At 40.1% G+C, this 62,831-nt stretch overlaps 5 protein-coding genes across 11 annotated transcripts in view; 1 reads left to right on the top strand and 4 right to left on the bottom strand.

Annotated features, from left to right (window-relative positions):
- The window catches only part of uroc1 (urocanate hydratase 1), an 18,973-nt gene extending 18,923 nt beyond the window's left edge, over positions 1 to 50 (bottom strand). Inside the window, exon 1 of the mRNA XM_027143356.2 lies at positions 1 to 50. This exon is cut by the window's left edge and continues 152 nt beyond it. The gene's annotated coding sequence lies outside the window, so the exon portion shown is untranslated.
- Positions 51 to 2,565: 2,515 nt separating this feature from the next.
- On the bottom strand, positions 2,566 to 12,781 carry sec61a1 (SEC61 translocon subunit alpha 1). Its single transcript, XM_027143368.2, has 12 exons — positions 12,616 to 12,781; positions 11,271 to 11,338; positions 11,112 to 11,177; positions 10,617 to 10,695; positions 10,323 to 10,454; positions 9,580 to 9,689; positions 6,564 to 6,717; positions 5,852 to 6,012; positions 5,565 to 5,762; positions 4,022 to 4,213; positions 3,817 to 3,893; positions 2,566 to 3,509 (listed from the first exon to the last, which is right to left on the bottom strand). Exons 1-12 carry the CDS (start codon positions 12,620 to 12,622, stop codon positions 3,323 to 3,325), a joined length of 1,431 nt encoding a protein of 476 aa, XP_026999169.1. The 5' UTR covers positions 12,623 to 12,781; the 3' UTR covers positions 2,566 to 3,322.
- Positions 12,782 to 12,986: 205 nt separating this feature from the next.
- Positions 12,987 to 22,345, top strand: tatdn2 (TatD DNase domain containing 2). 7 transcript variants are annotated; one of them, XM_047813760.1, is made up of 8 exons: positions 13,127 to 13,476; positions 15,019 to 15,145; positions 15,873 to 16,208; positions 16,734 to 16,991; positions 17,143 to 18,021; positions 18,150 to 18,277; positions 18,357 to 18,540; positions 21,229 to 22,345. In XM_047813760.1, the coding sequence occupies exons 3-8, from the start codon at positions 15,882 to 15,884 to the stop codon at positions 21,367 to 21,369; spliced, it is 1,917 nt and encodes a 638-aa protein (XP_047669716.1). In that variant the 5' UTR covers positions 13,127 to 13,476; positions 15,019 to 15,145; positions 15,873 to 15,881; the 3' UTR covers positions 21,370 to 22,345. The 7 variants fall into 7 exon arrangements, with proteins under 7 accessions (XP_047669714.1, XP_047669716.1, XP_026999191.2 ...); XM_047813759.1 differs by lacking the exon at positions 13,127 to 13,476 and adding an exon at positions 14,002 to 14,019; XM_047813758.1 differs by lacking the exons at positions 13,127 to 13,476; positions 15,019 to 15,145 and adding an exon at positions 12,987 to 13,031.
- On the bottom strand, positions 21,763 to 23,735 carry LOC113640753 (ghrelin). Its single transcript, XM_027143388.2, has 4 exons — positions 23,532 to 23,735; positions 23,258 to 23,344; positions 22,034 to 22,148; positions 21,763 to 21,887 (listed from the first exon to the last, which is right to left on the bottom strand). The coding sequence occupies exons 1-4, from the start codon at positions 23,652 to 23,654 to the stop codon at positions 21,874 to 21,876; spliced, it is 339 nt and encodes a 112-aa protein (XP_026999189.2). The 5' UTR covers positions 23,655 to 23,735; the 3' UTR covers positions 21,763 to 21,873.
- Positions 23,736 to 41,130: 17,395 nt separating this feature from the next.
- On the bottom strand, positions 41,131 to 47,190 carry ip6k2b (inositol hexakisphosphate kinase 2b). Its single transcript, XM_027143372.2, has 5 exons — positions 46,638 to 47,190; positions 43,853 to 44,066; positions 43,614 to 43,762; positions 42,679 to 42,854; positions 41,131 to 42,564 (listed from the first exon to the last, which is right to left on the bottom strand). Exons 1-5 carry the CDS (start codon positions 46,858 to 46,860, stop codon positions 42,025 to 42,027), a joined length of 1,302 nt encoding a protein of 433 aa, XP_026999173.2. The 5' UTR covers positions 46,861 to 47,190; the 3' UTR covers positions 41,131 to 42,024.
- Between the last annotated feature and the right edge of the window lie 15,641 nt (positions 47,191 to 62,831).

The raw sequence follows: 62,831 nt of genomic DNA, 5'->3' as shown, positions 1-62,831 counted from the left end.
GAGCAAGTGAAGTTTGCAACTGTGGTCCAATATGTAAGAGGGAACAAACACTAAATCCAAATACTTTCCTCCTCCTCCTTCTGTTCCTCCTCCCCTTCATGTGATTGCCTCTTAGACGCTTTTACCTCTGATCTCATCCAATGAGAAACTGAGGTTCTGTTTAAGAGCTAATCATTGATTAAAGATAAATACATTGAGGCAAGCACCCGAAACCATGGACCCCTCATTCCAGGCTGTGTAACCTTGTTCAAGACTCAAGGACTTTATCAGCACATGCTGAAGGTCCTTGTACACAGACGTTATTTGTATATTTATTCCTTGTTCTTATAGATACTGCATTAGACTAAATAAATAAATAAATGTTGGTGGGGGGGGGGGGGGGGGAGTCATGGCCTAATGGTTAGAAAGTTTGACCTTTGGTTAGAATGGTTAGAAAGTTTTGTCCTAACCCTAAGGTTGTGGGTTCAAGTCTCGGGCCGGCAATACCACAACTTGAGCAAGGCACCGAACCCCCCCAACTGCTCCCTGGGCGCCGCAGCATAAATGGCTGCCCACTGCCCCGAATGTGTGTTCATGGTGTGTGTGTTCACTGCTGTGTGTGTGTGTGCACTTTGGATGGGTTAAATGCAGAGAACACATTCTGAGTATGGGTCACCGTACTTAGCCGTATGTCACGTCACTAAATGCCACCTGAGGCTATCCCAGGAGACACTGGACACAGATTAGAGGACACTGGATGGTGTAACACACAATACAATATATTATAGAATAGAATAACACACAATACAGATATTTAGAGATGCCAGTCAGTCTAAAGTACAAGTCTGTATCCAGTGACCCCAACTAGAATTGATCCCCAACCCCAGAGGTATGAAGCAAACATGCTAACCTCAACACCACCATTAGCTCACTAACCCCCCAAACCCACTAATCCTAAATAAATACCAGTGGTTATAAAATGTAAGCAAGAGTTTTGTGGCTTGTCCGCAAGGCCAAAAAAAGTCTATCATTTCAGACCTTGACTGTGACTTTGACCCTGTTTGGATTAATTCCAGTTGTTCTTGAGATGTTGCATTAACTAGAGTCTCTTCTAACTAGAGACACATGGACATCCTGCAGCCTTCTCATACCGAGCTGCGGTTGCATAAATAACACTGGTGGAATAATTAAAGAGATCGTTTACATTTAAGGTATTTGGTCATCAAGAGCAACTTACATTTATCTCATATAACTGAGCCAATGAAGATTAAGGGCCTTACTCAGGGGCCCAAGAGATGCAGCTTGGTGGTCCTGGGATCCAATTACATGAAATGAGGTATCATTCAAGCACCATTCTAGTCAGCTCTAAAAATATTGGCACCCCATGAAAAGAAAAAAAAAAAGAACAAATGAAACAGGTAAAATCTTTTTTAATCTTATTTGTGTCTAATTGACTCTATTTGTATATCACAGTCACAAAAAGCATTTCACTACACGTACTGTGTATGTAATGACATGGTTAAGGCTCTGGGTTGTTGATTGGAGGATCAGGGTTCAAGCCCCCAGCACTACCAAGCTGACTCTGGTGGGCCCTTGAGCAAGGCCCTTAACCCTCAATGCTCTGACCTCCAAAAGTTAGGACGTGTGAAGAGAAGAATTTCACTGTGCCGTAATGTGGACATGACAAAATAAAGGCTTTCTGTTTGTATGTTTTCGTGACTTATTTCCTGTTTAAATTGTCAGAGGTTCCTGGAGGAGTCACAGTACACTAAGTATTTAATGATATGGTATAAATGATTCCTTTACATCTGACAAACTCTTGAAGCTACAAAACTGGGAACCTTTACACATTATCCAGCATCTGGAAGAGTGAACACATTCTACGTTTAAAGTCTGAACGCTGAACCGTTTAAAGGTTCCGTTTAAATCCCTAGAACAGAGTTTTCCTATCGTCCTAGTAGAAGCCATAAAGAGCAAACATCCTGGCACGAGAGCAGCCAATGAGAGGTGAGTGTTCTCCAGGGTTATTTAACTAACATGCAATAAACCTTTTCATTAGAGCAGGCAATAATAATAATAATAATAATAATAATAATAGTGTGTGTGATTTGAGTTGGACAGAATCAGAACGGTGCACGGTGGCTTAGTGGTTAGCACATTTGCCTCACACCTCCAGGGTAGGGGGTTCGATTACCGCCTCCACCTTGTGTGTGTGTGTGGAGTTTGCATGTTCTCCCCGTGCCCCGGGGGTTTCCTCCGGGTACTCCGGTTTCCTCCCCCGGTCCAAAGACATGCATGGTAGATTGATTGGCATCTCTGGAAAATTGTCCGTAGTGTGTGAGTGTGTGAGTGAATGAGAGTGTGTGTATGTGCCCTGCGATGGGTTGGCACTCCATCCAGGGTGTATCCTGCCTCGATGCCCGATGACGCCTGAGATAGGCACAGGCTCCCCGTGACCCGAGAATTTCGGATAAGCGGTAGACAGTGAGTGAGTGAGAGAGTGAGTGCAGCTGTATCGTCTACCGGCAAACTGTACAATTCGACGCGGACTCGAAGGGTTCTCAGAAACACGAATACACAGACGGCTTTACACAAAAAGAGCTTTTACTGAGAATGAGCACTCTTTCCGAAAGACGGATGTTTTAGCATTTCTTTTTACATATTGGGAAAAGAAAAGAAAAAAATTTGTTACATGGTGGCACATTTCATCATATATACAGACAGAGAAATAACATAAAACAAAACCAAACGTTATTTGTCCGTGGATGAATTAACTATGTATGTATGTAGACAGCTTCCAGTTTGTAGAACACCACCTTAAAAAAAAGAAAGAAAAAAAGATCTGCGATACACGAAATGCATATGGTTGGATTTGCAGTCACAACCGGATGTCTAATAATCCTGCGAGTGTGAATATTCCCGTGGCGTCATACTGACAGCAGCCGTGAAGAATGAACGTGGCGTAAACACGCAACACTGCACCTTTAAATGAAAGAGTGGGCATGACAGAAGTGAGCAACCGCCATCGCTATACTGAACACAGTCGAGCAGCGAGCGGAAGGGGGGAAAAAAAAAGAGGGAAAAAAAAAGTGTGTAAAGTGAAACAATAACGGTTCACCCATCGACTTTCTTCAGAGCTCACAGAGTCTAGCTTTACTCATCACTAAACGCTCTCTCACCTTCCAGCAAACAGCATCTCAAAGCCAAACCTGGCTGTTCAGAATGGACCACTTCAACTCACTGTGCCGACAGATATATAAAATAATAGTAATAACACTCATAAAAATAATAAAAGTGTTTGATTAGGGTGTGTCTAAGCGTACGCGTGCGCCTGAGAGGTTTTTTAGAAGAGTAGCGCCCCCATGCTGCCGACTTCGCTCTGCTCCTTAACGAAAATCTCAAAATACTGGTAGATGATGGTGACAGCCAATAAGATCCCGGTTCCTGAGCCGATCGCTCCCAGAAAGTCAGCCATGACCGAGAGACCGCCGATGCACAGGCCACCGAATGCGGCGGCTGTGGGGATATACCTGAAAAGTGGAACAGATCCATTCTTAACTGAAGCAAGCAGGAAATAAAACTATTACTTTTTTATAGACATGTGATGATAGCAGTGGGGTCTGTTATAGGAAAACAACATCAGTGAGAACAGGAACTAAACGGTCACTGCCTCAGACACTTGTATCTTCTCTTGAAGCTAATAAAACATTGATATTTTTGGATTCTCTTCAGACTGAGAAGCTGAAAACGTCTCTGTCGCAGACATGGACCAATGGACACGATCCATAAAACGTTAAACGTCTTCCTGATTATATTTTTTGAACGATCGGAATTCACCTGTTGAGTTCGTGCACCATGGACGTCTCTCTGTGGCCCCTCATCACCATCTGCTGCTCCTTAAGCTGTTTAGCCACCTGAAACCCAAACGTGTTGTCGTCAAACACTTGGTCAAAACTGCACAGTGGTTCAGTATCGCTCCAAACAGTGGCAAGTAAGTAAGTAATAAACAAACAAACAAACAAACAAATAAAGTGAAGCCTACATCTTTGGCTGATGATCCTGACACTTCGATCCACGTCTTGGAGAAGAATGCACAGGAGCCCAGCATGAAGACGATGTAGATGACGGTGTGGACCGGATCGTCTAACACCGAACCGAATGACTCCGGAGGAGAGAGATAGTAACAGAGACCTCCTACAGGATAAGCCCGAGCCGGACCACCAGTCGAGGTGTCCTGTTAAAATAGAAAAGCATTTCGTTATCATGAAAGAGAAAAAAAAACAAAAAAAAAAAAACACCACCACAGTGATCCCAGTGTGTGGACTACAGATACACTATAGACATATTCAAATGTTGTTTTTATTTATTTAGCTGTACAAAACACACTAAATTAAAAGGTAGGGTCTCAGATTTTTGAGAAATGCTTCAGAAAACTGACTCGGGCCTAATAATAAACAAAAAACAAAAACGTGTAGCCGATGAGCAGAAAGGGGCGGGGCTTGTCAATCTGCGGTGGAGAGAGTTTTCAGTGCGCATGTGTGACATTAGCAGAAAGCGGTTTTAACATCGACATGGAGGATAAAAACAAAGAAAGAAAGAGAAGAAAGACTTACGATAAGGCAAGAAGTAGGACGTGTTAATATAGGATCAGCTTTCCAGCGCTGGAGAGAACTGAAGGAGCAGGAAGTTGGCCACATATTCACAGGTTGGAGTTTCCCGAGTCAATAACTCCTGAGCTAAACGCTGTTACTACACAAATAACACCTCTTTTCTATCGTAGTAATGTAGAGAGGCAGCTACAACCACGTTTTGTGTAGTAACAGCGTTTAGCTCAGGAGTTATTGACTCGGGAAATCCAACTTTACTTAAGACGCCAAGGCGCTTTTTTCCTTCTCGATAGGTGAGTAACGTTGGTTTTGCTTTGTTACACAGAACTAATATATGCCTTTGTCCTTTACATGATTATGCTTGTGTGGCATTTTTGCTTGTTTGTTTATCTGCAATCGTGTTGTTCTTCACTTCAGCTATGATAAAGACACATTTCTTTCCATTGGTTTCCTGGGTTACTTATGTATGTGTGGGCGGAGCAATCGATACAGGGGTGGGACCCATTTGGGTTAGGGGTGTGTTTGTTTTGATGATTTTATGTGTCAAACATCGGAGACCCTGCCTTTAAGGACCATTTTATTCTGTGTGCAACCCTGATGTTGGAAAAACGTAGCGTTCTTCCTTACAATTTACCGCCTCTTGATTTTAATGTAAATAGATTATATTTTTCCAAATAAATTCATTGTCATTAAGAACCAGAAATAAAAGGTTGAACATGGGCAGAGGAACAAAGGCCAACATCACCACTTTGGCCCAGATAACAGTGACACGCACCGTATATACAGGACGTCGCTAAGAACAGACGAAGCTTCTTAATCCCAAATTAAACTCAAAAGATTTCACTCGCTTTAGCCTGGGTTTTCATTTCATTCTGTTCACCATGGCTGGATTATGAGATCATAGCCACCAGACCATTAGGACAGAATCAGAGTTATGTTAAAGAACAAAACCAGTTTATTTCCCTGTATGTAACTTACAGACCAGGTGCCCAGGAGGTTAACCAGGAAGTTGCCACTAAATCGAGTGGAGAGCATCTGAGAGATGACGTAGAGGTTGGACACCAGTGCGGACTGCAGGATGATGGGGATATTGGAGGTGTAGAAAAGCTTGATGGGATACGTGTTGTACTGCCCACGGTAACGTGCAGACTTTATGGGCAGGTCCACCCTGAAGCCCTGGGTTTGAGGGGAAAAAAAAAAAAACAGTTAGTCTTTTCCATCTCCTGTTCAGTTCTTTCATACCTTCCTGTGCACGCATCGCTCACCTGGAAATATATGACCACGGCGAAGACGAAGACGGTAGAGATGAGGTTCATGAGGTTGGGCAGGTTCTGCCTGTAGAAGGCCTCTCTCAGCGCACGGACTTTATCGGTCCGAGTGGCCAACAAGTGAAACAGGGCTATGATGGCGCCCTCAAACTCGGTGCCTGTGAACACACGATCACCAACATGGATTAGATTACACAGGATCTCCTGATCTATACCTCAATTCTTGATTGGCTGCTGGGGACTGATGGTGTGCAGCTACAAATCACAGGTTTCTATTAATGCTCTCATTTTTACTGTAACACCAGTGACTTGTATGGCAGATGCTCCACAAACACATATTTACCATTTAAGGATGGAGTCTCCAGTTTCAGCCCCCCCCCCCCCCCCCAATGTCTATAATGATAAACTTTAATATTTCTATCCTTTGAAAACTTTTATAACTTCCTGTTGCTATGCAACATGAACATCGCATTCACCTTCCAATTAATCAGGATTAAAGAATGACTGTTTATGTTGGTAGCTACAATGCAAGTGCTGAGCAGACTGCTGAGGTACAAGAAGAATAAAGAACGTTCCGGCTGTGCTGGAACGCTGGTGTAATCACAGCTTAGGTGGGCAACAGTAACTTGGCATCTTCAGACCGCTGTGATTATCATCGTCATCAGTACACCGTTACCGTATGATCTGGACCTGGATCACGAGAGCCTACCTCTGCCTGTGTTCACCGTTGTCGGACTGAAGGCTTTCCACACGATGGTCTCACAGATGTTGGTGGCGATGAAGAGGGAGATGCCGGAGCCCAAACCATATCCTTTCTGAAGCAGCTCGTCCAGTAGGAGCACGATCAGTCCGGCCACAAACAGCTGCACAAACACACACAATCTCAAACATGCTTTCTATCCAGTCTTTATATCAGAGAATCTTTCACTTAAACAAGACAAGCGGCAATAGCGCCACGATCATGCTGAATGTTGCTCAGCTGGTACAGTAAAGAAACCCAAATAACTGCACAGCAACGTTAGACAATAAACCTGGTCCTTATAGCATTTTATAAGCTTTGAATACATCCCGTTTCTCAGTGAATACGTGTTCTTATCACACAATATTAGTATTCGTTTAAAAAGGTTTAAAGTCCATCCAGTAGGTGGCAGCGATGTATTAACGGTGCATTCAGGGGATATTACCATTGTGTCCCATGTAACCGTGGAGATTACGTTAACTTTTCATTTTTCATACAGTGGACACTTGGTGGACCTGGGGATTGAACTCACAACCTTCCGAACAGTAGTCTGACTCCCGTACATAGAAGAATGACTTTAATTTGAATATATAATGTTCCAGATCAGGATAAAGAACTCATTACTGCCCTTTATTGCCAGTGGGAGATAAAAATAAATAAATAAATAAAAGCTGGTCAGTACTTAACGGTGATGTATGGTGTATAATGTGTGTGTTTAATCCAGAGCACATGAGTGGAGGACATGAGTACGCAACATAATCGAGCTCGTGTATTACACGCACACACACACACGTAAAGCAGTGAACATGAGCGTGTGTGTGAGCACTTTTCATCTCGACTTTGTGGGCAAGAACGAGACGTTCACTTTCTCTGCCATGACCGGCATTAACCAGTCCGTGACAGAACTGAACTCTATTCTCCACTACTGAAAGCTTAATTATAATCCCATACTGGTTTTAAAGCGGCGTGGATTAACAAAGGTCACCGTTTTCTTCGAGCCAGCGTCAGAAGTGTGAGTGCCGAGAAGTTCTTTACATGGGCATTTACATTCCCCTGACGGACACAGTGACCTTACGTTTACAGCAGATTAATACAACGACTGCATTCTACACACGTGGTGGTTACAACTTGGTACAGCTGTAAAAAGAAATTAAACTTTGCGATGTCAATTGTAATCATAATGAGATTAAGCTTTAAAAAAATAAAAAAATAACCCTAGAGGGAAAAAAATTCATAGTATTCCTGCTCTCCAAAGCCGTATGTACGAGTTTGACCCACCAGGGACATGGAGATCTTAGTGAGCAAGAGAAAAGAAAGTGATTACGTAGAGGGGAAATCTGTGAATCATCCTTACGCTCACAAATCATGTCAATGTCAAGGTCAACTTTATTTGTATAGCACTATTCAAACACCACATGTTGACCAATGTGCTTTACAACATCTAAGTATAAATAAATAAATCAATTTTAATAATAGCAAAACACACATTAACAATAATAATAAAAAAATATTTCAACAAGAGAGATATGCCATGGAAAACAAGTATGTCTTAAGTTGTATTTTAAAACCATGTACTGAATCAGCATCCCTGACCTACATGGGTAAGCTATTCCAAAGTCTAGGTGCTACTGCCGCAAATGCACGGTCCCCTTCCCGGCTTAACTCGGCCCTTGGATATTTTTATTGAGTCGTTGATCTCAATGTTTTTCCCATTTGATGTTCAGTTAACAAATCTAATAAGTAAGATGGTGCAAGGCCATGCAGAGATTTATATACTAATAAAGTAACTTAAAATCAATCCTGTACTGTACAGGAAGCCAATGCAGTGAGACCAGGGCCGAAGTGATGTGTTCATGTTTTTTAATATTCATTAATAATCTTGCAGTAGCATTTTGAACCTTCTGCAGCCGTAAGATAGAGGCTTGACTAATTCCTTTATATAATGAATTACAGTAGTCCAGTCTTGATACGAGAGCATGAATTGCAATTTCGAGACACTTGAATGTCAGACAAGATTTCATCTTGGCCAGATTTTTCAGATGAAAAAAAACTAGCACAGGGGTGTCAAACTCTGGCCCGCGGTGTAACTATATTTGGCTACGTTAACGTTACAGCTGGCTAGCCGCATGCTCTGCTAATACTACAAATCCCAGAACGCCTTGCCACTGTGGCAGAGCTTGCAAAATCTGAGGGAGGGTTTGTCAAAAAGTGTATGGTCAAAGTTTGCGAAATGAACACCACTGACGTGTCTTTTATTTCAAATGTAATTTCTTATGTGTTTGTAATAACAAGCTCTGGTTGTTCCAAATCCTGTGTTTAAGCAAAACTAAAGTTTGTTTCCACAGGAAAAAGGTTGAACAATACAGATCAGTTGCAGTTAATTTTTCAATAAATATTCAGTTTGACCCTTGTCTTTATCTCAGTTTTATATTTTGGCCCACTGTGAGTTTGACATCCCTGACCTAGACTTTACAACATGATTTATCTGTGTGTTCGGCTTCAGAGAGCTATCGATAAACACACCCAGGTTTTTAACACATTCTTTAACTTTCATTGACAGTGGGCCAAGATTGGTGGGCTCTGCTGCGCCATTTGCTCCTCGAGAGCCGAACACTACAACCTCCGTCTTGTTTTTGTTACGGTATAAGAAATTAGAAGCCAGCCATGCTTTAATATCAGAAAAGCAGGACATTAAAGTTTCTAGACGATTTCTATTAGTTAACGGTAGATATATTTGGAAATCACCCGCATAGCAGTGAAATGCTATATTGTGTCTTCTAAAAATATCCCACAATAAGAGCACGTAAAGTGAAAAAGTGTGGGGGCCAGGATGGAGCCTTGAGGCACACCACATATAAGCGATGGTGCTCTTGATGTATATGATCCAAATCGTACTGCCATGCTTCTGTCAGTCAAGTATGATTTGAACCGATTTAGAGCCTTATCCTGCAAACCTATCGTAACCTTCTGTTCGCGTGCCATTTACCTGAATGATGATGAGGAGACAGATCCCAGCTCCCATCTCTGATGGGTCTCCATACATGCCGGTCATCACGTACACTATCGCCTGGCCGATAGTGATGATCATCCCGAACACTGGAAATAGAAATATACACTGCAGTTTACTAAAGATCCTTTCACACGTGTCCTTTTCTATACACAGTTCTGTACGAAAGCAAGCAAGGAAGACTTGGTGATTGTGCATGTTCCATTCCCAATCTTGTTATAGCTACCCTGGCTTGAAGCCCAATGTGGGAGGGGCATAGACTCTTCGCTGTCAATCACAGAGAAGTACACCGATCATCGAGTCCGTGTACGCGGAAAGTGTAGAGAGCGGCAAGCAAACAAGAGATATGGAGTTGTGTGTCATTCAGAGAGAATTAAAGTCTCTTCTGTGATTATATTTCTGTCCAGATCAAACAGGCGAGTGCCCCCCCCCCCATCGTCCTGTCAGAAAATGACAGGCTGTATGAATAGTTTTCCACAGAACTCAGAGCATGTCTAATTATCCAAGTCCTGATAACGTGAGCCGAAAGGAAGAGGGGAGGAAGATAGAGAGAGGAAAGAGAGGATGGATGGATGGATCAGATCTGAATAGTTCTACAGGCGTTAGGTGTCAGTAAACACATGTTCACTTTTACTGTGCTGGATGTTGAATGAGAACTGGTCAGGATCCACAAAAAAAGTGGAAAAATAAATGATAAAGAAACTAATAAGTGACACGCTTACATTTCTGTGCTCCGTTAAACAGCGCTCTGTCTTTAGGGGTGTCTCCAACCTCGATGATTTTAGCTCCCGCCAGCAGCTGCATGATGAGGCCTGAGGTGACGATGGGGGAGATCCCCAGCTCCATCAGAGTACCTGGAACACATTACAACAACCATTAAACCTCAACTCCTTCAGTCAGCACTCCGAGACAAACAGAGAGAGAGAGAGAATGAGAGAGAGAGAGAGAGAGAATTTCTGACTGTTATAACCATGTAATAAGAGGATAAAGTGTTGGGGATTAATGTGGAGACTGACCTCTGTTGGACGCCAGAATGACTCGCATCCAGTAGAAGGGATCTGCTGAGTCTGAAGACATGATCCCAAACAGAGGGATCTACAGAGAGAGAGAGAGAGGAGAGAGCTAAAAAAAAAAATCTTTTATTCCTCTCAGTTTTTCTGTTTATTAAAGTGCCATCCTTTTTTTTTAACCATTTACAGTTGCATGTTCTGGAAAGCTCTCATATTTTTTTCCACCTCTCCTCAAGCTACAGCCTCAAAACACTGACACTGGAGACTCCTTCAATACAATTTAAATAAATTTCTCCTTTACTGTGACTCACAATCGAATATTCGACATAGCTGTTTAATACGGCTGCATGGGTTAACTTAATTCTGTTAAGTCTTGTTATCAGCTTTGGGAGTTCAGAAGAGAGTCGTTGATTTTCGTTCCCTAAAGAATCTAGGCATTTCCGTGGACACTGCGGTTTGTAAATGTCGTGCAGTTGTAAGGGTTACATGATTGATTTGTACCTGGCAGCAGACGAGAAAGATGAACAAGGTGATGGCTGTCCATAGTACTTTCTCTCTGAACTGGATCTGAAGAAGAGATAAAACATACATTTATACATACGAGGCAGAGGGACAGGATAATCCTCTATAAATTATGTGGAAGTGAAATGACATGCAAACCTTTCTTTCTGGTTTTTGGATCTCGGGTAAAACCGCACAGAACGGCTTGATGACCTCCAAGAACTTAACTGAAAATGAGAAAGTGTCAGTAAAGTGTCATCATAGATCAAGTCTGCCACAGTTAGTTAACCTGTTGACCCTCAAACCCTTTGGCTGCGTTTCTTTCCCTCACAGGTGTTGACTCTGGATTTCTAGATAAGCATTTAAAGCTACATCTGGATTTCTGGATGTTAAATACACACACACACACACACACACATTATATATATATATATATATAATCTTGAACCAATCCCTAAGGTCCTGAGTTTCTAAGGATGACCTGAACAAACACTATAAAGGCACCGATTGTCCTGTGAGCTTCACATCTGAAGGTTTACGCTCGTTCACACCTCAAAAAAGGAAGCGTAAAAACCTGACATCATATGCAGCATATTTTTAGGTGTGTTACACAGCCCTGATGGACCTTTACAAAAAAAAAACTGTAAACGATTCTAAATAATAAACTTGTGAAAACAGAACATTGAATACACACGAGAAAAAATTTGGTTTGAATTCTTTATTAAACTTGAAAGTATTCGTGCACAACTCATCGTTGCGTCGTCCCTTTCTCGTAAAAAAGGGAAATCATCACCTCTGAATACCATAAAGGTTTTATGTGGCATATTTCCTTGGAGAGACGGAGGAGGTATTAGGAGTGTTATTAGGGGTATTAAGGGGTAGTACAATTTTTCAAACTTTCCTTATACTAATAATTTTTCTTTAATGTTACAGTAAGAAATTTTGAACTGTAAAGAAAGATCAACCATTTCCCTCACAGATTATTCCCTGAATCATTGATCTGTGTATGGTTTAAAACGGTAAACTAACACCATAAAGCCTCTGTAGTTCTACATTAGATTAACAAACCGACACAAAATCGAACCCTAAAGCTTCCTGACGTGGGTGAAGTTTGTGTTATTTGTCGGTGACACACTGGGCAGCTAAAGCGGCGTCATCATAAACACGAGCTAACTTGCTAACTAGCATCAACTATAGGTTCTTACTGCTGTATTTAAAACAGGTCTCATTCTCACGCTTGTTTTTAATAACATCTGATAAACACCGACACAAAACTACTTTACATTATTTACCTAAGGAATGTGAAAAGAAAAGCTAGAGAAATAACAACACAACACTTATACAATAGCTCGTGAAACTATGCTAAGCTAACAAGCTAACATTCAATCAATGGACCCAAATGCAGTGCGTTGTAGCAAGCTGAAGCTAGCTAGTTAGCTGGAAGGCGGTTAATTCGTTAAATTAATAGTTCTCATGAATAAATAAGGTACGAACTGGTACTTACTCCCCATGGTGGTGTTGATCAGTATGAGACTCTGTGCTCCGGGTGCTGATGTGCCGGCGGAGCGCCTTAAAGACACGTCACCACTACACAACCGCTAAATACACGTCAACCGAAGTAACCGCCCTTACTAGCTACATCAATGCGTCAACACATCCGCCATGTTGGAAAGGGCAAACCGACCAATCAGAACGGTTTATTCAGATACCACTAAAAAAAAAAACACCGTATGATACGATCAAGCCGTGGCCACGTGCAAACTGGGAGGTTTCCGACATCCCAGTAGGAAATATCGTTTAAAATCAGTTTTATAACTCGTTATTATTATTTAGAAAGTACCACATCAGTCTAGTTTAAGGTTATTAAGCCTTAAGTCTTTTAATTTAGAGATGGGAAAAAGATTAATTCGAATTTCTGAAGTAGGTGTTTATAACAAATTGCACTTTCGTGTAGTTATCGGCGCTATAAAACGTAAATTATTACATCCAACAACTAAATAAATAAATAAATAAAATTCCACTTTAGCGCGTTAATAGTCATCATTTTTCATTATTCCGAATATCAGTCACCTGTATCAGCACGAACGCTCTAACGTGGGAAGTCGGAAATTTCCGAGTTCTCAGTTGTCGTGAACTCGCTATATGACCCGGATGGAGACTGCTTCAATAATTGCTAAATAAAATAAATAAAGCTGCTCTTGTATTAAAACAACAGATTCTTACGTACCAGAATTCACGTGTTGTTTTCATAACTTAGTTTTAAGCAGATTGCCTCTGTTATTCTCCGCTCTACTGTGTATAATCAGACTGAACTCTAAAGGTCACGAGGTCACGAGAACTAATTTATAAGTCTCTCTGAGCACAGGTAAGGCTTCTTGAGCTACAAGGTCAATCTTGAACGAAAATTGTAAATACTATTAATACACCTTTAATTTATTGCATTTTGAAGATTTAAATGCATCTTTAAAAAACACTCCGAGGTTGGCACGTGAGGAGCACGAGCGCAAAGTGGCGATGACCAATGAGCGAATTAGCTAGCGTAATTTATGCATGTTTAAAATTATAATAATAAAATTATATTTGATTATATCTTCTTATTGATTATAACAGTTACCTTAATTTCATTTTTTTTCTTGACCTATATATATATATTAAATTTCTAGTGAAGTAACAGTCGTTTGATTGCAAATTTCAAAATGTTGATTCCGATTCAATAGAGTCGATTCCACAATAACCGATTCATCTTAACGTTGATAAAATAAAATATTTAGTTATATAAGATCAGATATTGAGCTGTTGTTGCGGTCTTATATCCTCTCTGCAAATGACTTGGTGTTTAAGGGCTGGTTGTGAGTCAATGTTTTGTTTCTGGTTTCGAATCGACTCTTTTTGTGCTTTTGGCTTTTGAGTGAGTGACAACTTTACAATCTAAAAGTTTCAAGGTATGTTTTACAACTATATAGTTTTATATATACAATGTTTACAGTTATGAGGTAAATATACCGTTACTCATCTTCCAATATATTATATTAAATTCTATTAATTATTTAAGTATATATATATATATATATATATATGTATATGTATATGTATGTGTGTGTGTGTGTGTGTATAACCATATATATATACAGATATACAGTGTTGTAATGTAACGAAGTACAAATACTTCGTTACCGTACTTAAGTAGAAATGTCACATATCTGTACTTTACTTCGCTATTTAAATTTATGTCAACTTTCACTTTTACTCCACTACATTTCCTAGATAAAATGTATACTTTTACTCCGTTATATTTCTACTAAGCATCTTCGTTACTACAAAATAAAATCAGAAGAAATGTGTGTGACTGCAATAAGGGAGGTTTGGCGAATCACTGCTCTAAATTGCATTACGAACGTCCGCATGCTCTACGGAGACGCACAGGTACGCGTCAGAGCTGGAGGTGTTTATCTATAATGGCGGCAACCAAAAGCAGTGAAATGTCCCTATTCTTATTACCAGAGTTGTAGCACAAACAAAATATTAATGCAAACAATCCATTCAATACTAAATAAAAATAACATTTATTGATTCGGGCTTTGTCTTGGGAATATTTTTTATTAATGACTGCATTCTTTGGACACACTGTTTGTAGAGAATGCACACATACATGAACTGATTTGATTCAAGACTGGCATCATTACAGCATGCATAAAATGTTGGTGTCCACTTTTGCTATTTATATAATTATATAATATATTGTTTTTGCGAGTAAAATGTCGAACTGAACCAAGTAGCATTTTGTTGGGCATCCCAGTCCAAAACCATGAGCATTAATATGGAGTTTTTCAAACCCTGAAAACAGCCCAGAACATTAATACTCCTCTACTACACTTCACTGTTGGCATGTTGCTTTCCAGTTCCCCAGTTCCGTCCATCAGAATTCCAGATAGTGATTCATCCTACCAGGGAACTGCTCCAGACTTCAGTGGAAGTGCTTTTGCTCCACTCAACTCCACGCCATTTGACCCTCATCGTCGCCAACACTGATTTTTGTGAGCTTGTGTGCATTTGCACAGCCGTGGAGACCCATGAAGCTCCTGATGCACAGTTCTTGTGCTGATGATGCTTTCAAAGGCAGTTTGTTGCTCCTAGATGCTTCCATTTCACTGTAACATTTATAGTTGCCCAGCACAGAAATCCTGCCAATTGACTTGTGGCAAAGTTGACAATACTATGACTGTCAGTCACTAAAAGTCACTAAGCTTTTCAGTGTGACACATTTTACTGGCTCTGTTTGTAGAGATCGAATGGCTGTGTGTGTGATTTATGCACTTGTTAACAGAGGCTCTAACAATGAGTTCAATCTTTGGGGGGTGCAAATACTTTGGGCTCTTTTCTTTCTTGTCTAGCAAACCTAAATCATACAGCAGTGGCCTTAAGCAACCAAATCTTATGTTTAAATAATAAAACGTACAGTTTAGAATTGAAAACATTTGCGTGAAACAGCTGCTTATTATTATAGTAGTTGTTATTGCTGTGCGGTAAAATACATTTTCATTAGATTATAGCTGTGAAATCCACACAAACTAGAGAAAAGGAGCTTTGTTTAAAAATATTATATTCATCTTAAATTAAAGGTTGATCTGTAGGAGTATAAATAGCTTAAAATTTAGCCAAGGTTTTATTAGGATCATCTCATACAGTGATTCAAATAATAGTTTTTGGAGGAATAAAAGCAATGGATTAGGGATGTTTCCGTTCTATCTCTGTCCTTCCCAGTCCAGCGCCATGACCAATGAAAGGACAAAAGTGAAGTTCAACTGGCTGAAGGACAAAAGTGAAGTTCACACCGCATTCGTCTCACCTACGAAATTCCAGAAGAACGAAGTCGGTTTGGCTCGGCCCACTTGCTGGGGTGATGATCCATCGGATGAATCGTCTAAAGACTCCTCTCCCAGCCTGGACATGACCACCAGCTCAGTGGAACTGGCAGAAATGGCGAACATTAAACTCCACACACCTCGAGAGAAACATGTCACACCGTCGCAGACACGGGGCTCTCAGAAAACACACCGTCTGTCCAACAGACCCCGCAGACTGTTTGAGAACACGAAGGTAATCGGTTTATATCTGAGTCATGAGTCCGAACGTGACACTGGGTTTGTGGTTTAATGTGCTACAGATGTTTTTGCCACTTGTTCGAGAAGCTTTAAATACTTTAATTGGAATAGTAAACAATTGTAGATTGTTTGAACAATTGAACAGTTTTAATAGTTATAAAGGAAAACTAAAGAAAATGCCCTATGATGAGAGAACTAAGTAAAATAACCCATGACAGGATTGATGACCACTCCATGTTGTAATATATCTGCATGTCCTGCACTGGACTCAAAGTTCCAACGCAGTGACTGAGAATGATCACGGGGCTATATAATTACTCAGCAGCCTTGGTAGAAAGAAATGTCCAGATTTTCCCGTGTCTAAAAATTTGACTCACTCTTGACACTGTTACAAAGTGTTGACATGATATTTTTAAGTCTATATCCAACACATTGCCCCTTATATTTGAGATCAGAAATCAGATTTGTTTGGATTTGTGTCTGGCATGTGTGTGTGTGTGTGTGTGCATGTGTTTGACAGTCTCCATTGTCCACTTCTGATGAGAAGAGAAAAGACAGAACTCCAGAGGAAGGATCAAGGGCCATCTACCTCAGAGCCCTGAGTGCCGCGCTTGGTAGCAGACAGAGGAAGTTGCCCAACACTGAAGCTCGTACCAAGAGGCTGCAATCCCAGACACCTTCTAAAGAAACCATTGCTGTTAAACCGGAGACGGAGAGAAACACAGAGCGCAATGTAGACACTGAGGAAGAGGAGAACGCAGTGGTAACCCACACTAAGGTAAGCAGGAGAGGCTCAGAACCACATGTTTACTGAGGTGATATGTTTACCACATGTTTACTGAGGTTACTGTGATATGCTGTACATAGAATTTAGAGTTTACAGTCCAATCAAATCCACCTGCTGATGATTGGTTTATTTCTACCCACAGAATGTGGTCTTGAAAGGTGGCGACTTTCCTGATTGGTCAAATGTTGAGGACGAGGATGAACGTGTGGAGCGAGCGATAATGTGCTCAAAGTATGGAGAAGCTGGCGATGCTGAGGCTCCACCTCCTGTGGCATATGTCCCACCTTCAGAAGTAATGCTGACCCCACAAACCTCATTTGGTATGCCATGGATTGATCTGCCCCACCAGCCCACCACTTTCTCTTGGAGCACATGGAGAGAGGGCAACTCTTCTGCCAATAATAGAATGCATCTACCCAATAATCCAGTCGTAGGTTTGGGACAAGACCTCAGTCTTACACAGCCAATCGGACAGAGCCCTTCACCTTCACGGTCTTGTGTCCCATCTCCAAACGAGCTGTGTGAGTTCTCGCCACTGTTTAGACAACAGTCTCCATATGCACACTTGCCCTGTGGTTCAACGTCATCCCTTACCGATGACCTCATTGACCGCAGCAGGTCTGCAGAATCAGAGCCTCTCTGGCAGTCAGACTCCAACTCATTGGGCTTCATTGACACCCACTGTCACCTGGATATGCTGTATGGGAAGTTGGGTTTCCGCGGAAGCTTCCGAAGCTTCCGGGATATATATAACAGTAGTTTCCCTGCGGAATTCCATGGCTGCATAACCGACTTCTGCAACCCGAGAATCACAAAAAAGGAAGCCATCTGGGAATGGCTTCTAGGAGAGGAGTATGTATGGGGTGCCTTCGGATGCCACCCTCACTTCGCCAAGGAGTACAATTCCACTCATGAGCAAAGCATCATGGGAGCCATGCGTCATCCTAAGACTGTTGCGTTTGGAGAAATCGGGTTGGATTACTCGCATAAGAATTCAACCAACCCCAGCAAACAGAAAGAGGTAGAGAGGCATGAAGATCGTTTATAATTACATTTCATGTTCTGACACATCTATGAAACATACAGTTGTCTTCTTTTTCCTCTCATTTGAAGAATCTGCCGTAATGAGCTTTGATTCTACCCGTGTAGGTGTTCGAGAGGCAGCTGCGTCTGGCTGTGTCTTTGGGGAAGCCGCTGGTTATTCACTGCCGGAACGCTGATGATGATTTGCTGGATATTATGAGGAAGTGTGTTCCTCGAGACTACAAGATACACCGGTAAAAAAAAAAAACACTGCGCGTAGAGGAATCGGAGGCAACCGACTTACAGTATGTTTCGTATGTTTGTGTGTTAAAGACACTGCTTCACCAACAAGTACTCCGTAATCGAGCCGTTCCTGAGCGAATTCTCAAACCTGTGTGTGGGTTTCACGGCCCTGGTGACAAACTCTAGCGCTGTAGAGGCCCGAGACGCTGTAAGGAAAATCCCGTTGGACCGAATCCTGCTGGAAACCGACGCACCCTACTTCCGACCCAAACAGGTATCAAGCAGCCTTAGATCACGTTAATTGTACCATTGATGGATCGATCCAAGTTATATACGTTACTTTTACATACCTTAATCTAGTTTTGTTCTACAGTCAGTGTGCAATAACGTGCAGCAATGTGTACTTTTTCATTTAAAAAAAATAGTAAAAAAGCAGCTTTTTATATAATTTCTGCCTTTCTTTGCATACACTAAAAGTTAAAGGTGAGGTGCACGATGTTTGAAAGCCAATGTTGACATTTAAAATCACCAAAACAAACACACCCCTAACCCAAATGGGTGTCACCCGTGTTTTGATAGCTCCGCCCCACACATACATACAAACGCAACCCAGGCAGCTATTATGGCGGAACCTGCTGGGGCAGCTGGCCGAGGGTATATTCTTATCAGTAAATGAACACAATGAGTAATACTATGGTAATACAAATGTGTTTTTGTAGTACTGTGTGTTGTACCATGAAAGGTTTAGCTCCGTTTCATGCAGAAGACGAAGTTCAACACCTAGAACCCGAGACAGAGGTAACAGCAGGTATCCACCATGTCAATGTTTTAATCGCTTTCGGCTGATGTCAGACATGCGCACTGAACACTCTCTCCGCCTCATATTGACAAGACACGCCCCTTTAAGCTAATGTCAGACATGCGCTCTGAACATCTGGCAGACATCAGACATCTGGCTTTAAAGCAGCTCACTCTACAGAGACAGCCCTTTTGGATGTCTCTGAGAAGCTACATACTTCTAGATCAGCCAAACTATCATCCGTCCTTATCCTCCTTGACCTTTCAGCAGCGTTTGATACGGTCAACCACAAGACTCTCTTATCCTCCCTCAAGAGTCTTGGGATTTGCGGATCAGCTTGGGAATGGTTTGCCTCCTACCTGGAAGGACGCTCATATCAAGTAACATGGAGGGGAGTGACATCTGCTCCACGCAGACTCTCCACTGGCGTCCCACAGGGCTCAGTACTTGGTCCTCTTCTTTTCTCCCTGTATACTCACTCTCTTGGTGAAGTTATTTCATCACATGGATTCTCTTACCACTGCTATGCTGATGATACACAACTTATCTTCTCTTTCCCACCCTCAGATGCCACAGCTTCTGACCGGATCTCAGCATGTCTGGCAGAAATTTCATCATGGGTGACTGCTCATCAGTTAAAGCTCAATCCTAGCAAAACTGAACTGCTGTTCATCCCAGGTGATTCATCCCCAGGTCATGATCTTTCTATATCCTTGCACAACGATCTGATCTCCCCTTCAGCCACAGCTCGCAACCTTGGGGTAACCATGGACAATCAACTGTCCTTTTCCTCTCATGTTGCAAATGTGACTCGCTCATGTCGGTTTCTTCTCTACAACATTAGAAGGATTCGGCCATTTTTGTCCACACAGACTGGCCAGGTACTTGTTCAGTCTCTTGTCATTTCTAAACTGGATTACTGCAATGCACTGCTGGCAGGTCTACCTATGAACGCAATCCGTCTTCTGCAAATGATCCAAAATGCAGCTGCCCGGCTTGTTTTCAACCTGCCAAAGTTCTCGCATACCACCCTGCTGCTGCGATCCCTCCACTGGCTTCCGGTAGCTGCACGCATCCGGTTCAAAACACTGATGCTGGCCTACAAAGCCAAAAATGGACCAGCTCCCTCTTACCTCAAAGCCCTCATCATTCCTCGCACTGCACCCCGCAACCTCCGATCTACCAGCACTGCTCGACTGGTTCCACCATCTCTCAGGGTAAGAGGCAAGTATACTACAAGACTCTTCTCTGTTCTGGCACCAAGGTGGTGGAATGAACTTCCCATAGAGGTCCGGACGGCTGAGTCACTGGCTATTTTCAAGCGGCGGTTGAAGACCTACTTATTCAGGAAGTACTTCAACTAGCACTTCTTTCCTTATCCTTTGCATTTAAAAAAAAAAAACTGACACTTTTTCATTAACTTTAAACAAATGTTTTAAACTCATGGTATCTTAAGTATGTAACCTAGTGAACCAGCATTAATGTATTCAGTGTTAGAGATTTAAGCACTTATGTACGTTGCTCTGGATAAGGGCGTCTGCCACATGCTGTAAATGTAAATGTGAACACTCTCTCCGCCGCATATTGACAAGACACGCCCCTTTAAGCTAATGTCAGACATGCGCACTGAACACTCTCTCCGCCGCATATTGACAAGACACGCCCCTTTAAGCTAATGTCAGACATGCGCACTGAACACTCTCTCCGCCGCATATTGACAAGACACGCCCCTTTAAGCTAATGTCAGTCATGCGTACTGAACACTCTCTCCACCACATATTGACAAGACACGCCCATTTAAGCTAATGTCAGACATGCGCACTGAACACTCTCTCCACCACGTATTGACAAGACACGCCCCTTTCTGCTCATTGGCTACCCGTTTGTTTTGTTATTCGGCCCGACTCAGTTTTCTGAAGCATTTTTCAATTAATTAATTTGATATTAACATAGTTTTATCTAAAATGAAATGAATCCACTCGTTCTAATACTTTATCGTTGCTATAGTAACAACTCATTCACAGGGACTCGTACGATGGTATACACTTGACACGGTGTTCTACTCCAGGGTGATGTAACAGTACCTACACTCCATCACAGTGTTGATTATTTCCCTGTAACTGAGTAACACCAATGTTCCTGCTCTGATTTGTCCCTCTGCAGGTGTCTACATCCGTGTGCAGGTTTTCTCACCCAGGGATGGGAATACACACCCTGCAGGAAATCAGCGTGCTGAAGAGAGAGCACTTCTCCACCGTGCTCAAAACAATCCGTCAGAACACCACACACATCTACGGCCTGTAAACCCTGTATAAATCCTTAAAGGTTGTGAATGTTCTAATCACACAATACATTTTTATTAATTAATTAAAGATTATAGATCAAATTTCACTTATCATAGGTGACTTATTCTTGAGTTATTCACGTTCTACACATCGACCTCCACGGGTTTAGAGGAACTGGTTCAGATGGATCTGGCTAGATTTTTTTTTTTCTTGAATTTAGCTTCACATCTTATATTTATTATTTTGTCTGTGCTTTCTGTGAGGAAAAAAAAAAGTATCTGCAGTATACGGATGTGATGCGTAGAACCTGGCAACCCTACCTAACAGTGCTTAAAAGGAACACCAGATGGATGAGAAATGCTTAATGTTTAATTAAAAAAAAAACTACACACTGACCAAACTGCATTACTGTCAATTTAATTGTGTTCATTTTACGTTTCCTTTTTATTTCTTTTTATCTGTTGTTTTAATTACATTCATTTTGAAGTGTTTTGAATCAGGATACTTTCCGTTCAGACTGTTGTTAGTTTGCTCCGTCTGAAACAAATGGTGAATGAACAAAAGCCTGTGACTTTACTGTGTCAGTATTTATTCTTCAGAATGTGTGTGTGTGTGTGTGTGTGTGTGTGTGTGTGTGTGTGTGTGTGTATGTGTGTGTGTGTGTGTGAGGTATCAGAACCCACCTGAAGGTGGTGGATCACCACCCAGGACATCCAGTAACATACTCTGCAGCACAGGACCGTAATCCTTATATTGTGTGTCAGTGAGAGACACGGCCAGCCGGAACGGTGCGCTCACCTACAGAGCCGTAAGAACCGTTAATAAACCGTGCAGAGATTTCAGTTTAAATGTGAGCATTGTGGTCTTGGCTAGAGACGTGTGTGAGTCATGATTCTGCTCAGTTTTGTTTGTATCTGCCTGTGATCTGTTCTAACAAACTGAATTTTATTTAGTCGTTTTTCACAAAATAGAAATAAACCTTTACTTTAATCCTATGTGACTCTGTTCGTTCGACTACTAAAGATAAATGAACGAGTGCTGTAAATATTTCACACAGCACTAAATGTGCTCATTGTTTGTCCCACCAGATTCATATCTGACCCTTAGTCTGTTCCAGTGTGATTTATTTGCCAGGCTCACAGTCCATGATCTGGAATCAACCCGAGGCCCTGTGAGCCTATGGCTTTTCTTAAAACAGAAACAGTGCCCTTGTATCAGTATCTGTATTCAGACGCACACGTGTTTCCTTAAATCTGTTCGAAAACCATATGGGCACACGTGTGTACTCAGCTGTAGGTACTGTATGTACTACACGACAGCGATGATGCAAGCTATAATATTTCAAACTAAACAAAAGGTGATATGTGATATTTATTATATTGTCCATAAATCAAAGCATCACAATCTCCATCATTTACAGGTGGTTTTCAGCAGGGAGTTGCATACAAAGTTCAAAAGCTTTGAAAATGTATATACGTCAGAAAACAATGTTTATTCTGAGGTGTTTTTCTGCTCTTTTCTGTTTTGGGTCTGTTCTGACCTTCACTGGATGAGTTTACTTTCCCTAACACTGTTCTGTGTAAAGTATAGCAACTATAGAATGTAAAACTCCCAGGAGATGAGCAAGATGAACCTTTATAAAATACTCAAATGTTCTGTGTATCATTATTACCATCTAGTTCACATGGCACTGATCTCTTCGTCTTATTAAAGTGTGTCACTTTGTAGACGGTCCCTAACCCGCAGCACATTCTCACGCTCCCTTTATCTCAGTGTTGTGGATGTGAGTGTGTATTGTGTTGCCTGAAATGAAGCTACATTGAAAACAAATAAAATGTTAGATTTAGATGTTTAAACTTCCTGTATTTTATTATTGTGTTTTGTTTCTTGCCTGAATGTTTCCATACCATGGTTTTATCCTCAGAATGAAGAGTAGGCTCGAGTTCAGCTGCAGTCCTCCGGCCCACTCGAGGGGGCTTTCTGTCTCCACGAGACTAAAACACACAAATATACTGAATCACTGCTCATCAGCTCTGAATAGAAGTGCTGAGATAAACAGAGAAAGAAGTCTGCAGGTGCTCACACACACACACACACACACACTGCACACATACACACACACACACACTGCACACATACACTCACTCACACACACTCACTCATTTACACACACACACTCACCTGTGGTTTCTGGGCTGGACTGAGGAAGCTGGAGCCACACATTGCAGTTTCAGCCCAGAAAGAAACAGCATAGAGGAGCAAGATCACGTAACCGATACGTCTGTGACCCAGCATGATGAGCATCTCTCTCTCTCTCTCTCTCTCTCTCTCTCTCTCTCTCTCTCTCTCTCTCTCTCTCTCTCTCTCTCTCTCTCTCTCTCTCAGGATCTGGAGTAAAACAGATACACGAAAAACAACAAATCCAGCTCATTTCTGCCGTCTTCCCCATACATAATCTCATAAATCATTCTTCTTCTTAATCAATTAACATCTTTTCTTGATTAATACAATAATTTTTCAGAACTTTCCCCAAAGTATTTGATCAGTTAATTTGCTATTTTAGAGATCATAATATTACCAATAATGGAATTAATTTTTAAATGAGTTTTTAACAAACTCTCACATCAAAATGCTGGTTAAAAATTGCCTTTGAATGAGAAACTAAAAGCTTGTGTCATCTAATAAATGTAGGAAAAGGAAAGGATAGATGTCAAGGCTGTAGTAGGACTATTACAGATGCAGTAGACGTACCTTGGATGGTGTTATGAGCAGGTCCGGTCCACTCTCTCCTCTTAAATACTCTGAAGATGATACCTCTGAGACCGAAGCGTGGAGATGACTGTGTGTATAAACAAACATTGTACAATATCCCTATCTGTTAATGCTGGGAATATTTTCAACACTACAATAACAGGGTTGTTTAAATATTTGAGATGTGTAAAGATAAGCTGTATATCAGCTCTTCTGGTGTCGTTCACGGTGAAATTCCGAACGTTCGGTAGCAATAAGTGGACGAGGAGATTAATGTGTAGGTGAGTAGATTTCTTCCTGAAACACTGAGGGATGAACACGACGTGACGTTTGTTTGAGTTCAAACAACTGGTCATGATGTCTGGGGAACCAAACCATCTCCCTCAGCGTGTACACACATTAACACACACAAGTGACAGTTTTCTGTGAATGTTGTGTTTATAAATATAAGAAATGTTGGACAAAATTTACAAAAGGCTTATATTAAAAGAAAAAATGCTAACATCTGATCTTCTTTAAATCTGCTCTGTCTTGAGTCTGTCATATACTTTGTGTCCTGGCTCCTGGTTTTGTTTTATTTCTTACTCTGTCTTTTACCTTGTGCTCCGACTCTGCTTTGTTATCCGATTGTGTCTACCAGTTTTGTGCAAGGTCTATCTATGTATTTAAATGGGTTTGTATTTTTCTCCAATGAGCAAGCCTGAGCTTACTGAGGAAAAGAAATAAGGAAATGAAAATAAGACACAAGTGGATATAATATAAACAAGAAATAAATATATCAAATATGTAGGAGGTAGTGTTGAGTGTGGTGCAGTGATGTGCATGAGTATGTTCATGTATATCGTATATATAAATATATACAATATACTGTATATATACAGTCTTGTGTAAAAGTTTTAGGCAGGTGTGAAAAAATGCTGTAAACAAAGAAGGCTTGCAGAAATATAAATAATGGGTGTTTATTTTTCCTCAATTTACAAAATACAAAGTGAGCAAACAAAAGAAAAATCGAAATCAGATCAATATTTGGTGTTACTGCCTTCTGCCTTCGGACCAGCATGAAGCGATGGCACGACCCCCACAGAGCCCTGATCTCAACATCACCCAGTGTGTCTGGGATTACATGAAGAGACAGAAGGATGTGAGAAAGCCGACATTCACAGAAGATCTGTGGTTAGTTCTCCAAGATGTTTGGAACGACCTACCGGCCGAGTTCCTTCAAAAACCGTGTGCAAGTGTTCCAGAAGAATTCCTGCTGTTTTTAAGGCGAATGGTGGTCACAGCAAATATTGATTTGATTTAAATTTCTCTTTTGTTCATTCACTGCATTTTGTTCATTTATGAAAATAAATGTTTAACACTTCCATTTTTGAAAGCATTCTTTGTTTACAGCATTTTTTCACACCTGCCTAAGACTTTTGCACAGTACTGTAATATATATATATATATATATATATATATATATATATATATATATATATATATATATATATATATATATATATATACTGGAAAAGTTTATTTATTCCAGTAATTCAGCTCAAATAGTGAAACTATTATATAAATTCAGTACACACAGACTGAAGTAGTTTAAGTATTTGGTTCTTTTAATCGTGATGATTTTATCTCACATTTAACAAAAACCCACCAATCTCAAAACATTAGAATATGGTGACATGCCAATTAACTAATCAACTCAAAACAAGGAGGGAAAGCCACAAACATTCATTGCCAAAGAATCTGGCTGGTCACAGAGTGCTGTATCCAAGCATGTTAACAGACAGTTGAATGGAAGGAAAAAGTGTGGAAGAAAAAGATGCACATCCAACCGAGAGAACCGCAGCCTTGAGAGGCTTGTCAGGCAAAATCCATTCAAAAATTTGGGTGAACTTCACAAGGAATGGACTGAGGATGGAATCAAGGCATCAAGAGCCACCACATACAGACGTGTCAAGGAGTTTGGCTACAGTCGTCGTATTCTTCTTGTTAAGCTGAACCACAGACAACGTCAGAGGCGTCTTAGCTGGGCTCGGGAGAAGAAGAACTGGACTGTTGCCCAGTGGTCCAAAGTCCATTTTTCAGATGAGAGCAAGTTTTGTATTTCATTTGGAAACCAAGGTCCTAGAGTCTGGAGATAGGGTGGAGAAGCTCATAGCCCAAGTTGCTTGAAGTTCAGTGTTACGTTTCACAGTCTGTGATGATTTGGGGTGCATTGTCATCTGCTGGTGTTGGTCCACTGTGTTTTTTAAAACACAAGTCACTGCACCGGTTTACCAAGAAATGTTAGAGCACTTTATGCTCCCTTCTGTATAAAATAAACAACTATTCACCTGATCTAGCACAGAAATTCATTCATTCATTCATTTTCTACCACTTATCCGAACTTCTCGGGTCACGGGGAGCCTCAGGCGTCATCAGACATCGAGGCAGGATACACCCTGGATGGAGTGCCAACCCATCACAGGGCGCGCACACACACACACACACACACACACACTCACACACTCACACACTCACACACTACGGACAATTTTCCAAAGATGCCAATCAACCTACCATGCATGTCTTTGGACCGGGGGAGGAAACCGGAGTACCCCGGAGGAAACCCCCGAGGCATGGGGAGAACATGCAAACTCCACACACAAGGCGGAGGCGGGAATCGAACCCCCGACCCTGGAGGTGTGAGGCGAACGTGCTAACCACTAAGCCACCGTGCGTCCCCCCCCAGAAATTCAATCAAAATTAAATCAAAATCTGAGCTGGTTAATGAACAAAACTATACCGTGTCTGACCTCCAGAGGGCAACCTCACCTTTCTTTTTAATTCACACCTGTTTTGTGTTCCCCTTGATAGGTTCTACCTGTTTCAACTGAGTCACTGAATGTTGTTATTATGTGCACCTCATGAGTAGGTTGCCTTTATGTTCATTTATGTTCATTCATTTTCCTAGCCTTGCCTTTGTCTAGCTTAGCTTATTGTTTCTTCAGGAATTATTTGGTTCTTTCCCTGCCTGTGTTTGTTTGATTAGTGTCTCACTTAATAAAGATTATGTTATTTTTTTCTGGGCTGTATTGGTTCTAAGCCAAACATCACACTTTAATGCTTTGTTTTTATACCAAATTCATCAAAATCTTTTTTCCACCAACTCATTCATGAATGTGTGTATGAAGACTTTTGGACTGCGTGTATTTCAGCCAGTGAGATCTGGGACCTTCTCAATGTCACCAGGATGTCACTGGTTAAGTTGTTGGACTACTGATCAGAAGGTGGTAAGTTCAAATCCCATGGCCACCAATCTGCAACAACTGGGCCTCTGTGCAAGGTTCTTAATCCTCAGTTGCTCACCTGTATAAATGAGATAAATGTAAGTTGCTCTCAATTTCTGTTAAATGTCGCAAATGTAAACCATAACTTGGCATTAACACTGGACCTTAAGCACTTTGTCCAAAAGAGATCTTTGGGATGAACTGGAGCACCTACTGCATCCCAGGAAAGAAGTTTGACAACCACCTTAAAATAGAAGACAAAGAAGAAAAAGAAGAAGAAGAAGAAGACTCCATGGTGTTGTCAGCAAATGGCCACCACTCAAACTTGTAAAAAAAACAGACATTTCTACATAACTGGATAGATTCAAAATAACACTGGACTTTGAGCACTTTGTCGAGTGTTGATGCCTCGGTACTATCTCCAGGGCTGTCAAGTGTCACGCATTGAGAGTGACATTCACACATTTCAGTCTTTTCTCCCACCACACATTGTATTTCTCACGCAGAAAATGTTTTGACTATTTATCATATATTTAATATGCCGCAGCTCCCAACATGTATCAGTCCGCGTCCGCGTCTCCCCTGGAGTTCTTAGTCGAGCCTGACACTTATCAGCCAATCAGAAAAAAGAGGCTACACAACAGCCAATCAGAAAATAGCACTATTGTATCTAGGTAAGATTTACCGCAACAACCAATGGAAAAAAAAAAACATATTCATTAGAGAGGGTATTTTTGATGGTCGGTTTGAATAAAACCTCAACACGAAACAGGTTGTCTCTGGACGGGACATTGTCCTCAATCATGACCCTAAACATGTCTGGGCTTGAGCTGAACTGTTTTATATGGGGGCAACATTACACATGATAAAGGGGTCCAAAAAGGCAACAAACACTTACAATAAACACCACCAGTCATAATCTCTCTCTCTCTCTCTCTCTCTCTCTCTCTCTCTCTCTCTCTCTCTCTCTCTCTCTCTCTCTCACACACACACACACACACACACACACACACACACACACATACATACACAGAAATTCATAATTGCTTGCCTGTCTTCAAAACTTGAGAGCCCTGTATCTCAGTCAACCTGAACACTAACCCAAAACCCAACCAGTAATAAGACCTGAGAACAGGTTTTCAGTCACCAAGTCTGGTGTGAACAAAAAAGCAGTGGCTCTACTTTGATAATGATGGTGTGTCTGTCATAGTTTCACTATTACTATCATTACAGCTGAAATAAGTATTACAGTAAAACCACAAAGATAAGATAAGCGAAGAGTCGACCACACCAGAGTTATCATAAGATACCACAGTAAATTTGTGGCAGTTAAACCTACAATTAATATAGTTATCATAAAGACCACAGTAAAACCATGAGAACATTACGGTTAGATATGTAATGAGATTTAGCCATGGATAATAAGCATATTTTCTGTTATTTATGAAGTCACTAAAGCCAGCTAATGTAAACTTATATATTTTACAGATGTTCTTATTTGATTTGAGGAAATACACTTTTAAACAGATTGAACTAAGAAATGGGAAATTAGAGATGTTTATTTCACATTCAATGGAAGTAGTCTGAAGAGAGACGAGTTTAAGTCACACATTGCTTTTGTCTTTAAGAGAGAGAGAGAGAGAGAGAGAGAGAGAGAGAGAGAGAGAGAGAGAGAGAGAGAGAGACAATATGCTTGTGACAGAATGACTGTATGTATCTGCTATAATATTGGACAGTTTCACACCTTAAAAAGTATCTATATCTGGATAAAAAGTATTATGTTGTTAACAATCTTTAATGAGTCTTCTTCTTCTTTTCTACACCAATTACCTTCAAATCCACATATCTCTTTCAACACATCCGTATATCTCCTTTTGGCCTTCCTCTTGACCTCTTACCTAGCAGCTCCATCTCCAACATCCTTCTACCAATATAACCAACACTTATGACACCCATTCCAACCCGCCTGCACTCGCCTCGTTTCCACACGCCTCGCACTGGACGGTTGACCCCAAATGCTTAAACTTCTGTACCTTTTTGACCTCCTGTAACCGCACTGTTCTACTTCCCTACGTCTTGTTCATACACATGTATTCTGTCTTACTACCACTGACATTCATTCTGTCTTCTTTCCAGAGCAGACCTCCAAATGCTCTCTCCTCTCACTACAGATCACAATGTCATGATTGTGTCAACCTGTCCATCACCATAGCAAACAAGAAGGGACTCAGATCCAATCCTTGATGTATCCCTACCTCCACCTTGAACCCCTTTGTCTGACCTACAGCACATCTCACTGCTGTCATACTACTCTCATACATATCCTGAACTACTCTGTTGTACTTCTCTCTGATGCCACTCCTGACATCCTCATACAGTACCACATCTCCTGTCTCATCACCCTGTCATACACTTTCTCTAAATACACAAAGATCCACCTTCTGACCATCTCTGTACTTCTCCATTAACAATCTCAGAGCAAAAACTGCATGTCATGCTCTTCCAGGTCATGAAGCCATACTGCTGCTCACAAATATCCACTTCCTTTCTTATCCAAGCTTCCACTACCCTCTCCCACAGCGTCACTGTGTGGCTCATTAACTTTATACCTCTGTAGTTGCTACAACTCTGCACATCACCCTTGTGCTTAAAGATCAGCACCTGGAGAATTCTTCAGGTCTCTAAAATCCTGTTGAACGATCTAGATAGAAATCCCACTGCTGCCTCTCCTAGACACTTCCACACCTCCACAGGCATGTCATCTGGACCAATGGCCTTTTCACTCTTCATTCTCCTCAGCTCCTTCCTCACCTCATTATTTCTAAGCTTTGCTATTTCCTGCTCTACAATTTTCACCTCTTCCTCCAATCTTTCCCTCTCATTTTCCTCTCATTCATCAGTTCCTCAAAATACCCCTTCCATGTTCTCTGCACACTCCCCTCACCTGTTAGCACCTTTCCATCTTTATCTTAAATCACCCATATCTGTTGCACATCCTTCCCACCTCTATCTCTCTGTCTCCCTAATCTGCACTAGTCCTTCTCACCTTCCCTCATGTCTAACCTGGCATACAACCCATCGTATGCTTCCTGTTTGGCCTTTGCCACGTCTCTCCTCACTTTGTGCTGTGATCCCTTTGTAATCCTGTCTTCTTTCTTCAGTCCTTTCTACGTCCAATTTCTTTTTATTTAGCCTCTTCCTCTGAATGCTGTCCTGTACTTCCCCGCTCCACCACCATGTTTATCTTCTTTTCTCCTTCCAGGTGACACACCTAGCACCCTCCTTCCTGCCTCCCTGATCATTTCTGCTGTAGTTTCCCAGTCATCCGGAAGCTCTTCCTGACCACCCGAATCCTGTCTCAGCTTCTGTCTGAATTCCAAACAACATTCTTCATTTTTCAACTTTTCAAATTTGTTTTCTTTTTTATTTTCCCCCTCCTCTTCTTCCTGACCACCAGAGACATCCTACACATCACCATCCAATGCTGTCCCCACTCTAATCTCTCTCAGATTGCGTCGTCAAATACAGTATGAATGTAGAATGTAGTCTACCTACGTACTCCTACCTTCACTCTTATATGTAACTCAAAGTCCACCACCATCTGTCCTTCTAGGTCAGGGATGTCAAAGTCAATTTCACAGTGGGCCAAAATATTAAACTGAGATAAAGTCACGGGTCAAACTGAATATTTATTCAAAAATGAACTGCAACTGATATGTAATGTTCAACCTTTTTCATATGGAAACAACTTTAGTTTTGCTTAAATACAGGATTTGGAACAACCAGAGCTTGTTATTACAAACACATAAGAAATTACATTTGAAATAAAAGACACATCAGTAGTTTTCATTTCGCAAAATTTGACCATACACTTTTTGACAAGCTCTCTCTCATTAAAGGGCAAATTTTGCTGTCTCTGCTGCCACAATAAAGCTTTACAGCTTTTACAGCAGCTTCACTTTTTGATTTAGCTTTCATGAACATAGTCTGCCGGGAAACTAGACTTTTTTTCATGTCCTCCGCCTTCTGGAGCTTCTGCTTTACGTCCAGGTCCTTATACTTCTCATAATGTTTCGTTTCATAGTGTCTTCTTATGTTATATCCTTTCGTTACAGACACGTTAGCTCCGTTAGCACACAAGACAAACAGGTCTGTCCTTTATATTCGTGAACAGATAATCTGCCTCCCTCCTGTCTTGAAAGCTCCTATTGTCTATCTTTCGTTTGGTCATTTTTGTGGAGGGTGAATTAACTTGCCCGATGTGACTGTAACAGGGTTGTTAACGACTGTTAACAGAGAATGAGGGGCGCTTGCTGTTCGTGACTACGCGTCAATACAGTGGCAAGGCATTCTGGGATTTGTAGTATTAGCGGAGCATGCGGCTAGCCTGCTGTAATGCACATTTGATATGATCTCGCGGGCCAAATATAATTACACCGCGGGCCAGAGTTTGACACCCCTGTTCTAGGTGTTAAGGAAAGAAACCTAGAAGAACAGATAGGACAGACTTTCCTTTTCTCCAGCATGTCTGCCAGCTCTCCATTATTCCCCTGTCATTGTACCAGAGTTAAGAGTCCCTATTCTCAGACCTATACTCCTGCCTTTCCTCTGCTCTCTCTGCCTACAAACCCTTCTCCCTCGTTTCCATCCTCGAACAACAGTAGTCTGATGTCCGCCGGCACCCTGTAGGTCAACAGTGCTGGTGGCAGTTGTTGTTAACCCGGGCCTTAAACAATCTGATATGGAATTCCATCTGAAGATTGGCATTTTAAAGTTTGGGGCCTTTTACGCATGATGCTCTTCCTGACGCAACCCTCTCTATTTATCCGTTCTTGGGACCAGCACAGAGGTCACTGGCTTGCAACCCCTGTGGCTAGATTATTATATTTTAATGATTAATATTGGCAAATTTCTTTGGTGTAAGAGTGCTAATATACAGTACATAGGAGAATCAGTTTACTAAACTTTGGGCAGGTAACAGTTGCTCTGCTTCCTCACACAACCTCAAAGTTGATTAGGATTCGAACAAGCACAAGTGTTTTCTTCCCTATATATAGTTTTCTGTCCTCTCTGTGTTTTGTTTAAGGAAGGGACTGAGGAGGAGATTTTATGAATCATATTCTATGTGAAAATTTGATCAGTAATTCAGACATAATATTACTGATGACTGTTAAAAAAAGGAACAGGTCCTTGACATTCCTACTACACAACTCCCGACATGTTCCTTACAGTTTCACACCCACTCACACCTTTGTCTGAGGCATGAATTACTCATAGAATTAAATACTTGGGGAATTCCTTGTCATTGTGTTGAGCTGATTAAGGTCAGGAATGTATCACATATCCATTCATAATGATATACAAAACTGCACTTTGTCCCACCTGGATGTGTCATATGACAAAGGTTGGAAAAAGTAACTGTCATTTGGTCTGACTCACTGGACTCTGAGACTTCAAGGTATGCCACCCCCCCACCCCCGTGCACGCACACACACACACACACACACACACACACACACACACACACACACACACACACACACACACACACACACACACACACACACACACACACACACACACACACACACACACACACACACTGCCTTTTTAAATCTCCTAGGATTATTGTGAATTAAACTCAGTCAGAGGCTTATTCCACACACACACACACACACACACACACACACACACACACACACACACACACACACACACACACACACACACACACACACATTTTATAGTCAGCAGGTTATCTGAAGCCTTTGGCAACTCAAAATCACTGAAAAATGTTCTTTCTTTGTTTCTATCTATCTATCTATCTATCTATCTATCTATCTATCTATCTATCTATCTATCTATCTATCTATCTATCTATCTATCTATCTATCTATCTATCTATCTATCTATCTATCTTCTGCCTGCCTGTTTATCTGTCTGCCTGCCTACATCTCTCCAAAACTTTCTGTGCGTTCAAGTTCTCCTGGGAAGTTCATCTTTACAAGTAGGGAAGTTGTAATAACGCCATCAGATACACTGACCGGAAACGAGATGGAGATGAGGGAACATGTGGGTGTTTGTCCACCTGGGCAGAGATGGGGTGCGGAAAGGGTTGTGGGCAGGAGAAAGGGGCATGATGGAGGCCCTAGGATAGAAACTGTTCCTTATCCTGTTGGTGCTGTACATTATGAGCTAATGCTGCTGGCCTTCTTCCTCAGTCTGCTGGCTGTAACTTCACTAGTTCTAGCCCAATGATACGCTGGGCTGAGTTTACCACCCACTGCATAGACATAGAGGAATACAGTAATAGAGATAATAATACACAAAATGACACATAGCTCTTTTTTTTTTTTTTGCTTATTGTGTTTCATCATTACATGAAGCGAGGTGTGTTTGTGCTCACGGCTCGCATGCCACACATTCCTCTGTGCACAATGATTTTTGCGTTAGTTTATTTTTTTTAATGACCATGCTTGCTGACAGTGCTCTGTGCAACACCTGTGTGTGTGTGTGTGTGTGTGTGTGTGTGTGTGTGTGTGTGTGTGTGTGTGTGTGTGTGTGTGTGTGTGTGTGTGTGTGTGTGTGAGAGAGAGAGAGAGAGAGAGAGAGAGAGAGAGAGAGAGAGATACAGGGGACAGCAATCATGTTTATCAGCATTATATAACAAGTCATTTATGAGTAAGAGCAAATATTTCACTTATCTGATTCAGTAATAGATGCTCTGTAATCTCTTCTGGGCTTTTAAAAAAAATTATATTATTAAAATTTTGGAACCTGCTAAATGTCTGTCAGATTTTGTTTATTTGTGTATGCGAACAGGTTTAGATATCTTTAGATATTAGATTTCAGTGTGTCCTTCATACTGTACACTGACCTTTAAAGCCGTCAGCATTTCAGTGAACTTTGTTCAATACAAAAAGGACGAGGACGAGGACAAAGAGAACGGCATGTTCACAGCCGCAGCTGAGAACAAAGTCTCGGTCTGTCTCCCTCAAGTTCTCTTTCTGTCTTTCTCTCTGTCTGTTGTTGTAAATGGAAATGCAACATTTCACTGGACAAAAGAGAGCCTGTGTCACTTTATATCTGCTATAAAGTGACAGAAGTGATAACAGAAAATGAGTTGTTTTGCAGATGTTCAACATCATTCCACTGTGTAAATAGACAGAAAGTATAAGAAACACTCCTGGCTGTGTCGTAAAAGGAAACAAATAAACATGACGCTTGTAACACACTCCACTTCATTATGTTTCATCAGTCCATCAGTAATTACTTTCCTCTACTTTCCTCACACCATCCAAGCTGCAGTCCTTTTTATTTGCAGGACCTTTTTCTGTATATAGCACCATCCTAACAGGATAAAGGGTTTAGATGAATAAATGAATGAATGAATGACACTCACTCACACACTCTCACACTCACTCACACACACACACACACACACACACACACACACACACACACACACACACACACACACACACACACACATACACTCATTCACTCACTCTCACTCACTCACTCACTCTCACACACATATACACACTCACACACACACTCACTCTCACAGTAACTCACTCACTCACACACACACACACACACACACACACACACACACACACACACACACACACACACACACACACACACACACACACACACACTCACTCACTCACTCACTCTCACACACACACACACACACACACACACACACACACACACACACACACACACACACACACACACTCACTCACTCTCACACTCACTCACTTTCACACTCACTTTCACACTTGCTCTCTCACTCTCACACACACATGCGCGCGCACACATACACACACACTCACACACAAACACAAACACACACACTCGTTCACTCACACAGTCAGTCTGAACATTAGAGCAGGGAATAAAACTCTTGTTTTTTCCATTACAGAATGTGTTTGTTGAAAATAATTTCAATAACATAAACCAGTATATAAACCCAATAAGCTGAGAGAGAGAGAGAGAGAGAGAGAGAGAGAGAGAGAGAGAGAGAGAGTTTTTGCACTATCCTTCATGACTTAGCCAATATAAATGAGACAAAAAAAAAGAGAGAGAAGAGATTCAGAGAAATTAATCAGATGCACAGAACTCCATCTGTGTATAAAAGGTTCATCAGGAGCATGTGAGTGTACTGGAGCAAATCAGATTCTTCTGCGTTCCTTCATGCAGTCATTCCAAAAATACAGAACTGTTGCCATAGCAATTCATCTCTATTGTAGATCTTATTCCCATGGCAACAAGAATAGAGGAAATGGGATTGTAGGGAAGATGGGAAAGTGCTGATTTACACTCTCTCTCTCTCTCTCTCTCTCTCTCTCTCTCTCTCTCTCTCTCTCTCTCTCTCGCTCGCTAACACACACACACACACACACACACACACACACACACACACACACACACACACACACACACACACACACACACACACACACACACACACAATCTTGCAGTGCGTGCAGGATGTGTGTCTGCAAACCTGCTAATTTTGCTCAGTACAGAAGGCCTTGTAGTGTCTTTTAATTCCGAATGCGCTCACGTACACTGTGTTTAGAGCAGGTTACTGGTGGTTTCTAGTCGCCAAGGTTCTTCACATTGGTGAGAACACTGCAATCAACACATCCGTTCTGAAAGGTGGCCTCGGTCACCTTTCAGTTGTGAGCGTTCTCCTGAGGTTAGCAGCATTATCTCAAACCTCAGGAGGATCTGTGAATGTTTTGGTTTCTTCATCAGTTGCTATGTGATTATCGGGACATGCCAGGCACACTGAAACCAGGTTAGATCTTCAAGGACCAGAATGATTAAGACTCAGCAAGCTGTAGTTATCTTAAACATCTGAAGGAAGATGTCTAATGACAGAGCATTTACTTATTAATCTAATTAATCCAATTTCAGCCATTCTTTATTTAATTATAAATGATACTATATATGTAGTTAGCTCTTGCATTATTGGCAGCCTTGAAGAGACTCAAATATACTTACCTTTTATTATAATATAGTAGAGAATGATATTATATAAGGACTTTTTTGCAGCAAAAATCATTGACATCTTTAAAAAAATATGTAAAACATACAGTGGAGGATTAGCATCAAATTTCGTCACAGATTTCTCATACGAACACACAAAATGAAAGAATTTTTTTTGCCATTTGTAAGAAAAAGGATTGTAGACACAATACAAAAAACAAAAAAATAAAGAAAAATACAGAAATAAACAAAAACACAGAGGGACAATAATGCAGCCAACTTGCTAGTTTAGCATTAACCAGATATCATTCATGAGGGTGCAGATTCTTTCAGCTTCAGATGACCTTTTACTTTAGGAAACTTTATTGTTAAAATAAAGCCGTACTATGTCTCTGTACGCCAAAGCTCAAAACTACAAGTGTATGTTTCATACAGTTTTCCTAATATCCAGGAAACGGTGCTAATAATTATGGCACTGACTATATTAGTGAACTGTAAGCCTGGACGTGACCTGGATGTGTGTGTTCTTTCCGATATGGGATTTGAGAATATAATCCTCAGAGGGTTCTTCAGCAACAGGCTGTTCTTCTGAGGCTGTATGGAGACAAAGACAATCGGGGACAAAAAAACATACAAACACTTACACAAATAAGCATCTAAAAATCTGAATTGAAATGTTTGCAGTTACAGTACATAAAGTTGAGTAATGTTAAAAGTGTACCCAATTCAGTTTCCATATTCTAATCTTTAGTGTACCTGTAAGTTTGGGAAAGCAGGCTCGGTCACTGGAGTGGAGTCGGAGTCTCTGGTTGAGACGTCTGATAGAAGAATGCTGAGGAAATTTCCCAGTATCCTCAAGAATGTGTCAGACCCCCTGCATGCGACACTGGAGTCCTACTGGCCATGGACTGAGACCACAGAGGACATCCACAGAACACTAAAGGAGGTCTTTCCTACTAGTGGCTATCAAACTTTATAGCTCCTTCCCTTTCAGTACGGAGCACAGCCATGAACACTGACTGCATTAACTTAATCTGCAATATTTACATTAATATTGTAGCATGTGCAATATCACCTTATATCATACCATGTGCAATATTAATCCTGTGCAATAGTATCCTTATTCTCAAGCACCTTTTTGTATTTATACTGTATCATATATAATTTAGATTCATTTATATTTATTTCTCTTGTGTACCCTGAAGCAGTCTCTGGAAAATTAATTTCCTACAGGATTAATAAAGTTCTAGCTTATCTAATCTTATCAGTGGTGGCTCAAGTGGTTATGGCTCTGGGTTGTTAATTGGAAGATCAGGAGTTCAAGCTGCCACTGTTGGGTCCCTGACCAAAGTCCTTAACCCTCACTGTTCCAGGGGTGTTGTATCATGGCTGATCCGGTGCTCTGACCCCAATCGCCAAAGTTGGGATATTTGAAGAAAGAATGCTGTGCTGCAATGTAAATGTGATCAAATAAAGGTTTTTATTTAATATTAAAATCAAACTCATGCTTGGTCTGAGTGTAAAATTCAGTATAATATTTTCATTTGCAGTTATATAATAATAATAATAATAATAATAATAATAATAATAATAATAATAATAATAATAATAATAATAATATTTTTTTAGAAAAAAGTTAAGAATTGAAAGAATAGGACTGTATTGAAATAATAGTTGGCAGAATAGTTTAAACAATAACCATTAAAACTAACATTGAAACATTAAATATAAAGTACTGACCCTGGATGCATTATTTCATACAGTCAAAAAAAAAACACAATCTGGTTTGCCAAAGATGATCTTGTATAATAACAAAGATTTTATCTTTTATGGTTATATCACTATTTCAAATTAACAATAAAACACCAAATTCAAGGTTATTCATTTTGGTATTCTGCACTTCAGTGATAAAAAAGAGTGGGTAATCAATTGAATCTATGTACATGAAATGTCCTGGGGTTTCAGAGTCCCATTAAAAGGAAGTATTATCAAGAAAGGTCTTACTTAGAAACCTATGTAAATGCTAAACATGGTTGACACTGTATGTCATGAATAAAGATGCTTGGATATTGTCGCAGATTTCAAATGTACACTAAAACTTGTCAAACCCAGGTTTATTCATTTCTGGTGTTTGATATAATCCATTACCACATCCATAGAGTAGCCACTCATTTGCATATCAATGAGCCCTTATGGATGTTCTTGACTTGCTCTTCATTCGGTGTTGCAAGCCTGTGTTTGTACTATACGTGGCAGTTTGTCAATAAAACAGTGATTGTTCCTAAGCAAGCTTCTTCCTCACTAATGCCACACTATTGTCAGAATAGAGATTAGTCATGTCAGTAGGACAAAAAAGCAAAAACTCCAGTCTGAGATCGATAGTCTCTGGAGAAAGAAGAAAAAGAAGGGCAAGAGGACAGAGATGAAACCCCACAGGTTCTAGTTGCTGAGTGTTGCCATTGTCCAGCTGTTCTCAGTGGGGATAACCAGTCAGAACTGCCCTGAAGGTAAACCTCCCTATATAGACCACACTCATTGTTTATTAGATCCAGAGAGAGTAAACAAATGGATTGCATCACCACCAGCTGTTGGCAACAGGAGTAACACAGTACTGAAAGACACACAGCACTGACATCAGCAGCTTCTTAAAAAGAATTACACAGTCAGCCTGCTTGTGGTCTCTGAATTCCATGCACAGTTGATGGGTTCAGCTACTCCACCCTGACTGTCCTTGGCAGAATGGTACTTATGGTGGGAAAGAGGTGACTTGCAGTCAGTGTGGAGAACCAACTATGACGTGCTATGGCACACTAAGTTGTCTTGCACTGTGGGGGTGGACCTACCAAACAGTAAGGTTGTTTGAGGTTTGAGCAAAGAGAAATGACACCAGAGCTAGGGGTATGATGCTGAGCAGATAAGAATACATAATTGGCTATAGGATGTGCACAGGTCAGACTAGTCAATTGTCACCACCACACCCTGATCTTGGGACTAAAGACTAACACTTATACTGGTTGTCCTTGCTTGGCTGAGCACTATATAATGATATAGAAGGGCTGGAAAAGAGCAAAACAAAACTGTGACACTTGGCCGTAACATGAACCTGTTATATAGGGTGCTAGAAATTGTCCATAGGCCAGCCAGGTTTGGCCAATTAAGACTGCAAAAAGAGTAAATGAGGAATGCAGTATGTTATAAGACTATAGTGGGTGTGAACTTGTTTCCATGTTATAGAATCTTATTCATTATTTATACTAAAATCTGCACTTGAGTCTACAAATCTTTGCCAAATTAGGGTTAGTGTTTACTTCCACAACCATCAGACCAGACCGCACTATTACTTCTCACATAGTATCTATTGGTTTTGCACTGAAAACTCTCCTGAAGCCTATCCCGGGCCTGGAGCCTATCCCAGGGTTTCACGGCAGACCCTGAACAGGGTTCCAACCTATCACAGGGCACAGGGCACAATCTCACACACACCTGTTGGTAAGATTTAGTGCTGTTTCCTGGATAATATGTTAATTAATTAATTAATTCATTCATTTTCTACCGCTTTCTCGGGTCATGCCTGTGCCTGTGCCTATCTCAGGCGTCATCGGGCATCAAGGCTGGATAAACGTTCATCACAGGGCACACACACTCTCATTCACTCACACACTACGGACAATTTTCCAGAGATGCCAATCAACCTACCATGCATGTCTTTGGACCGGGGGAGGAGACCGGAGTACCCGGAGGAAACCCCCGAGGCACGGGGAGAACATGCAAACTCCACACACACAAGGCGGAGGCGGTAATCGAACCCCCAACCCTAAAGGTGTGAGGCGAATTTGCTAACCACTAAGCCACCATGCCCCCTGGATAATATATTATTATGTTTTATTATGATATATTTATGTATATCAACAGATGTATACATGTAGAATGACGTTTATAAATATTTTGATCTACGTAGGACAATATTTAGGGTGGACATATTGGACTGTTGTTCCACTTGATGTTTCATTTTAAACTTCAGAATTGTTCAAACATGCAGGTACTGTAAAGTCAAGTACATTGTACTGGTTATAAAGTAGTTCTGGTTTTTTGCATATACTGTATTCTATTTCAATTCCTATTTGCTTTCTGTTTTTGTTTCTTTGGAAAGCAAACATTTTCGATTTCTGGTGTCTAATTACAGGTTAGGTAGCCAGACCAAAGTTATCCTACAACAGCACAAGTCTTATCCTCTTATAGCAGAGCAGAGCATAGTTACATTTAAAGTCTTGGAACATCCACACGTACTCACTCAAATTTTAGCAGCAATAACTACAGTAGTTGTTCCCTCATCAACCTCTTTTTATGTCACTCTCTTGAAGTTAAAAAGACAAAAAAGCAGCTTGTCAAGTTACAGAGAAACACGGAGAATTATCTTCTCGGTTCTGAAGATTTTTCTGTTCTCCTCTGGGAAACTTCATATGAACGACTTAACATTTGTAGGTGCGATTGTTAGACCAAAATTATTTTATTAACATAATAATACAATTTCCTATAGTATTATCGTCAGAGTTGCTGTGCTAAAAAATTAATCAACACCTTCTAACCAATCAGAATCCATAATTTATTTGGGCTATGGTAGAAGACCATTGGTTATTGATGATTTTCTGGCAAAAGGTGCCATTATGATCAAATGGACCCTCACAATTTTACTACAGTAAGCTCACACACACATACACACGCACACAATTTAGTACATAGCATTGAGATAAGCACTGTTTAGTACAACCATAGACTTTATTTCCATTGTATAGTGTTGAACAGAGTTGCACAATGAAATTCAGGATTGATTTTTATAAATATTACATTTTAACAACAGTAAAGTATGTTGGAATGTCATATAATTCTTGTAGGTTCATCTTAGAAATATGCTCATCAATAAATAAAGTTCATTTATAGCTTCTTATATCACATCTTGTGAACTATGGAATGAAGTGTGAAGATCAACAAGTGTTGTAAAATATCTGTGATGAAATCAGTCCATGAAGCCTGTGTGAGTTGTTATTCCCTTTAAACAAGAGTCTTTTTTCTTTCTTTCCTTTTTCCTTATGTATAAATCTCTGTTGGTGTTGATGGCCTTTTCTAAAGCACCTTGAGGTCTTTGAATTGTTCGTATAATAATGGCTTATGTTGTTTTGTGCTTTCAAGATTTAAAAAAAGACACTTTTGCTTTGCTACAAATCCACATCTCATTTGAAGTATGTGTGTGTGCGAACAGCGTCTCGTATTTTAGCATATCATAACCTTCTCTGATCTCTTTGATTTCAGAGCAAGTACAGAAAAATCTGGGGACCCAAAACCCACATGATGGTTCTTCCAGAACCTTTCTATCATATAGAGAGAAAACAGAATTGACTAGATGAGAGAGGGACCACACTAGATATTGCAAAAAACAAGCAAAAGTGTTAGCAGTTCAGTCCCATCAGCTCCAGAAGGCAATTTGGGATTTGACCTTCCACCCTTCCTTGACGCTCTAATGCCTCGTCTTCGGGCGTGATTAAAGCTCTGAGGGATCGGAACATAGCCTTTAGCCCTGTACCTTTATCAGGGTATCCACTATAAGCCTAGCATAGCGGTTGGTGCACCAATGACATGTTTACTCATGTATGCCTTTAATCATTGCTGTGCTCCTCAAGCTCCGACAGAATGCTTATTAGATTCTGCAGACCAAAGATATAGCCGCTGTCTCCACCTTCATGAACGACGCCATCCTCTCCGTAATCGCGACACGTTGTATGAGCAAAATCGATCATCCTAACGTCCACCAATGCCGAGCTCGATCCTGATGCGCTGGAACAATCCCTGTGCTGGGAAAGGTCACCAAATGCTCCTTCCTCCTCCTCCTCCTCCTCCTCCTCCTCTTCATCTTCCACCTCTCCTCCACGAGAAGGCCGAGATCTGGCAGCAGCTGGTGCTGGTGCTCCATCGTAGATAATGAGGAGAGAAGAGGAGAAAAAGCGGTAGCTCTCGCAGGCTTCCAGGACAGCTCGCATCTCCTTGAGCCGATGCAGAACCGGAGAGAGGAGCTCTCTGCGGAGAACCCGTCCGTCGCTGAAGAACTGATACAGGGATTCTTTAAAGCCAGCCAGACTCAACTTACGACCGTGGTACTTGTTCATGAACATCAGCTGCCCCGTCACGCTGTGATACACCTACACACAGAGGAAAAATGAGTCTGACTGCTACATGAAGTCTACAAAACCTTTATTTAAAAAAAAATATTCAAATGTAACAGTACACAATGTTATAAGTAACCATGTAATTACCTGCATCCCACAGAGCCGCACTCCTATCAAGGATGACGTACTCTGCTGACATTTGCGAATTTGGTTGGCTTTCTTCTCTTCTGATGCATCATCGCCGTGCTGCCGCGTTCCCATTTTCAGATCAAGAACACAAGGGACCCGATATCGCCATGTCAGGTTTTCCAGAAGAATGAACTCTGAAAAGGGGTTTGAGTTAAGGAAATAACATTTCCATTTGAAGATGTTAAATTAAATACTTCAGCCTAATCGATGTCTCGTCCTAATCACGTCTATTACATCTGAAAGAATAGTCAGAGATCTTAAAAGTCAGAGAAATGTTCAGATGGCCTGTCCCACGTCCACAGTGATTGGTCAGGAATAGTGGATGTAGTATCCTAGTGTTTAAGGTTGTGATTTCAATCCCAGGACCTTCAAACTGCAGCTGCTGTGGCTGAAACTCACAGGTTCTCCGAATCGAATAATTAGCAACGAGTTACTTTAAATATATACAGAGTTTAAGTTCATGCTTTAATTTATTTCAATTACACACCGATGTAATGAACACTGCACTAAAGGTGTTTCACATTCATGGCTTATAATGATTCATGATAAATAGGTAATGACCGCTGTTCAAAAGTATTGGCACGCTCTCTATAAAATATAGAATGGAAAATTCTTAACTAGAACTGAAGGTAGCAACAGGAATGCAAGAGAACATGTGATATTATTTGTTTATTTGTTTTTGTTTATGTAGCTACCATTATTAAGCAAAAGTAGATATGTAGTTTTTATATTTCATTTCATTGTTGTTCCTGTTATATTTTTTCTTGTTGCTTTAGTTTATGCATATTCTGGTACGTTTATATCCCAGACACCATGCTGATGTTTGCTTCTGTGTATTTTTGCATGCAAACCTGGATGTATTTTTATCATTTTCTGAAACATCTAAAGGATACTGTGCTGGTTTCGGTGTTTGGAGTTTTCTTTCATCCTCTGTAGATGTTGCTGGTGGCACTGCAGACTCCAGGGGTTGTGTTTGATCTGCGGTGCCATGTTGCCTTTCTCCAGGCTGTAGTACAACACTTCTGCTTTATCTTCACGGTTACTGCCAAGAGAATCAGAGAGGCGTGTGAGTGTTTATTTTCAGCCACATTTAGTAGGTCACTATTATGATTTATTAGTATTTACAGCTCACCTTTTGCTCTTCTCCTCTTTGCGGCTCGTTCTCGTTCTCTCGTTCTCCAACAGGCTGGAAGTCTTCTTTTTACTCCACTTCAACAGCTTGCTCTTGGGTTCTCCGTCAGCTAAGGGTTCTGTGTTCTCCTGGTCAGACGGATCGCTGTGCAGAGGGTACGCTATCAAGCACAGGTTCCCTTCCTCATCCTCTTCAAAGCTCACTGATACCACACCTAAAGCAAGGAGAGAGAAAAAACAAAACAAGGTGAGATGAGTGCGCTGTATTTCGTTCTTTATCTTTCTTACTCGTTTAAATCTCATTAATAAATATATAAATAAATAAAAAATTCTGCCCATTAATCTGACACCATTACGCAACTTTTCACTCTCATTTGGTTTCCATGACAACACCTTAAGTTCATAAGATAAGAACAATGCTGTACTGATGTTTGAAATATAATACTGTAGCAACAAACTAGACCAGAAAAGGAGCAACCGTGCAATGTTTCTGCTGACAGAACTTCCACTGAGTCATCCTAAAGAGCTACAAACATAAAAATACTGTGTATCTCTGAATACAATCTGTCCTACAGCTGTTGTTTGTGGTGATGTCTCCATGCTGTGTGAACATTCTGAAGCATTTGCCTTGTAAAATACGTCCTCAGAGACCGAAGCACGACTTAATGCAGCCTCCTGCGTGTCATTAGGATATTACTGAAAGTTCTCTGGCACCCTGAAGCAACACATGCACATTAAAGTGAAGTGACAGGAGTGTCCTAGCTTTTTCCAAACCTTATCCGCTACCTCAATAAACTTCAATTCACTTCATTACTAAGACAAAAATCAGTAGGCCTGAAATTTATAACACTTTTATAACACTTTTATTTGTTCTTTTCAGTTTTTAAACATCCATATCCATGCTCAGGTATTAACCTGTTTATGAGTATTTAGTATATTCCTTTAGATTATTTACAATATGTGGCTGAAGATGATACAGAGTCTTAAACGTGTGTCATGGGAAGAAAAGTAAGAAAAAAGAAAGTCTTACATTATCAGCATGAACAAAGAAATGATCCTATCTATCTATCTATCTATCTATCTATCTATCTATCTATCTATCTATCTATCTATCTATCTATCTATCTATCTATCTATCTATCTATCTATCTATCTATCTATCTATCTATCTATCTATCTATCTATCTATCTATCTTGGGCAATGTACACAGCGTTCTTTTGGACCCTGAGGCTTCCTGCAGTGTACAGGGATGGGTTGCTGATGTCACCAGCTGTGATGTCACATTTACAGCTACAGCACACTCATGATCTCTCATATGCCGAGTCACACTGTGTGTGTGTGTGTGTGTGTGTGTGTGTGTGTGTGTGTGTGTGTGTGTGTGTGTGTGTGTGTGTGTGTGTGTGTGTGTGTGTGTGTGGGTGACAATACTGTGTTTGTAGAAACATAGATAGACAGACAGACAGATAGATAGATTGATTTTTAAACTGTACGTTGATCAGAGACAATGGCAGCACACACTGATACTGACTTTCATCCATCTCTCTCTCTCTCTCTCTCTCTCTCTCTCTCTCTCTCTCTCTCTCTCTCTCTCTCTCTCTCTCTCTCATATACACACAATGGGAATGATGCCAGAATATATGTGTGTGTCATGGCATCAATAAATCATGCTGAATATGATCTCTCACTGGAAACCTTTGGCATAAACTCATATGTGGACTGAATTTCCTTCATCAAAGCTGCTTCTTTTGTTTTTCATAAGAACCTGCTAAATATTATTTAGAGAAGTGCAACATTTTTCATGATGAATTTCAAATTTTATATAATCATAAATTTGAGTGAAAAAAGAAATAATATAAGGGCCACTCCAAAGCAGTGGGACTATTTTTAACGATCTCGCTCTTTTTATTCTCTCTTTGTCTCTCTCTTTATCACAGATATCTATCTATATATCTATATCTATCTATCTATCTATCTATCTATCTATCTATCTATCTATCTATCTATCTATCTATCTATCTATCTATCTATCTATATATATGAGGTACTGGGCACTATGGTTAGTGTTTTTATGTCTTCCGCATTACTGTGTAATCAGTAGGAATTAAGTGTGTAATGATGTAATGTTACTGAATTTTTTTTAGATCACATTTATATGTCATTTAAATGTAAAGTACCACAGCACAGATTTCAGATTAGGTTAAAACCAAATTTGAGGCTGTTCTGTTTTTAGAAGCAAGGGAGATATAGTGTCCATACGAACTGTGGCAGGTTCCGCAATATTCCAGAAAAGGTTTGCAGCCGAATCTTTTATAAAACTTCACGACAGTGAATCACATCACAGGATTGATATTAACTTATAGGCAAAGGCCAGTCATGCCAAATATTAATATAGTTTTTAACTGTTTACTGCTGTTATATTTTTTTACATGACTAAGACAGTAGTATATACGTATACTCTTACTAGATATATTATAATAGGCCTATTAATAATAAATCGTAATAGTTTTTATTTATTTATATACTGTATATTTTCTATTCTTGACATTATGCTTATTAAGGACTAAAAGTAAAATATTATGTTAGATAGGAATCGCTGCATAAACCAAATGACATTACTCATATGAATTTTTGGACCATTTACTTATCTTCAGTACTAACAAGGAAGAGGAGAAGACCAGGAGAGACAGAGTGAGAGTGACGATGAACGAGAGAGCATAGCTGTTTGCTGATAGCACACAAACAGGCCTGAATGGTGTGTCTGTTTTGTGTTGTGTTGTGTTTTTACCTTTATACTGAGGTGTGAATCTGCGGATCTCTGGTGGCAGGCTCTTGTAGAACTGGTGTTCTCTTGGGATTAGTGGTTTGCAGATTGTCTGCTCCCCAAAGCGCAGTACACATGAATGGCCTCCAACCTGATGAACAAACGGTTCCAACATCACTCCACCTTTCTTTGGCCCTTTCACTGGGTATCTACACCCATCCATCAGCGCCTTTAAAGCTGGACTCATCCTCCAAATACATGTGTCGCTCTCCAGGTATGGGGTTCTGTTCTGCACCAGGTATGGGGTTCTGTTCTGCTCCAGGTATGGGGTTCTGTTCCTGTACTTGCTCCTTTATCTCCTCACCACAAAGCGTGGAGCACAAGAGAATAACACAGTTCCTCGGTTCTTTAATTCCTAGATAAGGAGTGAATAAATGAAAGTCCAGCAGGTTGTGATAATGTTTATGTGTGTGTGTGTGTGTGTGTGTGTCTGTGTGTGAATGTGAGAGAGTGTGTGTTTTCAGAGTTGCAGAATAATTCTACACTGTGTGTCTTACTGGCTCTGCTCAGACTGAACAGGCTGTTCTAGGCAGAGAGGAAAAATAGCACAACAACTCACATTGCTCCACCCACCTCTCTGGCTACAGCCAATCAGAGCAAAGCAGCTGTTCTCGGGTTGGGTGGTGGAGCTTTGAGGGAGAAAAGGAATGAACAAACAAAAGGCAAAAGGAGGAGGGAGGGAGGGGGGAGAGAGAGAGAGAGAGAGAGAGAGAGAGAGAGAGAGAGAGAGAGAGAGAGAGAGAGAGAGAGAGAGAGAGAGCAAAGGACAAACAAAGCAGAGGAAGAAAGGAGAAAGTGCACAGCTGTTCTCTGCTGGTTTCTCTCTGTGACTGGACTTCCTGTTAATCAGGAAACAGAAAGAGAAAGGAACTGGACCCCCAATGAAAAAAAAGTGTTGTCTACTAAAACCTATCCGGAATTTCAACATTTCCAGTAAATGTGAATCACACGAGCTCCATTGTATTACTGAATTCTACTAAAACACACCAACCTCTTTATGAGGAACACCTGTATATCTACACGATCATCTAGTTATCCGAGAACCTCATCATGTGGCAGCGGCACATTACATAAAATCATGCAGTCACTGGTCAGGGTTAGGGTTAGGGTTATCTCATCGAGTGTGACAGTGTTGTTGGTGCCAGACGGGCGGGTTTGTGTATCTCCCAAACTGCTAATACCCTGAGAGTTTCCCACACAGCAGTCTCTAGTGCAACTGAATGCTGGTGAAAACACTGCAACTGAATGCTGGTGGAAAACACCTCCCTGTGGAGGTGAGTGAAGTCAGAGAAGAACAGTCAGACTGGTTTATTCCTTTATTTTATTTTTTATTCTCTATTGTTGGCTATTTTTTATATAAATGACAGTCATAAAAAATAAATAAATGATTGTATAGGTGAGAAATAAATTTTTAATTTGACATGCATTAAGAATATTTTGACATGCTTTAATTTTCCAATTTTTCCAAATCTATTTTCATATCGAGGACGGTCAAAAAAGTATTACACAACACGTTGTACTGTGTAGTGTGTATGTGACAAATAAAATGTGAATTTGAATTTTTTTCCCCCTGATTCTTCTGTCGGTGAGATCTGAATTCAGTCAGATTTTATTTTTAGCTATGTCAAAATGACATACAAGAACTCTGTAGAAATCTGAAACCTGCACAATTATATTTTAAGCTATTTAAAAGGTAACTGTTTCAGTATAATTGTGTGTTTTTTACCGTGGTGCTTACCTCCCATATCATGAAGATCTTAGAGAAACTAATGCTGGAGGAGCTTAGGCCCATGGTTAGGCCATTCACAGACCCCCTTTAGTTTGCCTACCAGCTCCACCTGGGAGTTGAGGACCCCATCATCTACCTGCTGAACTAAGCCTACACTCACCTGGACAGGGCGGCAAGCACCGTGAGAGTCGTTTTCTTTGATTTCTCCAGCGCCTTTTACACTGTTTGTCCAGCTCTACTGTGTGAAAAGCTGACAGCGATGCAGGTGGATGCTTCCCACATGTCCTGGATCATTAACTACCTGACTGGCAGACCACAGTATGTATGCTTCCAGCACTCTGCGTCAGACAGCGTGGTTTGTTACCCTGGTGCTCCACAGGGGACTATTCTGTCTCCTTTCTTCTTCACTGTCTCCATTCCTGCCATCGTCAGAATTTTTTGATGACTCAGCTATAGTTGGTTTTATCAGTGGTGATGAGGAGACTGAGTTCATAGCTACAGTGGATAAGGAGCTAGTGGTCAATTTGAGGAGCACTAAGGCACCTATGACCCCGGTTTCCATCCACGAGGTCTCTGTGGACATGGTAGAGGATTACAAATACGTGGGAGTTCACATTGTTAATAAACTGGACTGGACTGAGAACTCCGAATCCATCTAGAAGAAGTATTTACTTGGTGTCTAATTAAAAAGTCATAAAATGAAGCCTTTCCCAGTTTCCAAATGAAGAGCTTGGAGTTTGATTGGACTACAATCGAGTGAATTACCTTTAATACTATACTGAATCATACAGTATGTATGATGTCATGCAAAATGGTAAAGCGCAATTTTTTTTTTGTCCGTGATGCTTAAGCAGTTAATGCTCTGGTGTGTTGATCGGAAGATCAGTCTTCATTCTAAGGCTGTTGGGCCCTTGAGTGAGGCCCTTAACTCTCTCTGCTCCAGGGGTGCTGTATCATGTCTGACCCTGTGCTCTGACCCCAACCTCAAAAGTTGGGATACGTATAGAATGAATATCACCGTTCTGTAATGTATATGTGACTAAATAAAGGCTTCATTCAACTAATTTATTTATATTAGTTACATTTATGCAAGAGTGCAAATCAAATCAAGGACTCATCTTGACTCTTCTATTAGTCTCAGGCTAGCATTTAGCATTGAAATAACACCTAGAGTATTTATTTAATTTTTTCATTTGTCTAACTGCACGTATATATATATATATATATATATATATATATATATATATATATATATATATATATATATATATATATATATATATATATATATATATATATATATATACACACACACACACACACACTGTAACTCACTTTCAGTGTGTGTTAATCTAGCATTTATTTTACAGGTTCACTTGAGTACATTTTCCCCCACTGTTATAGGTACATACTGTAGACAGGTATTATTTTGGTAACACTGGAGAAAACAATGCTATGTATTTCACATACATGTATACAACACGTTTAACTGGTGCTTTTCATCAACTCGGATAACAACAACTCGGATAAGTAGTGGTAGAAAAGTGGCAGAAAAGCATATAGGAACATATTAGCACTTCCAAATGTTCTATATGTATTCTGTATGTATTTACAGGTATGATTGCTGTTTTTGTAGAAAGGACATGATTCTTAATAACACTCTCTGGTGTTTATAACAGTTTATAATCACACCCTCCAGTGTCACCCAAATGATAATGGGGTTCCCTTTTGAGTCTGGTTCATCTCAAGGTTTCTTTCTCACCACAGTCGCCTCAGTCACCTCAGTCTTATTCATTAGGGATAAATACAAACACATTTAAATAGAAGTCTAATATTAATCTTGAACGTTTGCACAAGGTTAATCTTTGTTTAATAAACTTTTTGTACTATATTTCTTATGTTCTGTAAAGCTGTCCATTGTTAAAAGAACTATACAGATAAAATTTGAATTGAATTGAATACTTCCCCTTTCCATTTAATCTAGACTAGATTATGGATGTTTTGGAACTATGTTGACATATTTTCAGTGGAACAAATGGTCCTGTATTTTGAACACATAACCCGAATGAGAAAAAGACCTGCTCATATGTTTCTGTCCTACAGCCTGACCTATAGTATTGTGTTATTTTGGTGTGTTTTTCCTGGAAACGCATACCAAAGTAACCACAGGTTATGATTGTAAAAGTCCATCACCATGTAACAATTATAATCTTGTTATTAAAGGTTTGTGGTATCGCTGTGATGTGGTGACACACAACTATTTGCCTGACCCCAAAAACATCTCAGTAATGATACAATTTCTGTTCAAGCGCAATGTGTAATTCTACTCTAAATGTATATGTACAAAACCACAATCAACAAATTTCCAACCTACAAAATGTATTGAATGTTGCATAAGTATTCAACCCCTTTCTTCTAGCTGCTCCCTGTTTGGGGTTGCCACAGCGGATCACGTGGTCCACATATTAGATTTGGCACGGGTTTTACACCGGATACCCTTCCTGATGCAACCTTCCCATTTTTATCTGGGCTTGAAATCAGCACTGAGAGTTAGCACCCTGCCTGAGAATTGATCCCAGGCCACAGCAATGAGAGCACAGGATCCTGCCACTGGACCACCTGGGGACTATTCATGCCCTTTCTACATTTTTGTAATATAAATAATAATTTATCTTCTTCTAGTTTTGGCTTAAAAACTCTATACCAATGAAATTGGAATTGAATTTAATTAAAATTGAAAAGTGATATCATTTGGGAAACCCCTTCACAAACCCACTGTAAAAGGACCTCGGCTCATATTTGTTTATGGTAAAACCTTTTTCTCACACTCTTGTGTTTGTCTCAGAATCAGTGGAACATGTAAAAATCGTAGACCACGATCATCTGTTTACATAAAACATGCAGATCGAAATCACATGCTGGTGTTGGACAATAACAGACTTGTCCCTCTTCAACAAAAGGTCCTCATTTGGAGAAACCACCTTCCTGGATATGCTTCAACATACACTGGTGCTGATGTGTTTGTATTTCCTGCATCGAGATCCAGTGAGAGTGTATGTGTGGGTTTCTCCAAGCATTGTGGAACATGTAAATAAATAACACTTCATGATGATCCAACCATCATATGGGATCCTTTATACTGGGAGTCTCTCTGTCTGTCTTAGATACATCCTTGCTTGTACTCGGGCTTACTAACAGAGACATGAAGAAAAGTACTGTTGCTGTTCCTGGGATTTTGAGATCAGAGGTGTTATTCCTCGAAGTCGCTTTTCAGCGTCGTGGTCACAGTCTCAGACCTCCTGCATACTATTACCACGTGCAGGAATGTGCTTAACTTGAAGCAAGTACATTCTTTCATATTTCTCAGTATTTCTTGAACTTCTTCAGTTCATTCCTTTGAATGAGCTCCATCTGAATATGCCTGCATTTATGAAACCAAGTTTGATTGAAAATGTTATATTTATCGTGAATTCGCAATGCAATTTGCCTACAGTTACAATTTTTATTTATTAAATAAAACCATGTCATGCTTTTTATCCAGTTATAGATACATTTAATGTTATGAGACAAGATAGTTCCTGGTATTGCTATAAATCAGTTATAAACATTGTTCCCTCACCAGCCTCTCTTTTTTCTCCCTTGACGTTAAATGATACATCATCAGAATGAATGCAAAGCATAAACTTATCAATCCTGAAGACTTTCTTGGGGCAGAAAATGCACACCTCGTATGAACGTTAAACAAACATCTCCTTACAGAAAACATCACAGTATCAAAAAACAAAAAAACAAAAAAACAAAAACAAAAAAACACGTTTTTGTTGAAATTGACATTTTTATTTATATTATTACTCTCAACCAATCAGAATCCAAACATCACTGTGTTTCATTAAAAATAAGCTCATGATGAAAATAAAGTATGTAAAAGTATGTGATGGAATTTTATCCATAAACATTAATGATACAGCAAAAAACATAAATAAACTACTCCATCACTTCACAATTGACTGTCACTTATACTGTATATTATGAATTAAATATTCTAACAAATATCATGGTTCAGAAAATCTAACTCAATTCCTCAAAAGTATTCAAGTCCTCAAGTTTTTTGCTGTCAAGGTGTCAATTTCTGAATGAAGCTTAAACACTGTAATGTATTACACTGAATGCTGTGTAAAAATCATGGATATGCTCAGTGACTCGCTCTTCCAGAAGTTATACACACACACACACATACACACACACACACACACACACACACACACACACACACACACACACACACACACACACACACACACACACACACACACACACCAACACACACACACACACACACTACCCACTACTCCACTCCCTCAGAAGGTGAAAGGTCACAGCTATAGTGTCAATTACAGTGGGACACTCTCTCTCCTTGTGACAGTCACACTCTGCTTTTTCCACTGAAGAGTGTATGTGTGTCATTCAACATTCTGCCTACAAGAAGCTTGTGGAAATTTTATAAATTTAATAAAATAAAAATAAATAAATAATAAAATAAACTTCCTGTTTGTCCAGATCTTTAATTTTAGACGTAAGTGGCTAATCACAAGCATTATGAAAAAAAAATAATTTCTAGTATTTTTAAAAAGTTTGGGGATTTTATCATCTACTATAATTAAAATCTTTTAGGCAGAATTAATGAAAGACCCTCTGACAAGTAACCCAGAACCTCAACCACTCATACCTTTTGAGATATCTTTCTCTCCCTCTCACACACAGAGAGAATGAAAGAGAGAGCGTGTGAGAGAGAGAGAGAGAGAGAGAGAGAGCGCACGTGAGAGCATGTGAAAGCAAGCACAGTTCTATATATAACAACCCACTATACTATGCTCCCCTAATAAAACTATCCCCTTGAAATAGGTGTCACATCGGGAGGAGGAAGGCACACCCAGATACAGGATAGCTTCAAATAAATAGGTTTAAGAACTTAATATACAAAGAACAGGAACAAAGACAGAAACTACACAGGACAAAGGAGAATGGGGCACTGACGATGAATCCACGCTGCCATCGGCAACGTGGCACAGTTAAATAGACAGAACAATGAACACATAAAGAACAGGTGTGCAGAGACAGGGAGGAGTAAACAAGGGCGTGGCAGACACGTGCCACGGAACATAAACAGAAGCACATGGTCAAAAGTCCCGGCTGAACCGTAACAATAGGTACATATACACATATTATTTCAGTAACATGGAGAAAATGTTGCTATGTCTTAATTTATTTATCTATTAATCAATTAGCTAACTTAATATACTGATCCCTCCCGGGGTGTAGCACAGGATCGTAGGCCCTACGCAAAGATACTGTGTGGGGGCCCCTATTTCACCTTTTTAATGATAATGTAAAATGAATAGCAATTAGTATATTAAAATTTGCATTACTATAGACAGGACATATGATTCAGTGATTTAGTAACCACTTGTGAATGACTGCCTTACAGCATTGACGTATATCATGTATAAAATAGTATAACAACGTGTTACTTGCATTAATGTCAATGCAGCAGCACTGCATATCATATTTTGATCCTAATATGTCCTAACCTTTAAAATAGATGGAACAACTCAGTATCTTTTTATAAAAAATTGCAGTTCACTTTCTGTGGCTGTTTCTGGAACAGAGTGTAATGTGCTTAATTTTTTTAATTCATTCATACTTTGCCAGTTTACTATTATATATACCGTTATTCATGTAAAATGTTGGACCACGTTTATAATGTTTTGATGCAAAAACACACAATGTGCAAACATTGTTTTATATTCACATTTAATCTCTAAAAATACTTCTCACACTTTCCGTGTTACTTCAGAGTTTAGTAGTGTGATAAGAACATTTATCACATGCTTGGAACCAAGTTGTGTCTTATGGAAATAGAGACAATTGTGCAGCAACTTAGCAAGCATTTATTTTCCTAGCTAGCACTGACATTGTGCAGTGCTTTAGATCTCACCTGCTCTCTTTAGAAAAAAACTTGTGAGGAGTTGTTTTCCCTATTTTTGTTTTTTTTCTCTCCTCCCTCTCCTATCTTTCCTAATGGCCAGATTTTGGTTTTGACATCATGTGCAACGGCGGGGCGAGTATCGCGTCTCTCAACACCGGCGGAACACTCACAAACTCCCCTGTATCATCCACCAAGTCCGCGCACTCTCTACTATCCCTCACAGCCAATGCGCACTTTGCATCGCTTCTAGGCAACCAATAAAATTGTCCAGTCTGTGCATTGCCGCATGCACGCTCGAGGTGGGAGGGGTCTACGTAGATTCGTGTCAAAGCAGCAGAGAACTAGAAGTAGCACATAAGCGCGACTGTCAAAATGATCGCGCAGATAATAAAATAATAACATTAATACAAATTATAAAATGATCGTCGAGGGCCCCTCACATGCCAGGGCCCAATGTACCCAGTCACCCTTTTCCCCCCACTTACGACGCCCCGATCCCACCACACAGCCTGGAAGTGGGGCAGCATCCACCACAGGGATGTCTAAGACGGGTTAAAGAGGATGGATAGTTGCTCGCCTGCAGGCAGGTACCCCAGCATATGGGAAGTCTCTAAGCATGTTAGCAGTAAGCTGGTCCAGAAAAGCCCTGAACTTGATGAGGTTCTTTCACTTTCAGTGGAACTGCATGTCCTGTTCAGTCTAGCAGAACAGGACATGGAGGTCTAGCTTTCTGTCTCAAATCAGAGCTGCAGGTGGAGGTAAATGCAGAATGTCTTATTGCCATGTTGATTAAACAACTAAAATGAGAACTGAGGTTAATGACAACAAAAACAAATACTAGGACAAAGGAGGACTGAAAAACTCGATCAGGACTTGAACAAATCTTAAACATAACAAAGAAAAACAGAAACTTAAATAAGGTGACTAATCACTAAAAATACAAAACAGGTGAGCACACTGAACACAGGAAATGAAGCCTAAACTAAACCCAAACATGCAGGGTTGCCCTCTGGTGGTATGGCAGAGAAGAGTCTTAAATATCTCGCTCTCACTCTCTCACTCATTTTCGCCTGTCTCAGGCGTCATCGGGCATCAAGGCAGGATACACCCTGGACGGAGTGCCAAAACATCACAGGGCACACACACTCTCTCATACACTCCGGACAATTTTCCAGAAATGCCGATCGACCTACCATGCATGTCTTTGGACCGGGGGAGGAAACCGGAGTACCTGGAGGAAACCCCTGAAGCACGGGGAGAACATGAAAATTCCACACACACGAGGTGGGGGTGGGAATCGAACCCCCAACCCTGGAGGTGTGAGGCGAACATGCTAACCACTAAGCCACCTTACCCCCCCTCTTAAATATCTGTGACACTTCAAACATTTACACCCCACCCCCACCCCCTCTGGCTCTTAATATATTGCATGACCTTATTGGGCATCAGTAATTTGTCTTTTTTTTAATAGTTGTATACAAGTCCCTGATTTGCTGGTAAGGGATCAGATATGCAGAAGATACTGAAAATGCAATGATTTTGCAGGAGCTGGAAAATTAGTAACTGCTCAGGACAAACAAGAGACTCACAAACAGCTATCACAAAACATAAAAACAATCGGTGATCAAGTATGTGTAAACATTTGAACCCGTTCTTTGTGTGAATTATTATTATTAGTTATTATTATTTTGTCTTAAAGTGTGAAGAGTTAACTCTCAGTGCCGGTCCCAAGCCTGGATGAAATGGGAGGGTTATGTCAGGAAGGGCATCCGGCGTAAAACCCGTGCCAATTCAAATATAAGGACCAGATGATCCGCTTTGGCGACCCCAAAGAGGGAGAAGCTGAAAGAAGAGCAACAACAACATTTTGTCTTAAAGTGTAAAGATCTGTTATGTGAAATAGTTTATTCATGGCAGAAATACATATAAATAAAACATTTTTTAAATTGTTTACATTTTGTAGATTCTGAAAAGTATACTCTATTAGTAGTACTCTAGTGCAGCTGAGTGTACATGTTTTGTGTGTGTGTGTGTGTGTGTGTGTGTGTGTGTGTGTGTGTGTGTGTGTGTGTGTGTGGTTGCTTAGTAGTCGTGCTTGTTTTCTTCTTTGCTATAATGGTGTTGGGTGTTAAGCAGCTGTAATAATTCGCACTACTAGTTTTAACTGGGCCACCAGGTTACTAACTGTTTATGCATGTATGTGCAAATCCTTTATTTAGAAGGCAACGTGAGAACTATAAAATATAATACTTGCTCATCGGTTCATTACAGTCTCCAAAATAGTTTATATTACAGAAAGGGTCAAATTTTAGTAAAGGACAGCATTTATAAAGGAAGCCCGAGAACAAAGGAAGTGTGTAGTTCCAGTGCATATTTCTTTTATGTCATTACTGAACAAGTTCAAGGAAGGCTAAGCAATTCGGAGAAGCGTTTGGAGCGAATGTGGTTTACGTGGAGCATTACTGTGAAATTACACTGTGTGGGAAACAGATTGTAGGTTTGGCAGTAAAGCTATAAAGTTCTAACCTCTCGCGAAAACTTACGTTACATTTAATGTGACATTTCTGCAAAAGGTATGAATTAGATAAGACAACCTCGGTGTTAACTATACATGCAAGTTTAATTAATTCTTGCCTAACTTTGCCATTGTCATTGGAACAATTGTAAATTGCTTAAAGGTGAATTTTCTTCCAAGTGTTAGTGGTTTTGTTTCTTTCAGCAAACCGAAACAGGCTCACTCAGGCAGTTTGTGGTAATAACCCTCTGTATGTTGTTCAGTCCATTCTCTTTTATCTTTAAAGTTCTGAGGATGTACAGCGTCCCTGAAGCACAATGCTGTCACCCCCATGTTTTCCTGAAGGGGTGGTGATAAGATTGAGATATGGCCTGTCCCTTATTAAGACAATATCATTCATTTGGAGCTTCCAGACAAATCTGCTCAGTTTCAGGGAATGAATAGTTTTGCAAGGCACACCATATGACCACTCTCCCACATGAATGTAGGGTGCCACATGAACCTTTTAGAGACTTACAATAATAACAACAATCTGAATTTGTTTAGAACACCTCAGTTTATTCAGAAATGTGTCTGTCGACTGGACAAGCTTTTCTACCTCGTGTATTTTCCGCATGTGTCCCCGATGACCCCTTTAACTCACAGCTCAATATTCATTCCGGCTGTTTAAAACTGGCTTCACACATGCACAGCAGCTATGAAGACACACTAAGCACGTGCAGAACCATAGACCATGTGATAGCAAAGCAATCTGACAGACAAGAGGTCATGGGAAATGGGAAGATAACTAAAAAGCAATCATTTATACAAAGACATTCATACAAGCTGCAAACATGTCAAGGTTTCTGAAGAAACATAGGAGGTGAAAAAAATTCAGAGATCGGGTGTGTCCACTATCTGTCTTTCTGTCTGTGTGTCTGTCTTTCTCTCTCTCTCTCTCTCTCTCTCTCTCTCTCTCTCTCTCTCTCTCTCTCTCTCTCTCGTGAGCCAGCTGGAAGAGAGTGTGTTTTTAACAGATGTTCAAAAGTTCCTAGTGTTCTTGGAAAACCTTGGACTTGGACATTTGTTATCTTGTGGGCGTATGTGTGTATATGTATGTGTATATTGTTTGCATTTGTTCTATTATATCACCGGTCAGGACATCAAGATTACAAAACATAGTTACTTTAAATAGATAAAAATGGCACTGGAGCACATTGTAAATAAGCATGCGTGCCTGTGGTAAAAAATGGTACATGTCACAAAACATTATGTTTACAAAAAAAAATACGATACACACCACAGCTGGCGTAACAGCTGAACTGCAAAATATTGCTCCACTACTAATCATTTTAAATGGTGGTCATGAATGTGACAGCGAGGAATATTTTAACGAGGGAGAACAGGACGGGAGTCAAGTATCCATGACCTGAGTCTGGAGTCTTTGCTCCGAGCCAAAACTCAAGAGCACATTATGTTTCATTCTGAATATATCCACAATCTGACTGGTCTGGACCGCCAGTGCACCACAGAGCTAAAGGCAAGCGTGACAGGGATGATGAGTCAGCATTGGGGCACATGTGCACACACACTCACACACATAGAGGAGTCTTTGGCATGAAAGCTCTGAAGGTAAATATGAGGTCTGTCATAACCTCTAGTCTAAATTTAACCACGGTTCACTCTTTAAATCTTTCGCTCTTTGCTCCCACTCCCAAGCGAGGAGACTCTTGTTCATGCAAAAGCTTAAACATAAAATAATTCTGGTTGTGAAACATTTCAGTATAACTGCTGTTTCCCATTGACATTTGTGATGCAACTTGCTGAATTTTTGTGCTTTTTTATTTTTTAGAGAATTCTGTGATTTCAGAAAATTGCAAGTACAGGATTCTTCTTTTAAAACTTCTAACAGTGAAGACACATACGTAATGATTTCCTTTGATAGCTGTACTTATGTTCAGAGCATGTGAATTAAAGAGGGCTGTGGCTGAATGCATGTTGTGATGATGTCACATGACACGTTTAGGCTCAAATCCGCGGTAAGCTGCGATAGATATTTTAGAGCTTGCTTGCTTTTACAAAACATTCGAAATGTGTTTCGAAATCGTAAAACCGCAAAAACCCTGGAGTGTAATATCTATTATGGCTTTGTCACAAATCACACAGAAAGGTTGGAGTTTTCCATTTACAGCATTTGGTTTATATCCATGTCATAATAGATAATACCTTTTTCAGTACATTTAGATTTCGTTGCTTGAACATCAGCAACCTGGATTTTTTTATGTTTAGAGTGAAATAGATTATGTATAATCCATCCTGCTGCACCTGAAACGAAAACTGTACTTGAGTTTATACCACAAAATTTCCCATTGATTTTCTGCTTTGCTCTCCTTATATGGCCGGAATTTCCTGTTTGAGTTTTATGTTCTCATAGTGGTTGACAAGTCTCCACTTCTTCCTAACACTACCCCTCATTAGCATGTTTATGCAAGCCTTTGCAGTTCTCTTTAGAAGTGTTTTGTTTTTCAGCTCCTACTTACTGTAAACTGCTTGTGTATTTTACCCATCCCACTTTCATCATACAATATACTTAGATGATTAGTGCTCTGATTCATCTTGATAATTGTGCTTCATCTACAAACTGAAACTAAATTCCCAAACTGCCAACGTTATTCTTTCCTTCTTTTCCTCCTCCACATCACACTATTTTTATACACATCATACGGATCATGAAAAGCACACACACACGGCCTCATGACAGACACAGATGAACGAATGAAACACTTACAGTAAGAGTTCTGCAATGTTTGTCATGCCGTCAGCACAGTAGGTGCAAATGGCACAGTTCACACATATATCATGTACGTTCACACTAAACATGCAATTAACACTTTCCTTCAGCTCACATCTCACACCCCCATCAGACAGGCAAATAACACCCCCCAGAATCCAAGCATGCACTCCTGTTTAATATCCATGTACAATTCTATCTGTTAGCAAGCACTCAAGCAATCATCAAAAATCCTTTTCAGAAATAAAATGTTCAGATCAATAGCCCGTTAGTTCTGATAGATATTAGCATGCTGTCGCCACCAGGTTTTTGCCACACTACTTTCTTCGCTGGTGGTCACAGGAAGTCCTGATTATTTAATTGTAGAACAGTGTAGTCCTGCAAAACCATTCGCCATTTACTGCTCTAGATGATCCAAAGTTCGGGTATTCATAATAGACCTTTTGTCAGGTTTGAAGGTGACACAAGAGGCTTTTTAAGATATGAAAACCAGTTAGTGTTACTCATTAATGGTATAGAATTGTACATGAATATGTGAGTGATGCAACATTAGTTTGTTTAGAAAGTTGTGGACACAGTGTCAAATGGTGCCATGTGGTCCCCACTATTTATTTTGGTATTGCACGATTGCAGCAACTCAAATAACCACAGAATATACAGTATGTGTGGTTAGTAGTAATGTGTAGTAAAAGTGGTATTTGTAACAGTAATGCTAGTAGTGGTAGTGTATAAGGAGTAGTCATTGTTGTTACCAGTGTGATGTGATGTAAAACTGAACCTAATGATAAAAAAGTAAAAGTTTATTTTTTCTCTTAATTTAACTGTGTAATTAATAAGATTCATTTTATGCTATCTATGTCTTTTCTAGTTTGCTATGTCAAGATCCAACTTTTACACAGACAGGTGGAATAATATTATGTGTCTATTCCCCTTTAGCTTTTGAGTGAACTGGCTTTTCAGCTTAGTAAATTTTTCCACATTCGGTCTAAATGCTGCTATAGATGAGAAAGTTTTCAGTCCTCTCCCATATCGTTGAAGCAATGGGTCTGATGGGTTAAATGAGTCAAATGCGACAAAATATTTCTTACAAAAAAACACCTAATGCAAGAAATTGGTTAAAATAAATATGCAACTAAATTCAATGAATGGATGTCCAAGGTTATGTGTGTGTGTTCCCCTGCTCTAAGGAAAGAAGCAGTTTGGTCCTATATACAATGAAAGTCTAAGTTTAAATTTAGAATTCATCCTTTTAGAGATGGATCTACTTTTTCCAATGGAATAATTTGCGGTTGCTGCTGAAGTCACCAGTATAGTTGTGTGTATTACTCAGTTTTGAAGTAAAAGTTGAGTAAAATTCCATAAAAAGAGGTTTCAGTAAGATTTTCTCTGATGTAAGTTTCATCCTCACACCCCTAACAACCTGTACTTAACAAGCCGTATTTGTCAGTTTTTTCTTATATTATAAAATTCTTATATTAAAAATTCTAACCGGTGTAGTGCCACATTTTTCAGCTACAGCAGAAGATGGAAATTGTGGTGTGTTCCTTTAAAATGTTAGTGTTTATCATTCATATTGGCATCAAAATGACATCATCGTCCAGTCACACAGGCAGAATGTCTCATCTTTTATCACTTACTTGTTATTAACAAGACTGATGGCTCATTTCTGGAGACATGTCATCACTGAATGTTTGTGTTCCCACACAGAGGAATTCCTTCAAACAGTGGTGTTTTTCTACGCACCACTTCCGCTGTGCATCACAGGAACTGTAAACCACTTTATTGCTTTATATATATTCATGTATGCCTTAATGTTAAATGTTCTTTCACCTGTAAGTCTAAGGGTGTGTGGGATCATCTACAATGCACAATGGATACAGTGTGTGGGGTAAATCTTTATGACAGAGGGAAGAGAGACTCCAATGATCTTCTCAACTGTCCTCACTATCCGCTGCAGGCTCTTTCAATCTGAGATGATTCAGTTTCCAAACCAAAAACATTCATTTTTTCACATGCTCCCATGTGGTATTACAGCGTTCACATGAAAAACATGCCGGCACATGTAAAATGTCTATAGGCATCATCACTAAATCATTTTCTTTCCGTCTCCTTTCTTCTCTAATCGAAACCTGTATAGAAAGCAGTGTGTCTGAATCATTCTCACGGTGATCCAGTGCCGTGCTGCTATTTTTAGTTCACTGAGTTTCAAGTGCATCTGCATTAAACACATTAAGTGCGTCTGAGGATCAGAAGACGCAGATGTGCGAGCTATGAATAGGCTTTTTTTTATGGAAAATGTGCTCCATTGATAATGTGTACAATGTACAAAACTTTTCAAAATTTTCACAAATATCTATTTGTTTACAAAGACACAAAATGTACCAATATATAAACAGATACAGATTATGTTTGAATTGTCCTTCAGGTTCTAATAGAATGAGTGTGACTATCTAGTCCCCTAAAAACTAAAAAATTCAAAGTGACTCTGCACATGAGGGATGTATTATGCAGTCTTACTGCAGTGGGTACAAAAGACCTTCTGTAACGTTCACTGCTACACCAGCGTGGGATCAGACTCCAGCTAGAATTACTCCTCAATTAAACATGCATGAGGTTTAGAGAGTGAGACGTTTGGACACTTTGGACATCACTCTCTTCTCAGAAACCACCTCTGGAGGGACCAGGTCCTCTCCAGTGACAGAACATTACATGAAATTAAAAAAAAAAATATTGATAATACCTAATAACATGTTTGTAGATATTTTAGATATTTGATATTTGGATATGTATCTGGTCACCATAAGGAAATATTGTCATTGGGTTTTTACTGCATATTTTTTTTACTGATAAACTAAAACAGCTAAAGAATTTGATTTAGTGAGGTTAAGATTAGAGTAAAAGTTTAGTGAGGTAAAGATTAGAGTAGATTTAATTATTTGTACTGATAATTGTCATTTGAATGACTTTATAAGGATAGTAATGTGTGTGTGTCTGTGTGTGCGTGTGTGTTTGTGTGTGAGTGTATGTCACCGATGGCACTGATAGTAGGTAGCATATCTGTGAATATATGCGGTGAGAAGTTACACTGTGTGTGTGTGACAGTAGTGACATTGCAGCACTGCCACCTGACGTCAGTGTGAATCTTCGAGCTGACGCAC

Source organism: Tachysurus fulvidraco, chromosome 5 (assembly GCF_022655615.1).
Source record: "Tachysurus fulvidraco isolate hzauxx_2018 chromosome 5, HZAU_PFXX_2.0, whole genome shotgun sequence".
In the NCBI taxonomy this organism is placed as follows: Eukaryota; Metazoa; Chordata; class Actinopteri; order Siluriformes; family Bagridae; genus Tachysurus; species Tachysurus fulvidraco.
This window is presented reverse-complemented; position numbering and strand designations above follow the sequence as displayed.

Excerpts from the sequence above, each read along its gene's own strand:
- sec61a1 (XM_027143368.2), bottom strand. Across the intron at positions 6,718-9,579 it reads GTCTCCTCATCATCATTCAG|CTGTTTGTGGCCGGACTGAT; the intron begins GTAAATGGCACG and ends GTGTTTGTGCAG. Across the intron at positions 3,510-3,816 it reads ATGGTGCACGAACTCAACAG|GTATATCCCCACAGCCGCCG; the intron begins GTGAATTCCGAT and ends TCCACTTTTCAG.
- LOC113640753 (XM_027143388.2), bottom strand. The coding sequence starts at position 23,654 with ATGCTCATCATGCTGGGTCACAGACGTATCGGTTACGTGATCTTGCTC. Across the intron at positions 23,345-23,531 it reads GTCCAGCCCAGAAACCACAG|TCTCGTGGAGACAGAAAGCC; the intron begins GTGAGTGTGTGT and ends TGTGTGTTTTAG. Across the intron at positions 22,149-23,257 it reads ATTCTGAGGATAAAACCATG|GTGAGCGCACCGTTCCGGCT; the intron begins GTATGGAAACAT and ends ACGGCTCTGTAG.
- tatdn2 (XM_047813758.1), top strand. The coding sequence starts at position 13,002 with ATGGGAAAAAGATTAATTCGAATTTCTGAA. Across the intron at positions 16,992-17,142 it reads CAGTGGTAACCCACACTAAG|AATGTGGTCTTGAAAGGTGG; the intron begins GTAAGCAGGAGA and ends TTCTACCCACAG. Across the intron at positions 18,278-18,356 it reads CGAGACTACAAGATACACCG|ACACTGCTTCACCAACAAGT; the intron begins GTAAAAAAAAAA and ends TGTGTGTTAAAG.
- ip6k2b (XM_027143372.2), bottom strand. The coding sequence starts at position 46,860 with ATGAGTCCAGCTTTAAAGGCGCTGATGGATGGGTGTAGATACCCAGTG. Across the intron at positions 43,763-43,852 it reads AAAGAGGAGAAGAGCAAAAG|TAACCGTGAAGATAAAGCAG; the intron begins GTGAGCTGTAAA and ends TTCTCTTGGCAG. Across the intron at positions 42,855-43,613 it reads CAAACACCGAAACCAGCACA|AGTTCATTCTTCTGGAAAAC; the intron begins GTATCCTTTAGA and ends ACCCCTTTTCAG.